General features: G+C 45.7%; 4 protein-coding genes across 5 annotated transcripts; all 4 read left to right on the plus strand.

Annotated features, from left to right (window-relative positions):
* The first annotated feature begins 13080 nt into the window (after positions 1 to 13080).
* LOC120944354 (E3 ubiquitin-protein ligase TRIM62-like) lies at positions 13081 to 14763 on the plus strand. Its single transcript, XM_040358406.1, has one exon. It carries the CDS (start codon positions 13081 to 13083, stop codon positions 14761 to 14763), a length of 1683 nt encoding a protein of 560 aa, XP_040214340.1.
* A 20629-nt stretch (positions 14764 to 35392) lies between these two features.
* LOC120944355 (putative tripartite motif-containing protein 75) lies at positions 35393 to 36922 on the plus strand. The gene has a single exon (XM_040358407.1). The coding sequence runs from the start codon at positions 35393 to 35395 to the stop codon at positions 36920 to 36922; it is 1530 nt and encodes a 509-aa protein (XP_040214341.1).
* A 4987-nt stretch (positions 36923 to 41909) lies between these two features.
* LOC120943149 (E3 ubiquitin/ISG15 ligase TRIM25-like) lies at positions 41910 to 46732 on the plus strand. Of its 2 annotated transcripts, none has more exons than XM_040356286.1 (2): positions 41910 to 42042; positions 44945 to 46732. In XM_040356286.1, exon 2 carries the CDS (start codon positions 44946 to 44948, stop codon positions 46635 to 46637), a length of 1692 nt encoding a protein of 563 aa, XP_040212220.1. In that variant the 5' UTR covers positions 41910 to 42042; position 44945; the 3' UTR covers positions 46638 to 46732. The 2 variants fall into 2 exon arrangements, with proteins under 2 accessions (XP_040212220.1, XP_040212219.1); XM_040356285.1 differs by lacking the exon at positions 41910 to 42042 and adding an exon at positions 42058 to 42166.
* Positions 46733 to 54837: 8105 nt separating this feature from the next.
* Positions 54838 to 56358, plus strand: LOC120944356 (putative tripartite motif-containing protein 75). The gene has a single exon (XM_040358408.1). It carries the CDS (start codon positions 54838 to 54840, stop codon positions 56356 to 56358), a length of 1521 nt encoding a protein of 506 aa, XP_040214342.1.
* Positions 56359 to 60948: the final 4590 nt, after the last annotated feature.

Genomic DNA, 60948 nt, shown 5'->3' on the forward strand with positions numbered 1-60948 from the left:
GGTTTCGAAGGTGCAGGCTGGCGTAGGTGGAAGTGGGCTTGCCCCATGAAAACCCATGCAAATGAGGCGTTACCCCATGCAAATGATGGTTTGAGAGCCAGACAAGCACATTTAATGAACTGCGCATGCGTCGTGACGTGGACGCATCCTCGTGCGCATGCTCACAACCACGTCGGAACAACTGCCTAAGATACGCCGGATCACTGCCTACGCCATGAACATAACCTATGCCCAGCCAGACACACATCCAACGTAAAATACGGCGGCTTGTGTTCCCTGATGCAGACCTTTACATGTCTGCTGCTGGGTTACACCTTTTATGGGGCTTAACTTTACGCCGGACGTACAACTTACGCGCACCTCTTGTAGCCTGCGTCGGGCGCGCGCAGGTTCGTGAATCGCCGTATTTCCCTCATTTGCATATTTGAATGGCTAATCAATGGCAGCGCCACCATGCGTCCAGCTTAAATGTGCGCCCACCCTACGCCGGCGTAGGCAAGTTACGTCGGTGGGATGAAGCCTGTTTTTAGGCGTGTCTTAGTTTGTGGGTCCGGTGCACATATACGACGGCACACATTTGCACTTATGTCGGCATAACTTGATATACGTCGCGTAAGTGCTTTGTGAATCTGGGCCATAGTGTTTATCATAATTGCTCTCATTACATTGTGATTTTTGTTGTTTTATGCGAGACCCGTGGAGAGGTGTCCCAGTGCTGACATTATTGCATTGAGAGATTCCTCCTCCATATTCTCGCTTAGATCACGTTATTTGAGTCTGATTGCAGGGATATTCTGAACCAGCTGTATGTAATTAATGTTCCTTGCATAACCATTGTTCTATTCTTTTGCCAAGCAAACACCTTATCACTGGTTAAGCTATACCCTGTGTGGGACTCTGTAGCAGCTGTGTGGCAGGTGAACAACACCAAGGTAACAATATTTGACTACATTCATTGTTGTGTGTTATCATTGTGGGCTCTTTTAACCATTCAGGGTCCACAATCATATTATTGTCCAATTGTGCCAACGGGGGATCGAGCCAAATTCTGGGTGGTTGACAGGCAGAGTGCAGACCCAAATGTAAACCAGCAGCTCCTTCGGGGGTAGTGCAACACTTGTTTATTAACTGCTAGTGTCAGAGGTAAGTGTGTGATGTGACAACACTTACAGAGTACCCCTGGAGTTCTGCAAGCCAGGTTCCAGGATGCTCTATCATACAACATCTTATAACATAGAGAGGAATGCCAGGAGGTCTCAAGTGGTTTCACGTCCCTCGGTATAAGCTATGAATTTCAATGACAATTCATGGGTCATTGGTTTCAATGGCATATCATGGGCTTTACAGTTTGTCAGAAAACTCATAGCTAGTCATAACGATGTACATGTAACCATTCTTTTGGATTCTCCTGTGCAAACTGTGGGGATCTATCTGCAGCACATCTGTCTTTCTACCTGTGTCCGGACCCGAACACAGTGCACTTAAAGGATCTTTCCTTCCTTTTTTGGGGGGGGGGGGCTGCCTGGGGGGGCGACGCCTGTACACCCCCTATGGATGGGCCCACCACTGGTGTGGAGGATACAGTAAAAAAAAAAAAGCACCAGAGAGCGTGGCTTGCACCAAAAAAAAAGTAAAATACAATCTTTCATAGCACAGACTTGAAATTTGGACCTCAGCTGGAAGAAAATTTAGTGACTGGACCTCCTATATACCCCTGCCCTAAGGCATTTACCCAATAATGTCATATATGAAGTGCCCTAAAGAAGCCACATAGATTTCCTACTTTAATATTGTTACATGTACCCAAGAATAGTTGTGAGATAATTCTGAATTCCTTATAATGACCTTAAAAAATGTACATAAGGACAGCCTGTTGACATACATGTTTAACCACTTGCCCTCTGAAAGATTTACCCCCCTTCGTGACCAGGCTATTTTATGCTATACAGCACTGCACTACCTTAACTGACAATTGCACAATCATGCAACACTGTACACAAATTAAATTTATATTTTTTCACACAAATAGAGCTTTCTTTTGGTGCTACTTGATCACCACCGTTTTTTTTTATTGTTTGTGATATAAATAAAAAAAAAAAACTTTGAAAAAAATGATATACACATATCCCATAAAAAATAAAATCAAAATTTCTTAATAAATTTAGGCCAAAGTGTATTCTGCTACATTTCTTTGGTAGGAAAAAAAATCCCAATAATTATTTGGTTTGCATTGAAATGATAGCATATAAAAATGACAGTATCTATGTAGCGCTCACCCCCGAAGGAGACGCTGATTAGTTTTGGACCGGCTTTCCAAGTTACCTTCTTGACTTGGTCTAGTGGTGACTTCTGTGAGTGTGAATAAAGAGCAAGTGTCCAGACACAAATTCAGTTTTCAATGCTTTATTCCAAGGCCCAACCTGGCCAACATCAACATGGCACACGATAGAGAAGGTTGATGAGCATAGAGGAACTTTAGTATCAGGCCTTGGATATTAGGAGAGAGCAAGCCTGCTCTCAGCAATAGTGTAGCTAAATTCTTCGCCACCCCCAATCAGGGTGGGTAAAGTGCCCCCGGACAGGCAGTTATCTCAGGCTTGGCAGCCGGAGCGTCACTTGCAGATCACTGGGAGGAAACCGACCTCTGCCACAGGCTGGACAATTTAGGATTTGTGAAAAATAGTTGGAGCAAATCCTCCCAGTTAGTTCAATCAATGTCACCCACTGCGTCGCTTTAACTGACAATTGCGCGGTCGTGCGAAGTGGCTCCCTAACAAATTTGGCGTCCTTTTTTCCCCACAAATGGAGCATTCTTTTGGTGGTATTTCATCATCTCTGCGGTTTTTCTTTTTTGTGCTATAAACAAAAATAGAGCGACAATTTTGAAAAAAATTCAATATTTTTTACTTTTTGCTATAATAAATATCCCCCAAAAATATATAAAAAAAATCGCAATAAACGTTTATCGGTTGGTTTGCGCAAAATTTATAGCGTTTACAAAATAGGGGATAGTTTTATTGCATTTTTATTATTTTTTTTTTTTACTACTAATGGCGGCGATCAGCGATTTTTATTTTTTCGTGACTGCGACATTATGGCAGACACTTCAGACAATTTTGACACATTTTTGGGACCATTGTCATTTTCACGGCAAAAAAATGCATTGTTTACTGTGGAAATGACAATTGCAGTTTGGGAGTTAACCACAGGGGGCGCTGATGGAGTTGTGTGACCTGAAGTGTGTTTACAACTGTAGGGGGGTGTGGCTGTAGGTGTGACGTCATTGATTGTGTCTCCCTATAAGAGGATCACACGATCGATGACACCGCCACAGTGAAGAACGGGGAAGCCATGTTTACATGTTTTACAGCTCTCCCCGTTCTTCAGCTCCGGAGGACCGATCGCGGGACTCCAGCGGCGATCGGGTCTCGTGATCACGGAGCTTCGGACCGGGTCGCGGGAGCGTGCCCGCGACCCCACGGCTGGGCTTAAAGAGCAACGTACATATACGTTGATGTGCCCAGCCGTGCCATTCTGCTGACGTATATCGTCCTTAAGTGGTTAAATATTCCATATATCACATCACGTAGGTTTGTGAAAAAATAATGATAATAGCTTCCAATCTTCCACCACACCGGTGTCAAAACTCACCAACTCAAATTTCCTTACACTCTCGTGTTCGGCGTGTAAACGTGTACAAAAAGACCTCACTGGTAGGTATAGCAGATAATCCCAGTTCCAACCAATTCACTGCCAGAAAGCTCCGCATGTAAATAAAAGAAGTGCTCAAAATAGTGTGATACCGTAAAATCAGTTTAATAACACACTTAGATCTTCATGAATCGCAAAAAATAGAGCAATACACTGCACAGCAAACATTCAGAAAAGAACCGAAAACAGAGTATATTGGTCGCGGCCAGGGCCGGACTTACCATTGGGCTTGACTGGGCTCATGCCCATGGGCCCCGCCCAATAGGTGGCCCCTGCCTGCAGAGGCGGCTCTCTAATTAGGCAAAGGCTGGCGGGGTGAGCCGCGAGCGGGCCGGCGTTCTGTCAGATTAGCGTGACAGAAACATCACCTCTGTCACACATTAAAAGTTCCCCCCGTTACACCCTCATCAGTGGCAGCAGCCAATAACAGGCTCCATCGCGGTCCTAGTTGGCACCACATTGCATGATGGGAGATGCAGTTCTCTACAGCACACACTAGACTCGGCCGGGCTGTGCCTGTACGCTGAAGAGACTACACCTCCCAGAATACACTGCAGGGCGGGCGCTCAAAGTGGACAGTCGCTTCTCCTGAGTCCTGCTTGTAGTTGTAGTAGGGGACAGAAGACTCGGAAGAGTGATCAACTGTCCTGCCCTGGCGTCTGCATCGGGATCGTCTGTGGCTGTGACTCCAGTGTTTGGCGGGGGCTGCTGCTGCAATGTTATGTTATTACCTTGATAGTCAGGTGAGACAGAGAGTTTGCTTGTCATTACCATAACCACCCCTGTATGTCCGCACAGTCCCTGACCACCCCCTGTATGTCCACACAGTCCCTGACCACCCCCTGTATGTCCACACAGTCCCTGACCACCCCCTGTATGTCCGCACAGTCCCTGACCAACCCTGTATGTCCGCACAGTCCCTGACCACCCCCTGTATGTCCGCACAGTCCCTGACCACCCTAGGGTGACCAAGTGTCCCGGATTGTCCAGGACAGTCCCGCATTTTGCAGGTCGGTCCCGGGCACATTCATTCCAGGACAATACAGTGTCCCGGAATGAAACTGACACAGCCACCCCCCTGGGCCAATCTGATGCCCCCAAAAAAGGCCGCCACATCACCGCTTTACTCACTGACAGTACTTGCCCTGGCCGGAAATGCCAGGAGGAGCACAGTCCCCGCCCCCTGCTTGTGATGGGAGAAATCATAAATCCTGCCTCTTGTGTCCAATCAATGTGCTGTGATTTGTTACATCACAAGCTGATTTTTGGGAAGGGAGGTGTCCCTGAATGGGTGTTTGGAAATGTGGTCACCTTAGACCACCCCCTGTATGTCCGCACAGTCCCTGACCACCCCTGTATGTCCGCAAAGTCCCTGACAACCCCCTGTATGTCCGCACAGTCCCTGACCAACCCTGTATGTCCGCACAGTCCCTGACCACCCCCTGTATGTCCGCACAATCCCTGACCACCCCCTGTATGTCCGCACAGTCCCTGACCACCCCTGTATGTCCGCACAATCCCTGACCACCCCCTGTATGTCCGCACAGTCCCTGACCACCCCTGTATGTCCGCACAGTCCCTAACCACCCCCTGTATGTCCACACAGTCCCTGACCACCCCCTGTATGTCCACACAGTCCCTGACCACCCCCTGTATATCCACACAGTCCCTGACCACCCCCTGTATGTCCGCACAGTCCCTGACCACCCCTTCATGTCCGCACAATCCCTGACCACCCCTGCATGTCCGCTAATTTTGTGTAGTTGTTTGTTCAGAATCGCAATCTTTATTTTTATTCTCAGTTTATCCAGAATTGTGTAGCTCTAATCCATAGCTTGTGTATGTATCATTTTGTTCTATTTAAAGTAATGTATAGAAGGTAGGGCCCGAAAGTGACTCAAGCCCAGGGGCCCCCACCACCCTAAGTCCTGCCCTGGTCGCGGCGGACCCAAGGTGTCAACTGATCGCTCACCAACTTCCCGCTGTTCCTTCCTGGACCTCTGCTTCCTTGACCGGCCTTGAAACGTCACTCGTTCACTTCAGATGGTTGCCGCACAGGTTGGAACTGGGATTATCTGCTATACCTACCAGTGAGGTCTTTTTGTACACGATTACACGCCGAACACAAGAGTGTAAGGCAATTTGAGTTGGTGAATTTTGCATCTGACGGGAGAGGATTCACTGACACCGGGTGTGGTGGAAGATTGGAAGCTTGGAACAGGTTCTCAAGCAGCGGCCCACCACCGATTGGAAGTTCAACACCTTCATCCTTACCATTTTGGAATTTATTTTGTATCACAACACCTTTCTCTTCCAGGGCTCCCACTACCTCCAGGTACAGGGTGTGGCTATGGGAACGTGCTGTGCACCTTCCTATGCCAACCTGTACCTGGGGGAGTGGGAGCGGGATTTCCTCCTGGGAGAGAATGCCTCTATGTGCGCTGCCCATATTTTGATTTGGCAGCGTTACATAGACGATATTCTTATCGTCTGGGACGGATCAGAAGGTGACCTTAAGGAACTCCTGAGACTTATGAACATCAACAAATTTAATCTGTTTTTCACTATGTCTCATGACCAATCGGAAATCAATTTTTTAGACCTCAGCATTAGGAAGGACTCTGATGGCAAAATCTACTCGACTCTCTTTAGGAAAGAGACTGCCGGGAATACTATTTTACATGCTGGCAGTTTTCATCCCGAGCCTCTCAAGAGGTCAATACCCTTCAGTCAGTTCCTTAGGATTAGAAGAAACTGTTCTTTGGAAGATGACTTTCACGAGCAGTGCAATGCACTCTCTCTTCCTTTATCTTCTAGGGGATATACAAGAACTTGTCTCCGGAAGGCATTTAATAGAGTGAAAGCCCTAGACAGATGCCAACTGATCTTCAAAACCAAATCTCAGAAAGTGGGGTCCGAAGAAAACAATTCAAAGATTATCCTGGGATTCTCAAATGAGCATGTGAGAATCCGAAGGATAATAACAAAATTTTGGCCAATATTGATGGAGGATCCTATCCTTCAAAATTTATTGTTGGACAGACCCCAACTCACCTTCAGACGAGCGGACTCCTTGGGGTCTATGTTGGTCCGAAGTGAATATAGGGGTAACTCTATGAAAGATCCATGCAAGACACATGGGACTTTCCCATGTGGACATTGCGCACAATGTGAGGTCATTGGTAGGAGGACCACACTGGCATTGCCCAATGGTGAGACTTTTTTGCTCAAACACTATGCTAATTGCACCACACGTGGGGTAGTCTACCTCATGCAGTGCCAGTGTGGTTCCTTCTACGTGGGCAAAACCAAACAGCCTCTTTTTAAAAGAGTGGAGAAACATATGCACTCTATGCGAATAGGCAACCTGTACCTTCCTCTTGGAAGACACGTGGCCAAAAACCATGGGTACCACATGCCAAAAGTTAATTTTACAGTCCTTGACCGAATACATATCCCCCTCCGCGGGGGGGATTGGAATAAGGTGCTACTCCAGCGCGAAATGCGCTGGATTAGACACCTGAGAGCGACAATTTTTCCAGGACTAAATGAGACGGAGAGTTTCAGGCCCTTCCTGGAGGGGTTCCGCTCGGGGAAGACAGACTAATGCTTTCTTTCCCACAGACCCGTTCCCTCACCCTTTCTTCCCCCTCCTCACTGTCCTTTGTTTCGCTCTTCTCCTCGTAGGGACCTGGGATCCTTTTGGGATATAACTCGAGATTTTAAAAAAAAGTAGGATTTCAATTTATTTAAATTTGATTTTGTCAAACCAATTGACACTGTAATTATCAAGATTGTAATGTATTTTTGATGTACATGTAATAATAATTTTGCTGTTTGTAAACTTGTGATCAGATTCAGACAACCTGCCTGCAGCATTCTATGGTCTCCATCTGAGACTCTGCGTGTGTTTAAACACCTTGCCCGGTTTGGGGCCTATCGGATGCCCTGTTCAGTGTCTGTAGTGCTTCCCCCTCTCAATCTAGTAGGGCTCCTCCATCCACTGCCGGGGGAGATGAGCACTCAAGTGCTTTTCCACCAGGGCATTTATACCCTGGAGGTACCCCCGTCTCCGGCAGTGGTGACTATATCCCCTTATTGCAACTGACAGATTTTTTGCCTGTCAGTCTATAAGATACTGGGGTCCCACATAACCATATAGAACTCCTTAGTATCACATCTAGGAGTTCGTTTGTGGTTTTATTTCCTTCCCTTTGGGGTGGAATTGTGCTGGGACACATTCGGCCCCTTTTCCTACTCCTGTATACATGTGAGCTGTTCCACCAGCCCTTTGGCTGCCTCGTTTCCTCCCAATGGGCATGTACCATGTCCTTTGTTTATTATTGCTTATCTTTAAGTGTGTCTTTTTGGGTGTGTCATGTGCGGCGGGGGCCGCCCCCTGTTGGTGGATACGGTTCCGTTCTGTGTCCGGCCATGATCCGTCGAATGGGCGCGTAAGGCGGCGTCACTAGAGACGCGCCGAACATTTGACTTCAGCCCGCACTCCCGGCGCGTCACAACCGAGCGACCTTCGACGCACCTGATTGGTTGCGCCGTGGACGCACGCCTCATTGGATGCAACTAGATATGCTCAGGTCCCAGCGGAATGACGCACTAGATGGGTGACGCCAAGCGTCGAGCTGGAATGCTGCGCTTCCTATTGGTTGCAGCACGGCCAGCTGACATAGGTGTCTGCATCGAATGCTCTACTCTCAGGCTCAGCTGATCTGGAGAAGGCAGGGACTATTGTGGTTAGGCTTTCCTCGCTAGTGATTTGATCACTAATGACAGCTGCTCTGTTACAAGGAGATCATTCATTTCACCTGGGGCTGTATCATCAATGGTAAGTTTATAAGGGAGTCCGAGGGGCTTGTCCAGCAATCATTTCCCTACCCTCCACTGTTGGAGAGGGAGGTCATTTTGGTCTCTGACCACCTTTTTCTTTTTTCTTTTTGATTTATTTTTCATCTCCACTTGGAATGCTGGTCTATCCATACTGAGCCTACTGATTAGGAGTGGTGAGTACTTTTTGGTGCTCTTTTGTTTCACTCTGTGTTTTGTTGCTGGGTATTGGTCTAATGACCTTTTGTGTTTATTTAAATTTTCCCTTAGTTGTGATACCTCATATCCATTCTTGGCTGCTGACATTCTTATGTGGATACGTTTGTTATTTCACACACCCCTCATGGTCTTGGAGCCCTCTGGGAGTGGGGGAGACCTATGGGCATTGAGCATACCATACCTGAAGAAGGATGTATTACTAAAAGCATTTGAAACGCGTTGGAAACGACCATCCATACCCCCAGTTTTGTGCTGGGGTACATGATGATCTCATAGCAGCAGTTTTTTCCAATTTTTTATTTTAGATGTTGACATACTACTGTGAAGTGTTTATTCTTTGACTATTTTTGTAATACTATTTTGTAATAAATTTCTATATTTTTATGACCCATTTGTCACCATACTTGTTGTTGCCCTAAAAGTCCCACCTCCTTTAGAGGTATCCATTTTTTGTATTGACATAGGGATGTTGGCAACATTATCCCTCTATACATGAGCTAAATCTTTTTGGAAGATTGGAAGCTATTAGGGTTGTCCCAATACCACTTTAAGACCGATTCTTTTTATTTTACAATTTTAATTTTTATTTTTTATTTTTTTTACAATACTTTCTTGGGGGGGGGGGGTGGATGTGTCAGTGTGTTTTTTATTTTAATATGTATTATTTTTTACAATTAATTATTTTTATTATTTATTGCTATTTTTTTTCCTTAGCCCTGTTGGGGGGCTTTGGTGAGATATCAGGGGTCTTAACAGGCCTCTGACATCTCCCCTTTGAGACAGAGAAAGGGACTAAGGACACAGATTCCCCATTCCCTTTCTCAGCTGCACTGAAAATGAATGGACAGGAGACAGAGGTTCCTCTCCATTCATAAACTGAAGTATTGTAAACACAGGTTATGATGCTCAGTTATATGAATGCACAGAGTCAGTGATCACTGACTCTGCTCATTCGGAAAAGGTAGAAGCCAGGTTTAGCGACAGAGGGGGCGGAGGAGGACATGAAGGGGGACACAGAGCACGGAGGGGGGACACGGAGCATGGAGGGGGAGAGCAGAACTGAGGACCGCAGCGGCACGGAGGGGGAGAGCGGAATGGCAGCGGCACGGAGGAGGGACACAGGAGCATGGAGGGAGAGAGCTAGTGCTGATCCTGACCTCCCTGGGGCCCTAAGCAAAATGACATGTCCCATTAAAGTTGAGAAGCGGTGGGGTGGGGGCTTTGGGGGGGATGTCGAAAATTACATGTCAGATTAAGGTTGAGAAGCAGGTGGGGGGTGTTCTGCTGTCAGAAATGACTTCTTACCTCTTCTCCCATGCAGCCAGAGAGTTGCGGAGCGGGGTGAGGGGCCGAAAATGACTTCTCACCAGATGAGGCCTCTAGTAATTTGGGGGCCCTCCGAAGCTTTGCGGGGCCCTAAGCGGCTTGCATAGTGAGCCTATAGGGCGGATCGGCCCTGGAGAGAGCAGAACTGAAGGGGGGAACTGGAGGAGGATACAGGGAAAGTCAGGTATCGAGTAAAGTATCAGAGCATTTTCCCAGAGTACAAGTACTCGGGGAAATGCTTGGTATCATTATCGGGACAACCCTAGAAGCTATTCTCATTATTTTTTCACAAACCTACTTGATGTGATATATGGATTTATATTTAATTAATATTTAAACACATTTATATATATTTTTTGGAATGTGTGCACATATTCACTTTTGTCACATGGTGTTGTTTAGCAGGGGATTAAGTTACGAGGTGCGCGGCGTAACACCGTAGGGAATCGAGACCACGTGACACCTGCGTAAGCCGGAGGCCAGCAGAGAGATGTAAGACGGCGCTGTGTACGCCACGTCCTACTACTTTATTTTGCATTCCTTTACTTTTATTGATGTAAGAGTCCATTTTACATATTAATAAAGCACCCCCCCTTTTTTACTTACTTTACCATTGGAGGCATCCGTTCTTTTTTCTCTCCCCTTGGCTCTTATGGAGTATTGAGCACCCTTATAGGTCCAATATACATTGTTGAAACTGGTACCAGCAACGGTTATAAGAAGCAGCCATAGAGAATACCATTGGGAAGGAGTGAGATCTACATCCCGGAGACGCATACACCCATGCTATATGTCCTTATATAGTATTTATAAGGTGAGAGTTCTTGGAGACTGTTTATGGATGTCTTTTTAGATCATTTTATTATCTTTTATTATCATCATTTTATCAGCCATTTATGAGAAGACTACCTCACCAACTCATTGAGACCATCATACTACTCAGCTTTAGGACACTTTCCATTTGCTTTAGATATTTTTTCATTTTTTATTTTTACTCCTTTGCTGGAGTCACTGTCACTTTGTAATATTAATGTGATACCTATGTAATCATTTGCATAAAAAACTTAAATTGTGTAGAATAAACAGAACAGTTATTTGCAAAGATGCTGAGTGTATCTTTTGTGTCTGTTCCTTCTGCAGTAGTTATTTATTTTGAACCACTAATCAATATAAGGATAGGAGTTACCTACCTATACAATTTCCAGAACAGGGTAAGGATGCAGTATGGGTAACAGTTATTGGCTTGAGTGATCCCTTGCGTCAACAAGAGGTGGTACACCTGGGCTCTCTGAACTTGTTGCCTTATGCAGAAGGAAGTTGGGGCCAGGGTTCCCAAAAGGACAGCGGGGTTAAGTGTGCCTGCTGGAAGACTGCAGACAACAACTGAGAGATAGTTGCAGTGATGTCAGCTATTGAGCAATCGTCCACCTGCGAGACAACCAGTGAGGTAATACCTGAGTCTGGTGCTGATGTGGACTCAAGGGAGCAGGTGAACATACAACAATCTAGAGACTCTTCAGGTCTGGAGTCAGGTGGGTCAGCAGAGGCTACGGCGGCCGCAGAGGAATCACCCGGTGCATTGTGTGGTGCCCCAGTGTGTGCAGGGGCTGAGGAGAAAGCTTGGTTCTGCAGAGTCCCCAATCCTTGCCAGATTGATATTGCTTTACCACTGTGGAGGAGAATGAAGAAGGAAAGAGGAGCCAGGTGATGTGAAGACCTTGGCGCAGCGGCCTGTTCCCTATTTGCCTGCAGATTGGGGCCGACAGAGGTGGTTGACCTGGCTGTCCCAGTTTCAATGATATTAGGTACAGTATGTACACAACTTTATGATCTAGAATTCCCCCTATGTCCGTGAGGCTTTGTTTAAACCTCTGGAAGCAGAATGCCAGAAGATTTACAAGACTGCCATTTGGGAACATTTAAAAGTACCTAAGTCACGTCGGTCTTTAGAGGGGAATTTGCTGACCACTAAGGAGGAGTTTCACCTTTGCTATTTAGAATGAAATTATGGATGTCATGTCCATATGGACATGGTGTCCCTTTTATATTCTGGTGTGGGTGGAGCTCTAGACAGAGGTGAATGGGAAATTCTGTAGCTACCCCTGACCTAGTCTGTAGCCTTAAGAGAAGTGGGCCTTTTTGGGGCCTGAGGCCAGAGAGCACTCTGGGTGAGGATCCACTACTGGAGGACTCATGTAAAAGCTACAGGGATAATAGCTGTATTTAAGTTTTTCGTGTTAATTTCATTGGAGTGCTGCGCACTGGAAATGGAGAAAGAATTGAGATATGAAATTATTGTGTTATACACTGTACAGAGGAAGAGATGTAATTCTGCCAGTTTGACATATGAGTTATTATTAGTAAAAAGTTCAAAATGCACCTTGAGTGTATATTCTGTAATCCTAGGGGGCTCCGGCCGGGAATATGTATTGTGAAGAGGTTGGGCCTCTGGCCTGGAGTACTGTATATGTGACACAATATGGCGGAGACTTTCTCAAAGGCAGGTATGTACATATACTTTCTTGAGAAGAAGCTGGGTGGGATCTGGACAGCTTGGCGGGAACTTCTGTCCAATCCAGGTCTCTTGCATGTTTACCTCCAAAATAACATTTGGGGACTATTGTTTTAGAGTACAGCAGCTATTTCATACAGGAAAAACTAGTAGAAGGAAAGAAATAAATCAAAATAAAAAGCTTTCAGAAGTGAATAGTTAAATATTATTAATTTTTTTATTTTATACATTAAGTCAGATTAGGAAGAAATGTGTTTCTTGCACATACAGCATGATTTCCACATAACAAATGCTTAGGGATCAAAGGTGATCTTGACATGCTGGGCGTTGCAGCTCAGTTTCTGACTGTTTGCGTAGAAGGGCGAGTCATTTTCTGCTTTGTTAACTAAGATACGAGAAAGGTTCATTTAGTTTCTTATTCCAGAAGCTAAGAGAAAGCAGGAGATTCTTTCCATATCTTCATATTCAGAATGGCGTCTGCTGCACTAGGAGGTGAACTGAGCTGTTCCATCTGCCTGAACCTTTATACAGAGCCGGTGTCACTGAAATGTGGACACAACTTCTGCCGGGATTGTATTAGTGCTACTCTGGATACACAGGAGGGGTCTGGAGTTTATTCCTGTCCGGAGTGCAGGGTGGAATTTGCAGTACGCCCTGTGCTGGAAATAAACAGGAAGCTTTATAACATCTTGGAGTATTTCAAATCGACTCTACCAAAAACTGAAAAGGCAGACATCTTCTGTACATACTGCCTGGACTCCCCTGTACTGGCTTACAAGACATGTCTACAATGTGAGAACTCATTGTGTGAGAAACATCTGATGGCTCATAATAAGTCTGCGAGTCATGTTGTAACTGAACCCACCACGTCCTTTGCAGACATTAAATGCCCCATACACAAGGAGATCCTGAAGTATTACTGTACACAGGATAATGTTTGTATCTGTATGTCCTGCTGGGTCGCTGGAGAACATGTGGGGCACAAGATGGTACTTCTCAATGAAGCCTACGAGAATAAGAAAAAAAACCTGAAAGAAGATAGGGTGAAACTGACCCATGACAAACAAGAGATTGAGATGAGAATCCAAAATTTGGAAAACCATTACATAAAGGAAGAAAAAAAATCAACTGAAGTCTCTGGGAGAGTCTCTGATCTGTTTAGAGACATGAGAAGACATCTGGATGACGAAGAGAAGAGAGTCTTGACCGAGGTCTCCAGACAAAAAGAACATACTTCACTGTCAGTCTCCAATTTGATCAAAAAGCTAAAGCTACAGAAGGAAAAGCTGCGCATGGCTGTTTATGACATAGAAGAGTGCCTTGATATTACAGATCAAATGACTTTTTTGAAGACAAAACTAAAAAATGGCGACATAAGTATTAGTGGTGATATCAACAGTGACGTGAGCGATGCTGGATGCCTGGATGAGGTGACGATCTCGCTGGTGTTACACAGAGGACTTTACCTATTTAAGGAAAATTCAAAACACCTGAAGAAAACGCTAAAGTTCTTAGAGACAGAAAATTTAGATGTTCTCCTGAATCAAAATACAGCCAATAGTGTAATTACTATATCACCGGATCTCAGATCGGTTGCCTATAAGGATAACTACCAGAAAAATCTAATTGGTCCAGAGATAATTAGGGGTGTTCAGGTGTTAAGTTCCTGCAGCTTCTCGGCAGGGAAACATTACTGGGAGGTGGATGTGAGCGGAGCAGAGGAATGGCTGGTAGGGGTAACTGCCTATAACATAGAGAAGAAGGTTGTGGGGCATTCAACGTCTTTTTATATGAAAAAAAAGTCACAGGGTATTGATAACAAGAGAAATTTAGGTCTGCATCGTTGGACTGAAACGCCACAGGCTATTGATTTCAATGTCAAGTCATGGGCTATTGGTTTCAATGACAAGTCATGGGCTTTACAGTTTTTCAGCGATCTTATAGCTAGTCATAATGATGTACATAAAACCATTGTTTCTGATTCTCTTGTGCAAACTGTGGGGATCTATCTGGATTATGATGAGGGACGTCTGTCCTTCTACCAGATGTGTGACCCCATCAGACTCCTTCACACCTTCACCACCACCTTCACCGAACACCTTCATGCTGCTTTTACTTTGCCCAAAAGTGGTTGTGTCAGAATTATAACCTAAAGTGTAGTACTAAGCAGGTCACATATGAGGTGTCCATATTTAATTTTCAACTTTAATATTGTTACATTCTCCTAAGAATAGGAAAAGGTGATTCTAATTGTGGGACATCTCTGAATTCCTCATAGTGACCTTGTGACCAAAAAGAAAAAAAAATTATATAAAGACAGCCTATTGAAATACACGTATAATACTTACCAGGAGCAACTCGATCTTTGCTCTCTGGGTGTGTCAGATTCCTGCATCTGAATGCTGAACTTAGTGTCACCCTCTCCTCAAACTTTATAACGGCACAAAGGTCAGCTGCACCGATGTTGGTACTGGTAAGAACAAAAACAAAAAGTGAAGATTTTTATGCTATACAGAACATTTAGAAATGTTAATAGTGCCTAACTAGTACCTTTAAAAAAAATATAATTTGTCTTAAACTTCTCCTAAAAAATAGCAGTGCACTCCTGTGACAACGGTCTTGTAGCTTTATATCTGCATTGAGAGATCTAAGGCACTTCTGCCCCTGACTGCTAGTCTGAAGATCTGGAGTGATATTTGGTGATGTCACTACTGTGCTACCCACTGTTCTCCTCACTGGAGGCTCTGACATGATTATGACAAGATGGCCGACTTCATACAGAGACACAGTGCAGAACAAGGCATGGGAAGTCAGTAATAGGAAGAGATCAACTGCAGGGACACCACAACCAGTCCTTTACCCTCTGTCTGCCTTTTTTATACACAGCTTCCAGAGTTCTGTAACAGGCTGTCTTTTTTTACATTTAAAAAATGTAAATAATAACTTGTTTTCAGGATATTTATTATTATTAACTGCTAAACTTAGAGGTAGGTGTATGTTTATACCACACCTACAGAGTACCCCTGGAGCCCTTTAAGGAAGGTTCCAGGATGCTCTATTATACAAATATCTTGGGACATGGAGATTTAATTATCTTAAAGGGGTGTTCCAGTCATTTTTTTTATGTTTATTAAAAGTCAGCAGCTACAAAAAGTGTAGCTGTTGGCTTTTAATAAACATACACTCACCTGCTCCACGTTCCAGCGACACACCGGCCGGAGAGGGGGGAGAGAAGCGGAGCCCCGGCCTGCGCGTCGCAGCTGACCTTTGTGCTGTTATAAAGTCTTCATTCCAAGTGTGGGCACCTGGCCGTGACAGCTTTCGGCTTCACGGCCAGGCACCCACTGCGCATGCGCGAGCGGCACTGCGCCATCCGATTGGACAGGCGATCGCCTGGGACCGGTCACGTGTCCCAGGCGATCGCCTACAAGGAGGGGCTGCCAAAAGGCGATCTGACTATTTGCCTTAGCAGCCCCTCGGCAGAAGGAGGAAGTGGGACAGGAAGTCCCACTCCTCCTAAAGCCCCCACCCCCCCCCCAAAAAAAAATTACATGCCAAATGTGGCATGTAAGGGGGCGAGGAGTGGATTAGGCGGAAGTTCCACTTTTGGGTGGAACTCCGCTTTAAGTCTAGAAAGATATAAAAATACAATGTATTACAGCTCTGTAATCATTAATACAAACTTAAATATATATTTTAAATACAAAGCAATGTAAGTAACTGAATGTGACCTTGTATTGGCCTCTTGCAGTCCCTGTACTAGTCCCTGGGCTAGAGAGTGACAGGTAGAAGAATCATCATCAGTTCATGTGCTAATTAACATGCTGCTTCTTCTTTCACTGTCCAGTCACAGCCAGGGGGGGGGCATGTACGAGATGATCTGGGCTCAGAGGAGGTATGTTGAATTATGCTGACCATCAGTCTGGTGACATTTGTCACCAGAAAAAAAAAACTTCTGGGAAAAACTCTCCCCCGCAAATCGCAGTAGCTATACGTTGACCCTTTAAACAGCTAAAGCAGGCACGGGGGAGGCGATGCGCGTGGCTGGCGGTTGCGATGGCTGCCGGTCACATGCGATTGCGGACACGAGACACAGAACGGGCATTTGTGGGTGTAAACCCACAAATCTCAGTTCTGTCAGGAGAGGAGAGACAAATCGTCTGGCTTCTCCTCTAGTCAGTTCCATCTCCCCACAAAAAAAAACAGTGAGGGAACACATTTAACACCTTGATCACACCATAGTGTTAACCCCTTTCCTGCCAGTGACATTACAGTAATCAGTGGCTATTTTTAGCTCTGATCGCTGTATAAATGTCAATGGTCCCAAAAATATTTCAAAAGTGTTTGATCTGTCCACCGCAATGTCGCAGTCCCGCTAAAAATCACAGATCGACGCCACTATTAAAAAAAAAAAAAATTAAAATGCCATAAATCTATCCCTTATTTTGTAGACTACAACTTTTGCACAAAACAATCAAAATATGCTTATTGCAATTTTTTTTTTACCAAAAATATATAGAAGAATACGTATTAGCCTAAACTGATAAAGAAATGTGTTTTTGAAAAAAGCAATATTTTTTGTACGATATTCTGATCATGTGTGCGGGGCTTAAGTAACAGTGGTGGTATGACCTTTGGCCTTTCCTAAGTTTGTCCTGGTGGTTCTCCTTGACACCTATGCAATGACATTTTTACTCTGAAATTTTAGGCAGTGTATCTTGGTGTAAGAAAGAAGAAGGAATAGACGGATCCTCTCCAATCAAATCCACAATGAGATTGATTACAACCTAATACCACATACCATAATATGGTACTGTTACCGTAACCAAGAAGTGGTTACTTTGGTAACAGAGGGTCTTAAACCATGAACTAGGGATGTCCCGATACCGATACTAGTATCGGTACCGATACCGAGCATTTCCCTAGTACTTGTACTTGGGGGAAATGCTCCGATGCTTCACCCGATACCTGGGCAGTCAGGTATCGGGTGGTGGGGGGAGTTACAAGTCTTCTCTGTGCTGTCTTCTCCCCCTGTGTTGTCTTCTCCCCCTGTGTTGTCTTCTCCCCCTTCGTGACGCTCTCCCCCAGTGTTGTCTTCTCCCCCTCCGGGCCTCTCTCCCCCGTGCAGTCTTCTCCCCCTCCATGCCCAGAGGCGATTCAGTTCGCATGTGCTGCGCTATATAAGTTTCTCACTCACTCACTCACTCATGCCGCTCTCCCCCATGCAGTCTTCTCCCCCTCTGTGCCGCTCTCCCCCCATGCAGTCTTCTCCCCCTTTATGCCGCTCTCCCCCTGTGCAGTCTTCTCCCCCTCCGTGCTGCTCTCCCCCATGCAGTCTTCTCCCCCTCCGTGCCGCTCTCCCCCCGTGCAGTCTTCTCCCCCCTCCGTGCCGCTCTCCCCCGTGCAGTCTTCTCCCCCCTCCGTGCCGCTCTCCCCCGTGCAGTCTTCTCCCCCCTCCGTGCTGCTCTCCCCCTGTGCAGTCTTCTCCCCCTCTGTGCCGCTCTCCCCCTGTGCAGTCTTCTCCCCCTCTGTGCCGCTCTCCCCCTGTGCAGTCTTCTCCCCCTCTGTGCCGCTCTCCCCCTGTGCAGTCTTCTCCCCCTCTGTGCCGCTCTCCCCCTGTGCAGTCTTCTCCCCCTCCGTGCCGCTCTCCCCCGTGCAGTCTTCTACCCCTCCGTGCCGCTCTCCCTCCGTGCAGTCTTCTCCCCCCTCCGTGCCGCTCTCCCCAGTGTCGTCTTCTCGCCCTTCATGTCGCTCTTTCTCTGGGCAGTCTACTCTCCCCTCCGTGCCGCTCTCCCCCGTGCCGTCTTCTCCCCCCTCCATGCCGCTCTCCCCCCTCAATTTGTCAGGATGGAGAGCGGCTCCTACCTTTTGATCACTGACTCTGTCCATTCACATAACTGAGCATCGTAACCTGTGTTTACAATCATTCAGTTTATGAATGGATAGGAGCTTCTCTCCATTCATTTCAGCTGAGGCTGCAGAGAAAGGGACTGGGGAATCTGTGTCCCTAGTCCCTTTCTCTGTCTTAAAGGGGAGATGTCAGAGGTCTGTTAAGACCCCTGTGCAGTCTTCTCCCCCCTCCATGCCCAGAGGCGATTCAGTTTGCATGTGCTGGGCTATATAAGTTTCTCACTCACTCACTCACTCATGCCGCTCTCCCCCATGCAGTTTTCTCCCCCTCTGTGCCGCTCTCCCCCCATGCAGTCTTCTCCCCCTACATGCCGCTCTCCCACTGTGCAGTCTTCTCCCCCTCCGTGCCGCTCTCCCCCTGTGCTGCTCTCCCCCTTTGCAGTCTTCTCCCCCCTCCATGCCACTCTCCCCCCATGCAGTCTTCTCCCCCCTCCGTGCCGCTCTCCCACCGTGCAGTCTTCTCCCCCTCCATGCCGCTCTCCCACCATGCAGTCTTCTCCCCCCTCCGTGCCGCTCTCCCCCATGCAGTCTTCTCCCCCTCAGTGCCGCTCTCCCCCTGTGCAGTCTTCCCCCTCTCCGTGTCGCTCTCCCCCTGTGCAGTCTTCTCCCCCCCTGTGCAGTCTTCTCCCCCTCTGTGCCGCTCTCCCCCCGTGCAGTCTTCTCCCCCTCCGTGCAGTCTTCTCCCCCTCCATGTCGCTCTCCCCCCCTGTGCAGTCTTCTCCCCCTCTGTGCCGCTCTCCCCCCGTGCAGTCTTCTCCCCCCTCCGTGCCGCCTTCTCCCCCTCTGTGTCGCTCTTCCTCTGGGCAGTCTACTCCCCCCTCCGTGCCGCTCTCCCCCCGTGCCGTCTTCTCCGCTCTCCCCCCTTAATTTGTCAGGATGGAGAGCCCCCCTTAAAAAAAATCACTGTAAAAAAAAAAATTGTAAAAAATAAAAATTGTGTTAAAAAAACTAAAAAATAAAAACAAATACCGCCACTGTCACATGACATAAAAAAAAAGTATCGGTATTCGATATCGGCGAGTACTTGAAAAAAAGTATCAGTACTTGTACTCGGTCTCAAATAAGTGGTATCGGGACAACCCTACCATGAACTGATATCAGAAAACACATTGCCCCAATTTAATTAGTGACAGGACTGGACCACAAGCCATCTCAGATATACCACAACTATTTCTAGTTTAGGCCATGCAGAAAATATTTATGAGATATTCAGTTTAGGGAAGATCCTGGAGTGAACTAGATCCCCCGGGGGTCATTCACAGTGAAAGGTCAAGTTTATTTTATTGAACAAAGCAACTTTATTGTTGATCAATATTTTTGAATTAATGCGATTATCTTCGCATGACCGTTCCCCTGTGAATGTATGCTGATGTCCGGACTTTTGTTTTTGATTGTGTTTCTGTATTGTTTTGTGTGTTGAGGGTTTTTTCCCTTCGGAAAACTCTTGCAGTACTGTGAATGAAGTTGTCTTAACATTTCAAGTCGCACTATAAATTATATTTTGCGCTAATTGTAAAATTAATACATTTTGTATTTTTTTAGAAAATGAATACCCTGTTTAAGACCCTCTGTTACCAAAGTAACCGCTTCTTGGTTACAGTAACAGTACCATATTATGGTATGTGGTATTAGGGTATAATCACTTGATCCGCGGCAATCGCCGCTCACAAAGTATGGCTGCAGTGGATGTAGGAGCAGATGCCTTCTAGCCCACGATTCAGTTTGGAGTTGCGTGACTGGCGTGTATCTTGGTGGACCATTTTTAAAGAGGGGTTGAGGGTATATGTTGCCTCCTCACCGTCTGTTTTAACCCTGAAAAGCCTGCACCACTGTGTTGCAATCGTAAGCATCACACGTGTTTGCAGGGAGGTTGCAGTTTGGCCCCATTCACTTGTATGAGTTGTGTTCAGGGATGGTACTACCTGCTGAAAGGAACATGTGGTATCATTTCTGTAGCAAAGACCCTGTCTGGCTGTTATTGCAGCTTAAGACCCCTTTCACACTGAGGGCGTATTGCAGGTGCTATAGCATTTAAAATAGCGCCTGCAATCCGCCCTTAAAAAGCTGCTCCATTGTCTCCAATGTCAAAGCCTGAGGGCCCGCTAGTGGCCGAAATGCGCCGCAAATCCGCCCATAGCGTCGGCGGTAAAATAGCGACGTTTTACCGCCGATGCTCTGGGCGGCTCAGTGTGAACGGGGTCTAAGGGAGAAGGCCAATGGGTGGTTAACTGCAGCTCATCCTAGTTTTGCTGCCCCTTGGCTGCTCATATGAATGACCCCATAAACCAATATATAACACTTTGTATGAAAGGGGTGTGATATGCTGGTAAAAAATACATTTTAAAGTAACCAATCTTTATAGGACTTTTCTAATTCAGTTAGTTTATTCATGACTTGCAATAAGAATTCCTAATGTTAAATGAAGGAGGAAGGATATACTGTATTTCAGTCCAGACATGGGATGGTGGGATGATGAATGCCAGTAGCTACTAGGGGGCCTTTCGCAATCAAGAAGGTAGCTATCTCTTTTTTTACCGTATTCAGTTCTCGATGGAACAAAATACATGTAGTACTTTATGCCATCCTTTCCTAGTAATGCCACCTTCCTTCCTTTTAATGTTAACTGCACGGCTTGACACACAACCACTCAATGCTGCTACTAGCAAAGAGATGGCTGCTTTTCTAGTAAGCACCTGTCTCCAGCTCCCAGGAATGGAGAGGGAGGTGAGGTGTGTTAGCTGTAGTGTTGGGCGACCATATGCCAATCTGCTCCATCTGACATCACAGGTAACACTACAGAGCACTTAGGAAAATGGCATAAAGTACTACATTTGGTTTGTTCCATTGAGAACTGAATTTTAAAAAGTGATAGTTCTTCTATAAGCTATTGATTATAATGGTATATGGAACACTCTATGTAATATAGAATAACATGCATAAGAATGTTCTTTATTGTATTATTATAAAATGTTCATATTTAGATTCTATGGATGTACCAAATAAATGTCTTTATTGTGTTTTAACTATCACTTGTGTGTGTCCGAATTCTACGTACAAGGTTTACATGCAGTATGTGTATATAAAAATAGTGAAAGTGATTCTGCGCAACGTATCTCACATCGCAGTGACACACAAAAATGAAAACACAAAAAAGTGAAACACAATAAAAATCAAAATATGAAATATAAATAAATAATAATAATGAATAGTCCGTGCAATATAGTGATATAAGAGAGCTAATCCCACTCAAATATAAAACCAAATGTATAAGTGTAAACAAAAGTCCAAGCTGAAAACCAAATGGATGGTCAATAGAGTGATGTGAAAAGAAAACAAGTCCTTGAGTGTAAATAAATTGACAAATAAAAGCTGCCAGATGATATGTTAAATGATGCTGAATCCAGTAAATATAATGGCAAGCAGATGATGGATTATATCCTTCACTAGGCTCACAAGCCTCTTACCTTCAGATAGATGTAAATGAGCATCGAATCTCTCACACAGTGGCAATCCTCTATGGATAATTACTGTCCATTCGCCCCTTGAGCTGGCACCGCGTCTCTTTCATAGATCCATATAGTACTCCGCCCAAATAAATAAAAGGAGAGAGAGAGAACAGAGAGGAGCCTCCGATGGTGAAGTACAGTAAACTAGGGTGTACTTTATTAAAGGAAAAGACCTGTGCTTACAATTTAAAAATAACAGACGTGCAGCAATTTTAAAATGAGCGGCGTTCACAGCGCCGGCTTACGTCACTCCAGGTGTACGCCAATCCCTACGCGTTACGACACAGGGTCACGTGTCTTCATCTGGGGCATCTGATTGGCGAACATTCTACTGTTTATGTATCTGAAATAGTACCGCCGCCATTTTATTGGAGTCCAAATGCTATATATATTATAACTCTCTAGTGGGACACACTGCATTGGAATGGCATATCTCAATCTGAAGATATATTTCGGCAATATACATCTCCATGGTAACTAGATGGTACAGAGTGGCTAAAATTCAAGATTGCATCGTAAATACCGCTACATGTCGGACATCCATATATCATTACAAATAAAAATTCTATATTAAAATGTGTATATATACCTCCGCAGCGTGAGGAGGAAAAAACAAGGGGAAATAGCCATCCCCATCACAGAAGTGTACACAGTGGGGATAAAACCCTCTCAAACACCTATACTGCGGGGAATAAATAAATTATATGTATACAGGTACATCAAAATGAATATATAGTGGTCATAATCATATACGGGACGGACCTATAAAGTGTTAAAAAACGACAAGTTAATATACTCGTCAAACACTAAGTGTACTGTAACGCAATAGTATGTGTATATATTGAGTCTTATTGAGCATTTATATCTAGACCAGGGGTATTCCAACTTTCTAAACAAAGGGCCAATTAACTATCCTTCGGGCTTTGGGGGGGACAGGCTGTAGCCACAGGGAGCAGAAAATGCCCTAGCATCAGCATAGTAAACCATGCCCCATCATTGGATTTCCTGTAAGGAATAGTGTACTATTGTTGGTGTCTGTGAGAGGAATAGTGCCCCATTATTGGTGTCAGTGTAAAGAATTGTGTCCCGTTATTGGTGTCAGTCGAAGGAATAGTGACCCATCATTGGTGTCAGTAAGAGGAATAGTGCCTCATCATTAGTGTTAGTGAAAGGAATAGTGCACCATCATTGGTGTCACTTGGAGGAATGGGCTAGATAAAGGCAAGCAAAAGGACCACATGCAGCCCCTGGACAGCAGTTTGGAGACCATTGATCTAGACTAAAATCACTAGAATTTTGTTCCCCGAGTTGTTTTAGGGGCTCTTTGGGAGCTCTTCAAGGTATTTGTCAACTTATGCAAGTGCAGCCCCCTGTTCCTAAAGAAATGTGCCTATAATGTAAATGTCGTTTTTGGCTGAGCTGTAAACAGCTCAGATTGATTGTATATAGTTTATTTGGTTTCTGTCTTGAACTTGGCTAGTTGTGCATTTCTCACTGTTGCCAGGAGGTGTCACTGGTACCACAGGCCAGTATGAGAATTGCAACAAGCTAAACTGTAATGAATATTCTTTTTCCAGAAACAGCCTAGTAGGAGGTTCCTGGCCGCTGTGCATTCTGGGAGAGGGTATTCATGGGACAGACGCCATGTGCCCTAGTCAGTCTTTACCTCGTGGCCTTCCAGGCCTGAGGCCACGTTACTGCAAGCTCTGCAAGTAGGCCCAAAAGCCTGTCTGGGGCCTACTAATCCTGAGGTGGTCCTAGGCTGTCTTGCCTGTGTGGAAGAAGCCGAGCCAAGCTGAGGAGATCCAGGGGAGGACCCTTTACTGGAAAGACCCAGGATGAAGGCTGGTCTCTGAGGAGGGCCTGGTGACTCGTTTGGAGGATGCACCTAAGCTAAACTACCCTCACAGTACTGCCGGATGGCTTAAAGGTTCTGGTACTGTGAATCTGTTCTACAAATCTAATCAAGGTAACTAGCTCCTGGCTGCTAAGTCTGTGGGAGAGACTTGTCCAGGTGTTATACTGGCTGCTAAGTCCTGTGAGAGAGGCTTGTCCAGAAACCATACCAGTTGCTAGGTCTGTGTGAGAGACCTATCCAGGTTTTCAAGATCTTCTAAAAGAAAGCTGTTATTGTCCTTTGGATTCAAGGAGTCCGTAAGTGATTTGCTAAAGGTATCCAAAACCTTCCCTAACCCTCTATCCTATTACTGCTTCCAAGTTCTTCATTAAAGCATTGAAAAATACTAAAGTGACTGGCGCCCATATTTGTTCTAACTTCCCATTATAGCCATGGACTCAGCCCTGGGGTGAATATAAGCTTGCGCCCTGTCTCTGGAGGTGGCACTTTGCTCCCAGTATACCCAGGGGGCACTACATTGAGATGTGTCTACAGTTCAGTAATGATTACATAAAGTAAGGGAAATATGTTTTCATGAGCGTGCCTGTCTATAGTTGCTCTGTTGAAAAGCAGCTAAATCTGTTCTTTTGAAAAAAATCTCATTGTATATAGACCAATTTCTTCAGCCTTTGGCTCTAAATTTAACATCCTAAAATCAGGGTGTGATCCATATACTTGAGCTCCTTGAACCTTCTACATGGGAGGCTATTTACTTGTGGGTACCATTAGACATCAATTCACTATACACTTCCATACTGCCTTGATATGGGTTGCATGGCCGTTCAACTTTTTTCCGCTGAAGAACCCATGTTAAAGCCATTTTTTTTTTTTTTTGAGGGTGACTATTATTCACAGAAGCATAGAACGGCCATGGGAGCCAACTTTGCTCCCTCCAATGCTAACCTTACCATGGGGTTCTTGAAGTTCCAATATCTTTTGGTAACAATCCTTTTGCAGCCCACACTGTGTTCTATGGTCGATATATCAACAATGTCATTTTCATTGGGGATGGCTCTGGGAACTTAGTAGATGATTTCATTATCCACTGTAATAATACATTTTTTTATTTTGGACTCTAATTTACGTCCATTATAGAGAAGGTGACTCATGATTTTTTCTAGACTTATAACTGTCATGAGGATAGGATAATTTTCACTAAAAATTATACCAAACCCACACCGGGCAGCTCATTTCTTCATTCTGTCATCTCGGGTACAAGTGTTTCAGGATTTCAGACTACATTGCACAAAGTATCCATCTTAAACAGAACTTTCTTGATAAGGGGTAACCCAGTTCACTTGTTGATCAAGCATACTGCCTTTATTTATCCAAGGAAAGGGTGCGAAAATTATTATAAAACGATGGTGGACAGCCAGGGAGGTTCAGCACTTAATTTTATAGCCAATATCGCAAGATGGAACATATTTTGAAAAAACATTGGTTGGTCTCAATGCAAGATCCTCACTTTCATCAAAGATAGGCCCATCGTGACATATAGAATGGCACCTAATGTGAAGAGTAAGATAGCGCTTAGCAAAATGAAATCTACAACCCCTAAACAATCTACCTTAACATATTTCCCTTTAAAAGGGATTACCAGTGTCGAAAAAACAATTAGCCAGAATCAGGTAGATGGGGCATCTTTGTGCCGGCGTAACGCAACGCATATGCGCTACGCCGGCATAAGTCAGAGAGCTAACTACACGATTCACAAAGCACTTGCTCTCAATGTTGCGCCGGCGTAAAGTAAATTTGAAGGCGTAAGCCGGCGTAAGTGTAAGTGGGTGTGACCTTATGCAAATGATGGCCTGAGCGTGGAGCAGTGGCTTACGCCCGGCGTATCATCAATGGAGCATGCGCAGTAATGTTGACGTATGAGGGCTTCCTTGTGCGCATTCTCACAACTACGCCGGCCCAACTTCCTGGTATACGCCGGCCCACCGGCTTAAGCGAACGCATAAATACGCCCAGACATGCGCCCGTCCGGCGCAAAAGTACATCCTGCTTTTCTCCCCCCCCCCCCCTGAGCAAGGTACTTTTGTTCGGATATGGCTGGTAGAGTCCAGAAGGAGAGGAGGAAGAGGAATTTTTCACCCCAGGAGAGGGCAGTCCTCATCACTGCCATGGAGAGATATGACACCTTCCTCCATGGTGCCCAGAGTCGGGATACTAGCCGGGCCAGGAAACGGGTCATCCTGGAGACCATTGAGACAGAGGTCAATGCCCTTGGCAATGAGACCCGGAGCGCCAAGGACATAAATAAAAAGATCAATGATCTGAGACTCCATGTGCGGGAGAAGCTGGGCGCCATTAGGAAGCACCAGAGTGGCACGGGTGGTGGACCACCATGTAATGTCAGTTTGACCCCGGAGGAGGAGGTGGTCGCCCGGTGTCTGCAGAGGGAGCAGTTGGAGGGCGTTGAGGGCTTTGATTCCCTTGATGAGGCCTCGAGGACAGGTAAGTGTTTTTTATTCCCTATCCGGTGTGTAGCATGTGAGGGGGTGGAAGGGAACATGTGACAAGTGTGTGGGTCCCCCAACATGTGACTGCTTTGTGTCATCCACAGATGTGCAGGAGGGAGCGGGCCCATCTGCTGCCGGTGGCCGTCCCACGACATCTTCCCCTGAACAGCCTCAGTCTGACCCCCTAGATCCAGCGGTGGAGAGGAGTGGCCACACCTCTCCTCTCGAGGAGGAGGTGGTGGAGGAGACAGTGGACCTTGGCCAGCTTTGCCTCATTATAGAGAAGCCCACTGTTGTGCCTGGGCCCTCTTACACCTCCCCCCCATCAGGGGAAGCCCCTCTGGCTCAGCCCCCAGCAGGGGAACCCCCTCAAGGGGCTCACCCTACAGCCGGTCCCAAACATCCTCTGCCCCCAGGAAGGCGACACGGAAGACTAGGGGTGTTCCTCAATGTGTGCAGGAACAAATTGCCATGGACCAGGGACGGCAGACCCGGCATATGGGGGAGATAGCCCGGCACCTGCACCGGGTGGCTGAAAACATGGCCCAGATTTTGGATGCAGTGCAGGATGGCAATGCTAATAGCGTAGCAGTGGTCACCTGCGTTGGGGGGCTGCAGGCCACCACAGCGAACCTAGTGGCAGAGGTTCAGACTCTTACTGGGGGCCGTCCAGGCCAACATGACTGCCATCCAGGAGGAGGGGAGGCAGAGGCAGCGCAACCAGCGGCATAACCTCACCCGCCAGCTGAGGATGCAGGCCCAGACCAACCATTTTCTGAGCCGCATTGCCGTGGCCTTGGAGGGCAGGCAGCCATCACCTGCCAGGAGTGGCACACCCGGGGATGAGCCACCTCCAGATGTCCCACCCCCCCACCCCAGGCTCCCCCCAGGCTCCCCCCAGGCAGCTGAGGAGCCAGAGAGGTGCCACCAGGCGCAGCCCCCATCAGGCCAAATGAGTACCGTTTTTTTTGTTTATGCTCAGGATTGGAGTATTTTTTTTATGTTATTTATGCTCAGGATATGAGTTTTTTTTTTTTAAGCTCAGGTCATGAGCCTTTTATTTTAGTTATGAATGCACACGGTGAGGAGTGCTGACTACAGTGTGACTGGTGTGTGAATGTGGGGGTGACATACCTGCCAGTAAGGTGTGTCACCCTGGGTCGTCAGGGAGAATTTATCCCCACGACCGTGTGAATGTGGTATGAATGGAAAGCAACATAATTGGGGCCTTGGCGCGGCGTTGCTGCTCCCAAGTCCTGCATGGTGGACTTGGGCTAATCCAATGTGAAGTGGATGTGGTGTGTGTGAGCTAGGGACCACAGTGGTGTGCATGCGTGCATTCTCCTTGTGCCATGATGAATGTGTGTGTTTAACGTGCAAAGATGCCTACTGTGAGGCATCTCCTGACTGCTCTTCCCTCAGCAGACGGGGTAGCCTCGGTTAGGGGGGGATTGTGTGGTTTGGGGGTCAGGTCATCACATATGTCAATCTGCAGGCCCTTTCTCACGGCAAAGTTGTGCAGCATGCAACATGCTCCGATGATCTTGCACACAAAGTTTGGGGAATACAACAGGGTACCCCCGGACTTATCCAGGCATCGGAAATGGGACTTCAGGAGGCCAAATGTGCGCTCCACCACTGCACGGGTACGTATGTGTGCAGCGGCAATCACCTGTACGTTGATGGAATGCCACGATTGCGTTATATGTGCTCTGTGGCACGGGGGGCCATAGTGCCACATGTGTGCAATCAATGGCCCCCACGGTACGTGGGAATCCTGCAATTTAGTAGAAATCACGCATTGCCTTCAGATGCTCCTGGGTGGGTCTGATGATGTGGTGGGACATGCGTGTGAGGATTGCGGGGACAACCTGGTGCACACATCTGCTCATGGTGGATTGTGACATCCCAGACACGACTCCACTTGTACGCTGAAAAGATCCACTTGCAAGGAAATGCAGTGTTGCCAGTACCTTGACCAGTGGCTGCACTGCATGTGCATGATGTGTCTTGCTGGTGATGTCATGCAGGGTTGTGGCTAATTCCAGGATGGCATCAGGGCTGAATCTGAAGATGCGATACACCTCAGAATCACCCATGCCAAAGACGTCCATGCGCGTGCGGTATATCCTCTCCCGTGCCCTCCTACGAGGCGGTGGACCCATTAGTAGTGCTAGGACCACTGCTGCCCCTGGCATGTTGGCAGACAGATGTGTTGTCCTGCAAGTGGGGTTGCTCAGCTCGTCCGTAAAGGTGCTGCTGTAGCTGCTCTCCAGCTGACCTGTGCCCGTCTGGTGCAAAGATAAACCAGCTTTTTGATGGAATAACTTTAGGCCGGACGTACGACTTACGCGCACCGCGTGTAGCCTGCATCGGGCGCACGTACATGCATGAATCCCCGTATCTCCCTCATTTGCATATTTTAATAGGAAATCAATGGGAGCGCCAGATGCGTCCAGCGTAAATATGCGCCCACGACACGCCGGCGTAGGAAAGTTACGCCGGTCGGAGGTAGCCTATTTTCAGGCGTATTTCGTTCTGTGGGTACGGCGCATAGTTACGCCGGCGCATATTTACACTTACGCGGCGCATCTGTAGATACGCCGGCGTAAGTCTTTCTGAATCTGGCTAAATGTGTTTAACTTGCCCATGTGCACCATGGGGCAAAACGATTTTACAAAAAAAAATGAAAATGTATATAAAATCGATATTTCTCTAACTACTCTTCAGACTTTGTGGTGTACTGTTTGGCCTGCCCGTGTGGGTTACACTATGTGGGTAGGACCCTCAGAAAAAGATTTGGCGAACATCGCCAGTGGAGTGGAATGGATAAGCATAGTGTGCCTAGGCACTTCCTGGAATATCACAATAAAACATCTGAAGGCCTACGGGTATGGGTCATAGAGGCCATGCCCAAAGGTCTTTCTCCAGCTGAATAATTCAAGAGGCTTTGTCAACGGGAGACTTTTTGGAACTACATTCCTTGGCACCTGGTGATTTAAATGAAGAAATAGAGGTCAGCACCATATTATAAATATCTCCTTGCCTCCTCAATAACGACTCTTTTGTCATAACGACATGTATATCATATGTTATGTTATGTTTATCATAATATGAGGTGATCCACAGTATAAAAAGTGAGAAATCCACCCCTCCCCCACATAACACATCCTGGTAATATACAATTAACTAACTGTGGATCACCTCATATTATGATTAACATAACATATGATAAACATGTCCAAGCTAGATATGTAAATAACCTGTCACTCAAAGCAAGGAGAGAGGAAAGGACTTTTTATTTAGACAGGTTTTTATCTGGAAGTCTGTTAATTTTCACTGAACAATAAAAGAGGATTGCTCAGAGCTGGATTAACTCTGTGTGGCAAGACTGGGCACAGATGATGGGAAATCTTATACTCTACATTGTGACATAAAAAAAACAATAAAAACCTTTTTTCTCTTTTTGTTTTTGTTTTAGAATATTATAATTATCACCATAAGACAATTGTTTTTTTTTCTTAAACTACACATAACAACATTTCCAGTGTCCGTTGAATCCTCCCTTTATTTAAATGTATGTATCAAGAGGCTATGGATGTATGCATATATGTGTGTAGCACCCTCTAGTTAGTTAAGTGCTAGAGTGAGGATTTTTTGGTAGAGTAGGTAAATTTAGGCAGGCCTAGCTGGTTGCTAGGCCTGTTTGTTTTCATTCTGGGCTGGGAATGGCTCGAAGTAGCAGCTGGTGACAGGCAGCATCACTTCACTGTCGCCTCTCTCTTCCTTCTGGAAGGTGCTAGAAGGAGAGGAGGGGAGGAGAGGTGGAGCTGCCTGGGGTATCTTAAGGAGCCTTTACCAATCCCTAACTTAGATTTGCAGGGGGCAGGACTTCTTAAAATACCTGGAGTCAGCCTAGCTGGAAAGGAGTTGTCGGGTGGAAAAGCTGGAGTGAGAGAGTGTGGAGGCTGTCGGCGCTAACGGGGAGCTCCCCAGTCTGGGGTGGAAAACAGGACAGTGGTCTTCTTTATTTATAAGCCTTTTTACTAGGGTTGTCCCGATACCGATACCAGTATCGGTATCGGGACCGATACTGAGCATTTGCGGGAGTACTTGTACTCCCGCAAATGCCCCCGATGCCTGATCCGATACTACCCCCCCCCCCGCCGCCGCCGCTGTTGCCGCAATGCCGCCGCATACCGCAACGCCGCCGCCTATTGAATCAGCGTGCGGGGAACATTACAGCTTTCATTTGAATAGCTGTGTGTTCCCCGCCGCGCCGCGTATAGACACTCCCCCTTGCTCGGGATTGGACGGGTGATCTGTCTATCAGAGTGCAGATCACCCGTCCAATCCCGAGCAAGGGGGAGTGTCTATACGCGGTGCGGCGGGGAACACACAGCTATTCAAATGAAAGCTGTATTGTTCCCCACACGCTGATTCAATAGGCGGCGACGGCATCTAGGTATGGGGAGACATGGCTGCATATGTGGGGGGACATGGCTGCATATATGGGAAACATGGCTGCATATATGGGGGACATGGCTGCATATGTGGGGGACATGGCTGCATATGTGGGGGACATGGCTGCATATGTGGGGGACATGGCTGCATATGTGGGGGACATGGCTGCATATGTGGGGGACATGGCTGCATATGTGGGGGACATGGCTGCATATGTGGGGGACATGGCTGCATATGTGGGGGACATGGCTGCATATGTGGGGGACAAGGCTGCATATGTGGGGGACATGGCTGCATATATGGGGGACATGGCTGCATATGTGGGGGACATGGCTGCATATGTGGGGGACATGGCTGCATATGTGGGGGACATGGCTGCATTTGGGGACACATTTAAAAAAAAGTATCGGTATTCGGTATCGGCGAGTACTTGAAAAAAGTATCGGTACTTGTACTCGGTCCTAAAAAAGTGGTATCGGGACAACCCTACTTTTTACCTTTTTAACAATGTGAGCTGTCAATTTTTTGTTTTAATAAGCAATCCTTAGGCTACACTTAGTAGGCACTTCCCTTTCTCCCCTGTTTGCTTCTGCTCTGTGGACAGCTGTCACAAGTGTTATAGACTATTGCCTGAAACTTTCATGGACTTAATTATAATATAATATATGTTTATGGCAGGGCTCGACAAATCCTGGTCGCCATGGCGACTAGAAATAGCGTCCTGGCAAGTGGGGTCTTGGCTTGGAAGGTGGACATGGGCAAAACAAATAAAAACATTTTGTTCCATAGGACCGGCGCCCCCCGAGGACTAGGCCGAAGCCGCGGCCTCGCCTAAAACATGCTGCCCGCAGCTCGCCGCGATCCTGGGAAAAGGCCGCGGCCTTTTTCCAGGATCGCTGCGGGCAGGATGTTTTAGGCGAGGCTGCGGCTTCGGCCTAGTCTGCAGAGCGCCTTTTTCCCAGGATCGCGGCGGACTAGGCCGAAGCCGCGGCCTCGCCTAAAAACTTAGGACCGGCGAGCCGCGGCCTCGCCTAAAACATCCTGCCCGCAGCTCGCCGCGATCCTGGGAAAAGGCCGCGAGCAGCATCAGGCCAGATGCCGCTTGCGGCCTTTTCCTAGGATGGCGGCGAGCTGCGGGCAGGATGTTTTAGGCAAGGCCGCGGCTTCGGCCTAGTCCACGGAGTGCCGGTCCTATGGGATGGAATGTACAATTAAGAATTTTTTTTTTTTTTTTGTTAAACAAAACGGTAGTGCCAAGTGTTAATGCAAAGGCATTCGGAACTCAGCAACCCTATTTAGCAGTGCATGCATAAAAATATCACCACCCCAGTACCAGAATTAGACATTTAATGTAAAATATATAATAAAAAGTCTGAACAGTATTAATTCCAAGGGTGCCTTCTACAATCCTCCTGTCAGAATTAAAATGCATTTATATATACTACAGTCTCAAAGCTCCTTTTTCTTAGTTGTACTGCAATGTCTTCTGCCCTGCCACAGCATGCATACTCTGTTAACCATCCTCTGACAATTAAGAGTTCTACCCGGCGACAAACTTTTACCCTTTAAAATCTTCATAGGCGACGTTTAAAAAATTCTACAGGTTGCATGTTTTGAGTTGGAGGAGGTCTAGGGCTAGAATTATTGCTCTCGCTCTACCAATCGCGGCGATACCTCACGTGTGTGGTTTGAATACCGTTTACATATGCGGGCGCTGCTCACGTATGCGTTCGCTTCTGCGCGCAAGCTCGGCACACGTTTTCTGGCTCCTAACTTTTTTAGCTGGCTCCTAGATTCCAAGCAAATTTGTCAAACCCTTGTTTATGGGGTCAGCCAGATTGGATTGTACCACTATTTCTTCTTTTTATCATAATTCAGCCAACCAGCCAGGGAATGGGTGACTGGCGTAGGGTAATATTTACTCTGGTAGTGAAAGGGTGTTGTGCTTGTCCCATTTATTAGCTGCCGGCTCGCTGAGTTTTGGGACCAGACCTGTGGCACAGAGTAGGGGCCCTAGCCAGGGAGAGGTGTAGAAGGGGGCCCCTGTGAGAGAGGAGAGGGAGAATGAACACATAGTTACAGAGTATAGTTATTTTCCTGAAGCCTCTGGTAACTGTGGACGTGTCACTGGGAGTTTGGTGACAGGGGTTGCTGGGTTGGTGGATGCTGGGTTGGTTTCTAAATGCTGCGTACCTGGTAGTTGGTGTTCTTTAACTGTAGTAGTGTTAGAGTGTTTACAGTACAGTCAGTTAGCCTTGGTTCTAAGACTGGAGTTATGCCTTAATCCTGATTTGTGAGCTCTGTACTCTACAATACAGTAAATACCCTCTTAATATTTCTCCCTTCTTCAAACTTGTCAGACACCCATTTGCACTAAACATTTTGCTGCTTAAAGGGGTTGTAAACAATTTTTTTTATTTTTAAAAAAATAACAAACATGTTATACGTTCCTCCACTGTGCAGCTCGTTTTGTACAAAGTGGCCCCGATCCTCGTCTTCTGGGGTCCCTCTGGGGCTGTCTCTGGTCCTCTCCGCAAGAACTCCACACATTCATGCGAGAAAGCTTGCATTGTGTGGAGTCCTTGCGGGCACTCTCCCGTGATACAGCGAGCGGCCATAGCTGCTCGCTGTATCACTCGGCCCCACCCCTCAGCGCACCGCGTCACTGGATGTGATTGACAGCAGCGCCAGCCAATGGCTGCGCTGCTTTCAATTCATCTGCTCTAGCCAATCAATGGCCAGGCTGAGCAGCGAAGAGGATGTCGGGACCGAGCGTGGGACTTTCGAGGGGTCAGGTAAGTATAACAGGGGGCCAGTATACTCTGAAGTTTTTTCACCTTAAAGGAGTTGTAAATAAAAATAAATGTTATGATGAAATGACTGTTTACAGGGTATAGAGACATAATAGTTAACTGATTCCTTTTAAAAACGATTAAAAATAGATAAATATCAATCATATAATGTACCTGTAGTTTCTAGTTTCGTTTTTGGATGTTGTTTCCTGCCTCTCTGCTGTACAGAGCCACAGAGCAGTGATGGTTTGGAAAATGAAACTGATCCAAAGGGGAGGTGCTGTGGGATTTTAGACACACAGGGCCAGATTCTCAAAAGAGTTACGCCGGTGTATCTACTGATACACCGGCGTAATTCGAAATTCCCGCCGGCGTATCATTGTTTTGTATTCGCAAAACAAGATACGCCGGAATTAGGCTAGGATCCGATTGGTGTAAGTCACTTACCCCGTCGGATCCATACGCCGGGCCATTTACACTACGCCGCCGCAAATTACGGAGCAAGTGCTTGGAGAATACGGCACTTGCTCCAGTAAGTTGCGGTGGCGTAGTGTAAATGGCTTACACTACGCCAACGCGGGATCTTGGAGAATCTGGCCCATTGTAATCACACCTCCTTGATTAGTGACCACAGAGAGAAAGCTCCCAGTACTGTGGTTATCAGGAAACAGACAACCAGGAAGTGTGGAGATCAGAGAGGAATTACAGCAACTTGAGAGCAAAAGCGAACAATGAGGACATGAAAACAGCACTGCATTAAGGTAAAGGAAGGTATTAAGATAAAAAAAAAAATTCCTTTACAAACCCTTTAATGCATAGAATGCATTAAGGTGAAAAAAACTTTTTCCTTTACAACTCCTTTAAAAATAAATAAAGAATAACCTTTGTTTTTGTTTGAAATTTGACATTTGAAAAAAATGCCCGAAAGGAAGGACTGTAAAATGTTTGGACCGGAAGAACCTGTTCACAAATATTTATTTTCTCTTTCTCGATTGGTGGATGACTTACTACTCGTTGTGTAATTAATTGGTTGACTTACCGAATGCCTTAATCTTGCTTGCAGCGTATGCGGTTGATTTTCCACCCCTGTACATTGGGTAATCAGAGCATTTCTGTCTATTCTGTATTTTCGGCATGGCGGTTGCTTTTGTGAAAGAAGATCTGAGCTGCTACATCTGAGCGCACGGCTGAAGGTCTGGCAGCGTCTGCCGGGCCTTGCCGGAAAGAAGTCTCCCACACCCATGCGCGAGAGTGACGACATCACGGCTACGGCCACTCACAGCGCCGGACCCGCTATCCCTGGAAGACACCCCGAGGGAAAATGTCAGCTCCCTTGGCGTGGACCAAGATCACCTGCCGATGCTTCGTATGCGGTACATACTAGCTCATTTTGTCTTGCAGGTTTAAAAAAAAATATGCGGGTGTACAACCGCTTTAATATTTCTCCCTTCTTCAAACTTGTCAGACACCCATTTGCACTAAACATTTTGCTGATTAAAAAAAACAACATTTGTTTGTGTTTGAAATCTGTAAAATGCCCGAAAGGAAGGACTGTAATGTGTTTGGACCGGATGAACCTGTTTACAAATATTTATTTTCTCTTCCTCGATTGGTGGATGACTTACTACTCATGTATTTAACAATTGGTTGACTTACGAAATGACTTAATCTTGCTTGCAGCGTATGCAGTTGATTTTCCACCCCTGTACATTGGATTATCAGAGCATTTCTGTCTATTCTGTATTTTCGGCATGGCGGCTGCTTTTGTGAAAGAAGATCTGAGCTGCTTCATCTGCCTGAACCCCTATAAGGACCCGGTGTTGTTGCGGTGTGGACACAGCTTCTGCAGAGACTGTATTGCACATGAGCTGGATACACAGGGAGGGTCCAGAGTTTATACCTGTCCAAACTGCGGGGCAGAATTTTTGGAGCGCCCTCCGATGCTGCATAAGAAGAGACGGCTGCATGCGGTGGAGACAGTCCCTTGTACATACTGCGATGGTCCTATTCCTGCAGAGAAGACATGCCTGCATTGTGATGCTTCACTTTGTGCCAAACACCTAACGAAGCACAGTACGGCACCTGAACATGTTCTGATAGAGCCTACTGCAACCCCGGAGGATAGAAAGTGCCCCTTGCACCGGCAGCTCCTGGATCATTACTGCACAGAGGATGACGTCTTTATCTGCTCCCCCTGCTACCTTGGCGGAGACCACCAAAATCACGAGGTGCTGTATCTGAATATTCAATCTGCTGAGAATGAGAACAAAAACATAAATCTGTTTATAGAAAATCTGAGCAAGGAAAGACAGAAAATACAGGATCAGATTGAGAGTCTGCAGGACTATGAGGAAGCACAAGGAAAACAAATAGATGCTGTCGGCGAACGAGTCACAACCCAAATCCAAAATGTCTGGCGAGAGCTGGAACTTCTTCATAATAAGGTCCTGACTGAGGTCCAAGTACAGAAAATAAAAAGTTCAGAATTAGTCCTTGATTGGAAAAAGAAGCTGGAGGAGCAGAGGCAAGAGCTGTCCGGAAAGATTAGCGATATGCAGGAGTTATGTGATATAAGCGATCCTTTGACTTTTCTCAAGAAAGTAATGGGAACTGATTTAATCGGGATCTTCAATGACAAAAATAGCAAAGTAATCGGTAATGAGTTCGACGAAACACCAATTTCAGAGATGCTGTACAAGGAACTCCTACAATTCGCCGATGGTCTGAATAAACGGATGCTGAAGGATGCCTTTCCAAAGATGAAGAAATCGGAGATCACCCTGGACATGAAGACTGCTCATTGTAAAATTAAAATAAGAAGTTCCAGAACCGCCTCTTATAGCGCAAATCGTCAAGTTAGACGCGGTTGTCCTGAGAGGTTCCGATCCCAACATGTATTGAGTAAGTGCAAATTCTCATCGGGAAATCACTACTGGGAGGTGCAGGTGATGGGAACACAATGTAGCATTGGAGTCGCCTATGATAATATAGAGAGAAAGACGGCAAGAAATGACTCACGTATTGGTTACAACAGGAGATCCTGGAGTCTCAGTATAGATAACAATCTTAGCGTGAGGCACAACAATGCTAAAATAAGAATGCCCACCGATTCTCCAGTGAGGTCATTTGGGATATTCCTGGAATATGAGGCCGGCCGTCTGTCCTTCTACCAACTGTGTGATCCCATCAGACACCTCCACACCTTCACCACCACCTTCACCCGACCCTTGCATGCTGCATTCTATCTTGGTGAGGGTTCCAGAATTACAATCCTAAATTAATACTGCAACAAATACACTCTATGGGCCAAACGTTTGTGGACATGTGACCATCACACCTTCTCATAACAATATTATTGACCCTCGTTTTTTAATACGGCCTCCCTCCTCACTCCCTCTACTGTTCTGGGAGACTTTCCATGAGATTTTTTTGTTTATGGGAATTTGTGCCTATTCAGCCAAAAGAACATTTGTGTGGTCAGATATTGATGTTGAATGAAGGTGACCAGATTTTTTTAATTAAATCCGGGGACATATTTTTTTCTTTACTAGCAATGGCGGCAATCGGCGACTCTCTGCCCGCCGCCGCCGCCCACCTCTCAGCCTGTCAAGTCTTACTCTCCGGGCCCTGGCTACTACTGGGTGGGGAGCGGAGGAAGATCACTCCACCAGGAAGGGCAAGGAGATAAGAAGGCAGGGGGCTGGCCGGACTTGAGCCAAGAAAGAAGAGCAGGTGAGCGGAGCGGAATGGGCATGCACCCGAAACTGAAGAAAGTATCTCTCTGCTCCGACCAGCACATGATCATCAGAAAGGGGCACAGATAATGGAAAAACATACACCCCCCCTAAGTTAGTAGGAGCGGCAGAGTGGGAGGGTTGTAATTTACAGAAATTTTTTTTTTCATTCTGCACTGACTGTCTTTGAAACCAAACCATATTGATGTTGAATGTAAGGTTAAGGTAAGGTGACCAGATTTTTAAAATTAAATCCGGGGACAAAACAATACAAAAATACAAATATTGTAGATCAAATACAAATTTAATGTTTTATCCTGAGTTGGCTGAACTTGGGATAAAATATGACATTTGTATTTGATCTATAATTTTTGTATTTTGTATTGTTTTGTAATTTAATGTATTTTTTTCTTTCTATTTCCAGTAGATAGTGCCGGATAAATTAAATTCTCCTGAGGAAGCTACTAATCATGGCGAAACATGTAGAGAGAATTTTCAGCCTAAACTATCGGCCTAAACTGAGGAAAAAAAATATTTTTTTTATATATTTTTGGGGGATATTTATTATAGCAAAAAGTAAAAAATGTTGCTTTTTTTTTTCAAAATTGTCGCTCTATTTTTGTTTATAGTGCAAAAAATAAAAACCACAGAGGTGATCAAATACCACCAAAAGAAAGCTCTATTTGTGGGAAAAAAAGGACGCCAATTTTGTTTGGGAGCCACATCCCACGACGCGCAATTGTCAGTTAAAGCGGCGCAGTGCCGAATCACAAAAAGGGGCCAGGTCCTTTACCTGCATAATGGTCTGGGTCTTAACCGGTTAAAATGTGCTCACCAGAATTCCTCAGCCAACCAGTGACCATAAAGCATGTAGTGTGAGAACCTCTTTGTTTCATAGGTCTATCTCCATGTCTATTTCACTCCTCTATATGTGGAAACAGCGTTAAACATGCAGTAACACACTGAAATATAATTCGTTAAATGTGCACTACATGCTTGATGGTCACTTGTTGGCCGAGGAATTCTGGTGAGCGCATTTAGGGTCAAGCACTATTGTATCTGAAGTCTTGGAGCACATATCATCTTAGGAGCACAGTGTTGGAGCATATATTGAAGAATTGTCTATATTGACATTTATGGACTTTTATATAAATTGTTGAATTGTGCACTTTTTTGATTACTTGGATTTATTTATATAAGGTTTTATTCATTCTTCACATTTATAGTTTTTTTATCCATTGTTACAAAATAATCAATGTTATTCACTTTACCCGACAGTGGTCATAATATTATGGCTGATCACACATAGCATATAAACAGTAAGACCCAGATTCACAAACGAGATACGACGGCATATCTCCAGATACGCCGTCGTATGTCTGAGTTGCGCCGTCGTATCTATGCGCCTGATTCTTAGAATCAGTTACGCATAGATTTCCCTTAGATCCGACAGGCGTAAGTCTCTTACGCCGTCGGATCGTAACTGCATATTTACGCTGGCCGCTAGGGGCGTGTACGCTGATTTACGCGTCGAAATATGTAAATCAGCTAGATACGCAAATTCACGAACGTACGCCCGGCCGACGCAGTACAGTTACGCCGTTTACGTTAGGCTTTTCCCGGCGTAAAGTTACTCCTTCTATATGAGGTGTAAGTGCGGCGCACCAATGTTATGTATGGCCGCCGTTCCCGCGACGAAATTTGAAAATTTTACGTCGTTTGCGTAACTCGTCCGTGAATGGGGCTGGACGTAATTTACGTTCACGTCAAAACCGATACGTCCTTGCGGCGTATTAGGAGCAATGCACACTGGGAGATTTTCACGGACGGCGCATGCGCCGTTCGTGAAAAACGTCAATCACATCGGGTCATGGTTATTTTACATAACACACGCCCCCCTGTTCCAAATTTGAATTAGGCGGGCTTACGCCGGCCGATTTACGCTACGCCGCCGCAACTTACGGAGCAAGTGCTTTGAGAATACAGCACTTGCCCATCTAAGTTGCGGAGGCGTAACGTAAATCGGATACGTTACGCCCGCACAAAGATTAGCGGATCTACGAGAATCTGGCCCTAAATCTATGCCATCCCGGAAACAATGTCATTAAATGTGTGATGTTATAAACTGTATACAGTGGAACCTCGGATTGCGAGTACCATGGTTAACGAGCGTTTCGCAATACGAGCACTGTAATTTTTAAAATCGGTTTGCGAGTGTTGCCTCGCAAAACTAACACGATTCAGGCCAAATCGGTGTGCAGTACCGCGTTTGGCCTGAGGTGGGGGCGCCGGAGACGAGCAGAGCCGAACGTTGCCGATCGCAGCCATTCGGAAATGCATGGAAAGGCCTGAGGCCAGCTTGGCTGACCTCTGCAAATCTCTGGGGTGAAGTCTTTCCGAGGTTTGCCGAGGTCAGCCGAAGTGTCCATAGGCCTTTTCGGACATTTCTGAGGCTCTCCGGCGCTCCCCCGCCTCTGGCCACATGCGGTATTTCATGCCATTGAAGTCAATGCGAAACAAATTATTTTTGTTTCCATTGACTTCAATGGGGAAACTCGCTTTGATATGCGAGTGCTTTGGATTACGAGCATTCTCCTGAAACGGATTACACTCGTAATCCGAGGTTCCACTGGATTTAATATGGGAAACAGGTACTATGTAATGATTATGCCAGAATTGAATCTTTGCTTTATTGAGTGTGGTTATGTTTTTTAGTCTTTTGTATCAATAAAATTTTGCATGTTTTCACCTAAAAAAACAACTTGTAGTCAATAATATTATTATTATTATTATTATTATATTATATTATTATACACGATTTATATAGTGCCAACAGTTTACGCACCGCTTATCAATGTATAGAGGGGACAGCACAATTACAGTACAGAAGGGACAGGAGGGCCCGGCTCGTAGAGCTTACATTCTAAAGGGATGGGGTGGTGGTACAAAAGGTAATAGCTGTGGGGAATGATTTGATGGGGGTGGCTCGGAACAATTGTTAGGTGGGTGTGGGATAGGCTTCTCTGAATAAATGAGTTTTCAGGGATCTACTAAAGGTGGAGAGGTTAGGGGCTGATCGGACATACTGGGGCAGGGAGTTCCAGAGGATGGGAGAGGCTCTGGAGAAGTCCAGAAGGCGAGCATGGGAGGGGTTAACAAGGGAGCTAGAGAGCAGGAGGTCCTGGGAGGAGCGGAGGGGACGAATATTTAACTGTATCCAGGGCTGCTGATAGGGGGGAACCACCAGTCCTCCTGTTGGGGGCCCCGGGCACACAGGGGGGCCCAAACAGAAGAGGGAATCAGTGTGGTGGGACAGAGGGGCAATTACAGGATGCCCTGTGCGGCTCTCTGCAACAGCTGAAAACTGGTTTCTTTCCCTCCCGCCGACTTTCAGCTGCTGCAGGGAGAGACACAGACATGGCTTCCCTGTTCCTTCCGATGTCGATGCGCGTGCCTGGCGGCCGCGATGTCCGCCAGGTACCCGCGATCGGTAGTGACAGAGCAGGGACCGAGAGCTCCACCTCCTGTCAGGGAGAGGAGACTGATGCTGTGTCCCTTGTACATAGGGACACAGCATCGGTCACCTCCCCCAGTCAGTCCCCTCCCCCAACAGTAAGAATCACTCCCAGGATCCACATTTAACCCCTTCCTTGCCCCCGAGTGTTAACCCCTTCCCTGCCAGTCACATTTATACAGTAATCAGTGCGTTTTTATAGCACTGTTCACTGTATAAATGTGAATGATCCCAAAAATGTGTCAAAAGTGTCCGATGTGTCCGCCATAATATCGCATTCCTGACAAAATTCGCAGATCGCCGTATTACTAGTAAAAAAAAAAATAATAAAAAAAAAAAATCAGAATTCTATCCCCTTTTTTGTAGCCACTATAACTTTTGCGCAAACCAATTACTATACGCTTATTGCGATTTTTTTTAAAAAAAATTTAAACCAAAAATATGTAGAATACATATCGGCCTAAACTGAGAAAAAAAATAGTTTTTTAAAAAAAAAAATGGATATTTATTATAGCAAAAAGTAAAAAATATATTTATTTTTTTTCAAAATTGTCGCTCTTTTTTTGTTTATAGCGCAAAAAATAAAAACCGCAGAGGTGATCAAATACCACCAAAAGAAAGCTCTATTTGTGTGAAAAAAAGGACGTCAATTTTGTTTGGGAGCCACGTCGCACGACCGCGCAATTGTCAGTTAAAGCGACGCAGTGCCGGAAGCTGAAATTTCGCCTGGGCACAAAGGGGGTTTATGTGCCCAGTAAGCAAGTGGTTAAAGGAACCTATTTAGAAAATAAAAAACAAACCTTTACAACCCCTTTAATCAAGTTTATGGTAAACATGGATCTTTATACTCGGACCAAAAGGTAAAAAAAAAAACGAAAAGAAAAAAAAATAATCAATACGGTGTCAGACTCGATGGAACACTTTCTTATTTTCTGCCGTCACACTTCTTCTATGTTTCTAAATAAAATGATCCGCTTCTAGAAAGGAGCCCTCCAGCAATTCTCTGAAAAAAACAAATCTCTTCTTTACAGCAAAGGTGGAGGAAACGAAACTAAATTCTCCGTCCTCGTAGTCACAGGGGGAGGAAACAAAACCGATCTCTCTCTTTTCATTTCCAGGAATAGGAAACGGAAGGAACATTCTGTGACTTCAGGTATGGGGGGGCAGCACTCATATCTAAATAACCCAGCTAATTAATGCTCTGCAGGTGGGGGGATCAACCAGAAGCAGGTTTGGGAATCCTTCAGCACTGCCTTGGAGATGAACACAGTGCAAAGGTGAGCAAGGGCGGGGGGTAGAGGTGTGTGTGTGTGTGTGGGGGGGGGGGGGGAGTTAGCTTCCATTAAGACTTAAAATGTAAGCAAAAAAGGGAAGGTGCAGAGATATACAGAGAGGGGGGGTTACCATTTGGGGTTCAAATGTAAGCAAGAAAAAGGGGGGTGCAGTGGTATACAGGAGGGCTTACCCTTTGGGGTTCAAATGTAAGAATGAAAAGGGGGGGGGGATATACAAAAGGGAGGATACCATTTAGGGTTAAAATGTGAGAAAAAGGGGGGAGGGGGTGCAGAGGTATACAGGAATAGGGGTTACCATCTGGGGTTCAAAGGTGAGTGTGTGTGGGGGGGATGTTGGGGTGCAAAGAGATCAAGGACAGGTGTGCAGAGGTATAATAAGTGCCGTATATGTGTACCTCTCTTTGTGCTGGGAACGCTCCCAGCACAGAGACTTGTCTCCCACCAAGACCCCCCCCCCCCCGACTCTCATACTGACAATTCTCCCCTAATAACGGGACTCCTGGTTCCTGGTCACCTGATCGCTGTGATAGCCTCTGATCAATCATTGTATAACCTGCCCAATTTGATACAGGGGGTCGTTGCCTGCCAAAGCCTTGTCCATGATATGCCCAGTTAGAAGTGGGAGGATGTGATCTATGGTAACTCTTATAGGAGTTTCTTTCCCACCATTGTCGGAAAGAGCCTGTTACACTCAGTGCCTCCTACGGGGGAAGCGCTACAGAACACTAAGCACAATATCCAAAGTAGATCAGTGAGGAGTATGGAGGATACAGCACAATGCAGAGAGTGGAGTAGTGTGGAGAAGAGCTCCATTCTATACACTGTGCTGTGTGCTCTATACTGCACCATACTCCATTCTATACACTGTGCTGTGTGCTCTATACTGCACCCTACTCCATTCTATACACTGTGCTGTGTGCTCTATACTGCACCCTACTCCATTCTATACACTGTGCTGTGTGCTCTATACTGCACCCTACTCCATTCTATATACTGTGCTGTGTGCTCTATACTGCACCCTACTCCATTATATATACTGTGCTGTGTGCTCTATACTGCACCCTACTTCATTCTATACACTGTGCTGTGTGCTCTATACTGCACTCTGCTCCATTCTATATACTGTGCGCTCTATACTGCACCCTACTCCATTCTATACACTGTCACTGTGCTGTGTGTTCTATCCTGCACCCTACTCCATTCTATACACTGTGCTGTGTGCTCTATACTGCACCCTACTCCATTCTATATACTGTGCTGTGTGCTCTATACTGCACCCTACTCCATTCTATATACTGTGCGCTCTATACTGCACACTACTCCATTCTATACACTGTGCTGTGTGCTCTATACTGCACCCTGCTCCATTCTATATACTGTGCTGTGTGCTCTATACTGCACCCTACTCCATTCTATATACTGTGCTGTGAGTTCTATCCTGCACTCTGCTCCATTCTATACACTGTGCTGTGTGCTCTATACTGCACTATACTCCATTCTATACACTGTGCTGTGTGCTCTATACTGCACACTACTCCATTCTATACACTGTGCTGTGTGCTCTATACTGCACCCTACTCCATTCTATATACTGTGTGCTCTATACTGCACCCTACTCCATTCTATATACTGTGCGCTCTATACTGCACCCTACTCCATTCTATACACTGTGCTGTGTGCTCTATACTGCACCCTACTCCATTCTATATACTGTGCTGTGTGCTCTATACTGCACTATACTCCATTCTATATACTGTGCTGTGTGCTCTATACTGCACCCTACTCCATTCTATACACTGTGCTGTGTGCTCTATACTGCACCCTACTCCATTCTATATACTGTGCTGTGTGCTCTATACTGCACTATACTCCATTCTATATACTGTGCTGTGTGCTCTATACTGCACCTTACTCCATTCTATATACTGTGCTGTGTGCTCTATACTGCACCCTGCTCCATTCTATATACTGGGCTTCAGGGGTCAACTGGGAACTCCCACCCAAGATCCACTCCCCCACCAAAAAAAATAAAATAATACGCTCATATGCATAATTACTAAACTGCATGTTTTTTTTCTTTTTGATCCACTGTACCTTAGTAATCCTTTATGTTACTGGCTGCTTCCTGTATATGGATTCATCGGGTAGCGGGATTTAGAAAGAACTTGCTTCTTTCTAAATCCTGCGATAACTCGCGGCAGACCTCCGCAATGTCTCCTGGGAACAATGACAAAAGCTCCCAGGAGACATTGCGGCATCGAGGAAGTGACGGAATACTCGCACACTACCCAATGAATCCATATACAGGAAGCGGACAGTAACATAAAGGATTACTAAGGTTCCCCTGCCCCTGATAGTGACTCGAGCTGGGCATCGCCGTTTAGTGAAGGATTGGCTCGGGCGTCTCGGCTGCTCTAGTCCTGCAAAGGGAACTGCGTTCCTGCTGTGAAAAAAGTGCAGGAACTCCGTTCCCACGCGTTCCCGCAGGACTTGAGCTCTGCTGTGCGCTCTATACTGCACCCTGCTCCATTCTATATACTGTGCTGTGTGCTCTATACTGCACCCTACTCCATTCTATATGCTGTGTGCTCTCTACTCCACACTGCACCACTAGCTGCTGGACTTGACCTATTTACAAGTATCTGTCTCTTTTTATTTTCCTCTATTGCTGAACATGTTGCTTCATGTTGTGTTTAACGTTTGGCTGACATGAATTAATACGTAATTGTGTACTCATTTCATTCTATTGTGTATTTACAGAATGGCAACTGCGGCAGAAGATCTGATCTGCTCCATCTGCGGGAATTCCTGTACAGACCGGGTGTCGCTGCCGTGTTTACACAGATTCTGCAAACTGTGTATTTTGCAAGAGTGGGACCCCCAAAAAAGTTCTGGAGTTTATGTCTGTCCACAATGTGGGATGCAACTCGAGGAACACCCTCCGTTGCTCCATAAGAAAAGGCGGCTGTATGTGGAAGAGACAGTCCCTTGTACATACTGTGATGACGATGCCCCAGCAGAGAAGACGTGTCTACATTGTGAAGATTCACTTTGTGCCAAACACCTAGCAAAGCACAGTACTGGATCCAACCATGTTCTGATAGAACCTACTGCATCCCTGAAGGACAGAAAATGTACCAAGCATGAGTGGCAGGCCCTGGATCATTACTGCATAGACCATAAAGTCTTCATCTGTTTGTTCTGCTACGTAGCTGGAAACCACAAGGGGCACGAGGTGATATCTCTGAAAATATATTCTGCTGGGAAGGGGAAGGAATATCTAATTCCACTTATAAGGAATCTGAGAAGGGAAAGTGAGGACATTAAGACTCAGATCCATAGCTTGGAGGCTCAAGAGGAAGCACAGGCAAGAAAACCAGATGATTTTAGAAAAAGAGTCACTGACCAAATCCAAAACATCAAAAAAGACCTTGAGGGTCTTCAGGAGAAGGTTCTGAATGAGGTCGACACACAGAAAAGAAAAGTTGCAGAATCAGTCCTTGATTGCAAAAAAAAGCTGGAGGAGCAGAGGCAAGAGCTGTGCAGAAAGATTAGTGAAATCCAGAAGCTACATGATATACGCGATCCCTTGACTTTTCTCAATCAAGCAATGGAAACTGATCTAATCGGGATTTTCAATGTAGAACCAATCAAAGTAAGTGGTGATCAGCTCTGCGAAACGCCAATTTCTGAGATGCTTCACAAGGAACTCTTACAATTCACGGATGGTCTTAATAAAAAGTTTCGGGTGGACGCCTTTCCAAAGACGCAGGAGCTCCGTAATATTAGCGATCCGTTGACTTTTCTCAAGATGGGAACTGATCGGTTTGATGAAAAAACACCAATTTCAAAGAAGAAGCACAAGGAACTCTTACAATTTGCTGACCGTCTGATTAACCTTTTGCTGAAGGATGCCTTTCCGAAAATGAAGAAATCAAAGATCACCTTGGACATGAAGACAGCTCATTGTAAAATTATTATAAGAAAACAACCCATTAGTACTGCCTATTATACTGCAAATCGTCAGGTTAGACGTAGTGGTCCATTGAGGTTCCGATCCCAACATGTTCTCAGTAAGCGCAAATTCTCATCAGGGAATCACTATTGGGAGGTGGAGGTGAAACAAATAAATTGTAGCATTGGGGTCGCCTATAATAATATAGAGAGAAAGACAACAAGAAATGATTCACGCATTGGTCACAACAAGAAATCCTGGGGTCTCAGCGTAGATGACAAGCTTATCGCTTGGCACAACTCTACTAAAATAAAAATCCCCTCAGACTCCCCTGTGAGGTCATTTGGGATATTCCTGGAATATGAGGCTGGGCGTCTGTCCTTCTACCAGCTGTGTGACCCCATCAGACACCTCCACACCTTCACCACCACCTTCACCAGACCCCTGAATGCTGCCTTCTATCTTGGTGAGGGTTCCAAAATTACAATCCTAAAATAATACTGCAACAAATACACTCTGACCAGGGCTCAAGTCCTGCGGGAACGCGCGGGAACGGAGTTCCTGCACTTTTTTCACAGCAGGAACTCAGTTCCCTTTGCAGGACTAGAGCGGCTGAGAGCAGCCGAGCCGCCCAAGCCAATTCTTCACTAAGCGGCGATGCCCGGCTCGAGTCACTGTCAGGGGCAGGCAAACCTTAGTAATCCTTTGTTAATGGCCGCTTCCTGTATATGGATTCATCAGGTAGTGTGCGGGTATTCTGTCATTTCCTCGATGCCGCAATGTCTCCTGGGAGCTTTTGTCATTGTTCCCAGGAGACATTGCGGCATCGAGGAAGTGACGGAATACCCGCACACTACCTGATGAATCCATATACAGGAAGCAGCCAGTAACAAAGGATAAATAAGGTACAGTGGATCGAAAAAAAAACATGCGGTTTAGTAATTATGCATATGAGCGTATCATTTTATTTTTTTTGGCGGGGGAGTGGATCTTGGGTGGGAGTTCCCACACTTTTTTCCCCAGGACTTGACCCCTGACTCTGACCATCACACCTTCTAATGCCGCGTACACACGATCGGAAATTCCGAAAAGAAAACCGTGTTTTTTTTTCTGACGGAATGCTGGCTCAAACTTGTGTTGTGCACACACATGGTCACACAAATCTTGCCGAAAATTCCGATCGCCAAGAACGCGGGGACATACAAGACGTAGGACGAGCCGAGATCAATGAAGTTCAATAGGCAGTTCGGCTCTTCTGCTTGATTCTGAGCATGCTATGGGCGCCCGGTTAAGTGTGTCCTAGGGATGTGTTCTATCTGTGTGGGGGCTAGGCTACCAGTGACGCAAAACTGATTGTAGGGAGCAGACGATCAGTGTCCTGTCACTAAGAAGAACAGGGAAATGCCTTGTTTACACAGGCATCCCCCTGTTCTGCCTCTCTGTGACCATATTGCGGGACAACGGCGGACATCGAGTCCGCAGGTCCCGTGGGCACGGTCACCGGGAGTGCCCCGGGTGCGCGCCTTCGGTGACGCCCGCGCTCCTGCCGCATGCATTTTTAAAGGGAACGTACAGGTACGCCCATTTGCCTACCGTTGCCATTCATATATCGGCGTGCAGCGGTCAGCAAGTGGTTAACGATACTGAGGAAAGTTAACAATGAGTTATATTTTTGAAGGGGAACAATTGCATATGAATATAATAATCATTTAGGTGTAATAATGTGATGGCGGGTTCTGAATGATGATTGAAATATAGTCTGGTTATTTGTGTAAGCAACCAGGATGGTAGCGGTTAAAGTTTATATCGTTATTAGATTTATAAAATAAGAACTGTGACCCTAAAGATTTTGTATATTTATCTATAATAGAACCGATTTGTGATATGCTATATTTGTGATGCACACGTAATTGAATTGTTTGTTCAAAATTGCTTTAATAAAATAAAATATAGAATAAAAAAAACTGGTGATCACAGATATGGAAGGTGTTTTTTTTTTTTTTTGTATGTGTTGTTATTGGGTGGGGATATGTGATGGTTATGTTTTGTGTTTTTACATTTTGTTTGCATATGAAAAAAAATAAAATAATATATATATATAGCTTATCGACACTCCTCAATCCGGCGAACACGACCCATACGGATTCCCCCAGAAACGAGACACAGCTCTGTTTGAGGTTCAAAATTAATAGACTCTTTAACTACTAGCCGACCAGCCACCGTCATTATACGGCGGCAGGTCGGCTCTCTTAGGCGAGAGCCCGTAGCTATACGTCCTCTCTTTTAGCCGCCACTAGGGGGCGCGTGCGCGCCGCCCGCTCGCCCCCGACTCCCGTGCGTGTGCCCGGCGGGCGCGATCGCCGCCGGGCACATGCGATCGCTCGGTACAGAGCAGGGAACGGGAGCTGTGTGTGTAAACACACAGCTCCCGGTCCTGTCAGCGGGGGAAATGCTGATCTTCCGTTCATACAATGTATGAACCGAGGATCAGTGTTTCCCCTAGTGAGGCCACCCCCCCCCCCACAGTAAGAACACACCCAGGGAAGATACTTAACCCCTTCCCCGCCCCCTAGTGTTAACCCCTTCCCTGCCAGTGGCATTTTTATAGTAATCCAATGCATTTTTATAGCACTGATCGCTATAAAAATGCCAATGGCCCCAAAAATGTGTCAAAAGTGTCCGAAGTGTCCGCCATAATGTCGCAAGTACCGAAAAAAAAATCGCTGATCGCCGCCATTACTAGTAAAAAAAATATATTAAGAAAAATTACATAAAAATACCCCCTATTTTGTAAACGCTATAACTTTTGCGCAAACCAATCAATAAACGCTTATTGCGATTTTTTTTTACGAAAAATAGGTAGAAGAATACGCATCGGCCTAAACTGAGGAAAAAAAATGTTTTTTTTATATATTTTTGGGGGATATTTATTACAGCAAAAAGTAAAAAATAATTTTTTTTTTTCAAAATTGTCGCTCTATTTTTGTTTATAGCGCAAAAAATAAAAACCGCAGAGGTGATCAAATACCACCAAAAGAAAGCTCTATTTGTGGGAAAAAAGGACGCCAATTTTGTTTGGGAGCCACGTCGCACGACCGTGCAATTGTCAGTTAAAGCGACGCAGTCCAGAATCACAAAAAGTACTCTGGTCTTTGGGCAGCAATATGGTCCGGGGGTTAAGTGGTTAATGAGAAAACCAGGTTCTTATATACAGTCAGTAACCACAATGAACAATGACTCAACTCCACCCACAACATTATACAATGGTTCCTAACGAGCCCCCTCAATACACATCTTTTAGTCAGACATTCTGACACCAACCCTGACATAATTTACATGAGCTAATTAACTAATCATTTACCCAGACAAGGTGACTCCGAGATATGACCCCTCAAGCTAGACATCCCGACTCCTCTCACCTGCTATACAATACACATTCATTTAGTAGACATAATTTACATGAGCTAATTAACTACAGCTGATAAGTCAGACATCCTGACCTTTAGACAGTGTTAACTTACAATACACATTTATCATCAATAGAACTTCACACAATACAGTTTCAATTAGCACAACACAATGACAGGTTCTTAGAAGCCATACTAAGATTCATTTACATCACAGTAGCAGACGACAATAACACCTGTCACCAAACTAGTTCAGCCAGCCACAATGTTTCTGATTGCCAGCACCCTACTACAGTGCCACCAGACCAGTCCAGTCAGCAACAGTGTCCCTGATCACCACCATAACAGACCAGTACAGTCAGCAACAGTGTCCCTGATCGTCGCCACACCAGTACAGTGTCACCAAACCAGTTCAGCCAGCCACAATGTTTCTGATTGCCAGCACCCTACTACAGTGCCACCAGACCAGTGCAGTCAGCAATAGTGTCCCTGATCACCACCACACCAGACCAGTGCAGCCAGCAATAGTATTCCTGATGACTGCCACACCGGGGGGTTGGGTCACTAAGTCGGTATAAGTCAGAAACCGTGTTCCTGCCACAGCCACATCAGTCCCAGTGTCACCAGACCAGTGCAGCCAGAAACAGTGTTCCCGATTGCCACCACATCAGTGCCGATCCATTGCCTATTTTTTTTTTTTTTTACCACATTACTGCCTGTCATCTATAATGACCCTGGTCTTTTTATTGATCATATATCTGCCTGACCCCTGAACTTATGCATCTGCATGTCCCACCCATTCCCTGTAGGTAACTACACTCCTCTAACATCAGTGCCTGACCTCACAAATGTGCTTCTGGAAGAACGGTCAAACACTCCCATAGACACACTCCTAAACCTTGTGGACGACCTTCCCAGAAGAGTCAAAGCTGTTATGGCTGCAATGGGTGGGCCAACTCAATATTGAACCCTACGGACGAAGACTGGGATGTCATTAAAGTTCGTGTGTGTAAAGGCAGGCATCCCAATACTTTTGGTATATAGTGTTATATATATATATATATATATATATATATATATTAGGGTTGTCCCGATACCACTTTTTTAGGACCGAGTACAAGTACCGATACTTTTTTTCAAGTACTCGCCGATACCGAATACCGATACTTTTTTCAAATGTCATGTGACCGTTTTCAAACCACAATACAGACTAAGGATATTTTCTTTAGAATTATGAAGAACTGGTACATCATGGTGTGGGGCTGTTTTTTAGCATACGGTACTGGAAAACTACAATTAATGCCAGTGCCACCTATCAGTGCCATCCATTTATGAGTGCCATTCAATCAATGCCAGTGCCATCCAATGGCACTGATAGGTGGCACTGGCATTGATTGGATGGCACTCATAAATGGATGGTACTGATAGGTAGCACTGGCATTGATTGGATGGCACTCATAAATGTGGCACTGATGAGATGCACTAATAAGCTGCCTCCCTGCACTGATATAGCACCCCCCACCAAAAAAAAAAAAGTTAACCACTTCAGGTTCGTTGCAGCCAGTACTGTACCCACACTTCTTCTGCACAATTAAACATGATCTCATCTGTATGACAGTGACTTCCCCAGCGCTCATGGCTTACTTGCTTTTTACTGTACTTTTCCTGTCGATCGTGCGGTGCTTTCGCAAGGCAATGGAGACTCCTAGGACGCCGGGGACGGCCTCTGGATGACGTCACGCACGCCGCCGGGGGACGTCAAGCTCCGCCTACAGTCAGTGTCTGTGTTCAGTACAGTACTGAAGGGGAGGAGCACGCTCAGCCTCGGCACACTGGCACCGCCCGCGCTACAAGAGGCTGTGTTGTTGTGGATAGCCGCGGCTCTGCTGTGAATCATAGCAGCGGCTCGCGGCCGCTACTCGCGGCCCACGGCCCGTGATTAAATGTTGTTCACTGCGTCAATTGGGCCTATATCATAATGCAGGCTGCAGCTGCCTGGACGTTTGGATTTATTATATAGCAGTTGTCGGCCGGCCCCTGGTGAGAGAATTAAGTTTGGGCCTATATTATGATGGGGGCCTGGAGCTGCAGCTCAATCAGCCCCACGGTTAATCCGGCCCTGCCTCTATGCACCGCTCAAAGTCACACAAAAAAAAAAAAGTATTCTATTTTGGTATCGGGAGTATTTGCACGAGTACGAGTACTAGCGCAAATACTCGGTATCGGTCCCGATACCGATACTGGTATCGGTATCGGGACAACCCTAATATATATATATATATATATATATATATTATATATTTATTCTAGAGCAACCACCTTGAATAAATCCCTAAAATCGACCAAAAGTTCAATGAAAAGTGTAGACTCCCAGCTCATCTGAATTATTTGATGTCTTTAAATATGACAATATGATGATTGGCGCTCTAAAAATCCTGTAGAATCATATATATATACCTTGTCATTCTTGGGAGGTTGGTACAGTGACGTCTTTGGCTCCATGCACACTGAAGCTCATAAACTGCAGTTCATTGGCGTTTTTTTTAAAAGCCCATAAACTGCACTCTACGTTAGCCTATGTGTCCACACATGGAAGTTCAAAGTGCCGTTTTTCGGCGGGGAAAAGCGCAAAAAAAATGCGAAACGCCGAAAGACGCTAATAAACGCTCAAAAACGCAGCTCGCCATCGTTTTTAGCGTTTTTTATCCATTGAAAGAAAAAAGCGGAAAAAAAACGCTACACTGAAAAACGCTAATAAACGTTGAAAGGCTCCCTGCAAAGCTACTGGCGTTTTTTATAGCTTTTTTTTTTAGCTTCCAGTGTGCATGGAGCCTTTATGTAACAATAGGTTTCTATGCTTGCCATTTAAATCTTTTACAAAGAAAAAACATTTACTTCTCGAAAGGACGCCTCAAGCAATGACGTTTTACATAAACAAGTTTCACTTCTTCACATAAAGGAGTAAGAAACAAAACTAAATTCTCTGTCCTCGTAGCTATTTCCAGGAAGGACTGAACACTGTCACGATGACTCCATCCAATCAGGGCTCGTTTCTCGTACTCCCACCCCACGCTATAAAAATATTCTCCCCATAGCGGCCATTTGTAGTGTTATGTGGAGTATAGAGCACACAGCACAGTGTACAGAGTGGAGTATAGAGCACACAGCACAGTGTACAGAGTGGAGCAGGAAGCAGTACAGAATGCATAGCACAGTACACAAACTGGAGCAGTATGGAGTATAGAGCACACAGCACAGTGTGCAGAGTGGAGTATAGAGAACACAACATAGTGTACAGTACAGAGTGGAGTAGTGTGGAGTATAGCACACACAGCACAATGTAAAGAGTGGAGCAGTGTGGAGTATAGAGCACACAACACAGTGTACAGTACAGAGTGGAGCAGTGTGGAGTATAGAGCACACAGCACAATGTAAAGAGTGGAGCAGTGTGGAGTATAGAGCACACAGCACAATGTAAAGAGTGGAGCAGTGTGGAGTATAGAGCACACAGCACAGTGTAAAGAGTGGAGCAGTGTGGAGTATAGAGTACACAACACAGTGTACAGTACAGAGTGGAGCAGTGTGGAGTATAGAGCACACAGCACAATGTACAGAGTGGAGCAGCGAGCAGTATAAAGTGCACAGCACAATATACAGAGTGGAGACGTGTGAAGTATAGAGCAGCAGCACTGTGCACAGAGCAGTGTGTAGTATGTAAGGAGGGACTCCGCTGCTGGGGGACACCTGATGTAAGGAGGGACTCCGCTGCTGGGGACACCTGATGTAAGGAGGGACTCCGCTGCTGGGGACACCTGATGTAAAGAAGGGGCTCCACTGATGGGGACACTGATGTAAGGAAGGACTCCGCTGCTGGGGGACACCTGATGTAAGGAGGGACTCCGCTGCTGGGGACACCTGATGTAAGGAGGGACTCCGCTGCTGGGGACACCTGATGTAAGGAGGGACTCCGCTGCTGGGGACACCTGATGTAAAGAAGGGGCTCCACTGATGGGGACACTGATGTAAGGAAGGACTCCGCTGCTGGAGACACCTGATGTAAGAAGGCTGGCTCAGCTACTGAGGACACAGATGTCAGGAGGGACTGGTTGGCTGGCTGTAGGAAAGGTGTGACTGGCTGGGTGGGGCCACAGGCCACCCCCCTAAGAAAATTATGCCCCAGCCGCTGGTGTGGAGTAGAGAGCACACAGCACAGTATACAGATTGTGGAGTATAGAAAACCACAGCACACGCTGTGCTATGTGCTCTATACTGCACCTTGCTCCACTCTGTATACTGTGTTGTGTGCTCTATACTGTACCCCACTTCATTCTATATACTGTGCGCTCTATACTGCACCCCGCTCTATTCTATACACTATGCTCTATACTGTACCCTACTTCATTCTATATACTGTGTGCTCTATACTGCACCCTACTCCATTCTAGATACTGTGCGCTCTATACTGCACCCTACTCCATTCTAGATACTGTGCGCTCTATACTGCACCCTACTCCATTCTATATACTGTGCGCTCTATACTGCACCCTACTCCATTCTATATACTGTGCTGTGTGCTCTATACTGCACCCTACTCCATTCTATATACTGTGCGCTCTATACTGCACCCTGCTCCATTCTATACACTGTGCTGTGTGCTCTATACTGCACCCTACTCCATTCTTTATACTGTGCTGTATGCTCTATACTGCACCCTACTCCATTCTATACACTGTGCTGTGTGCTCTATACTGTTTTTTTGTGATATTTCTAAAAGGAAGGATTATAACAAGACTGGATAAGCCTAGTACAGTAAAACCTTGGTTTGTGAGCATAATCCGTTCCAGAAACATGCTTGTAATCCAAAGCACTTGTATATCAAAGCATTTTTTTTACAGGGTATAAAAAAAAAGAAGAGAGGCACCTCTAAGTGTAGCAATAAGTTGCTAAATGTTGTACCTTCATTAAATGTAACCATATTGCTACACTTAGAGGCTCCTCTCTTCTTTTTTATACTCAGTTGTGACATGACGCTACTCTTATATCAAGACATCGCTTGTATATCAAGGCAAAATGTATTAAAACATTTTGCTTGTCTTGCAAAACGCTCTCAAACCAAGTTACTCTCAAACCAAGGTTTTACTATATCTATATATTTTTTTCTCTTTCTCTTCCTCTCGACCGATTTCATAACTCCTAAAAGTCGTTACCGTCCCTCCCCTTGTGCACCGTGTCATTTCCCAGCCCTGTACACTGTGTACTCAGTGCATTTCCATCTATTGTGTATTTTCAGAATGGCAGCTGTGAAGGAAGATCTGAGCTGCTCCATCTGCCTGGACCCCTGTGAAGACCCGGTGTCACTGCCGTGTGGACACAGATTCTGCAGAGTGTGTATTTCGTATGAGCTGGACACCCAGAAAAGTTCTGAAGTTTATTTCTGTCCACAATGTAAGACACAATTTATGGAGCGCCCTCCGATGCTGCATAAGAAGAGGCGGCTGCATGCGGTGGAGACAGTCCCTTGTACATACTGTGATGATCCTGCCCCTGCAGAGAAGACGTGTCTACATTGTGATGCTTCACTTTGTGCCAAACACCTAACGAAGCACAGTACGGCACCTGAACATGTTCTGATAGAGCCTACTGCAACCCCGGAGGATAGAAAATGTACCGAGCACCGGCAGCTCCTGAATCATTACTGCACAGAGGATGGCGCCTTCATCTGTTTGCTCTGCTACGTAGCTGGAGACCACAAGGGGCACGAGGTGGTGTCTCTGAATATAAACTCTGCTGAGGAGGGCAAGGGATACCTAATTCCAATTATAAAGAATCTGAGAAAGGAAAGATATAAAACAGAGGATCAGATCCGTAGCCTGCAGGCCCAGGAGGCAGCACAGGGAAGGAAAACAGACGATTGCAAAAGAAGAGTCGTTTTCCGAATCCAAACCATCAAAAAGGACCTTGAGGTGCTTCAGAAGAAGGTCCTGAATGAGGTCAACACACAGAAAAAAGAGGTTTCAGACTCAATATTTGAATGGAAAAAGAAGCTGGAGATGCAGAGGCAAGAGTTGTCCATAAAGATTGATCATGTCGAGAAGCTATTTAGCATAAGTGATTCGTTAACTTTTATCAAGAAGGTACTGGCAACTGATTTGGTCGGGATCTTCAATGTTGAACAAATGAGCGGTGATACGTTCGATGAAACACCAATCTCCGAGATGCTGTACAAGGAACTCTTACAATTCTCCGATGGTCTAAATAAACAGATCCTAAAGGATGCCTTTCCAAAGATGAAGAAATCAGAGATCACCCTGGACGTAAAGACTGCTCATTGTAAGATTAATATAACCGATGATCTCAGATCTGCCATTTATACAGAAAAACGTCAGACTAGAGACACTGGATCAGAGAGGTTCCGATCCCACCATGTATTAAGTGAGTGCAGCTTATCATCGGGGAATCACTACTGGGAGGTGGAGATGATGGGAACACAATGTAGCATTGGCATTGCCTATAATAACATGGACAGGAAGTCAACAAAACACGACTCACACATTGGTTACAATGAGAGATCCTGGGGTTTAGATGTAGATACCAACCTTAGCGTGTGGCACAACAATGTTAAAACCCAAATCTCCACGGATTCCCCAGTGCGGTCATTTGGGATTTTCCTGGAATATGAGGTTGGTCGTCTGTCCTTCTACCAATTGTGTGACCCCATCAGACACCTTCACACCTTCACCACCACCTTCACCGATCCCCTCAATGCTGCCTTCTATGTATATAAGGATTCCGGAATCACAATCCTAAAATAAAATAATACTTCAGCAAATACACTCTATGGACCATACGCATGTGGACACTTAATCATCACACCTTCCTTATGCCATATAAAGGAAAGGAAAGGAAAGGCACTGAAAGGGTTTGCCCATAATATAGTCTTGTTAGAGGACCCATAACAAAACCCATGGGCATTAGCCCATGGGTTTTGTTATGGGGCCTCTAACAAGACTATATTATGGGCAAACCCTTTCAGTGCCAGGTCAGGAAATTTTACTGGCCTCCAAAAGTGACCTCAGGTGCAGGGCCGTCTTTAAAGGGGTTGTAAAGGTACAATTGTTTTTTTCCTAAATATCTTCCTTTCCCTTAGTGCAGTCCTCCTTCACTTACCTCATCCTTCCATTTTGCTTTTAAATGTCCTTTTTTCTTCTGAGAAATCCTCACTTCCTGCTCTTCTGTCTGTAACTCCACACAGTAATGCAAGGCTTTCTCCCTAGTGTGGAGAAAGCCTCTTGAGGGGGCGAGCAGGCAAGTCAGGACACTCTCTACTTTGCAGATAGAGAAAGGAACTGTGTGTTAGTGGGCGTCCTGACTCTCCTGTAGTCCAAGGGAGGGGGCGAGCACGACACTCCACACCGGGGAGAAAGCCTCCCATTACTGTGTGGAGTTACAGACAGAAGAACAGGAAGTGAGGATTTCTCAGAAGAAATAAGGACATTTAAAAGCAAAATGGAAGGATGAGGTAAGTGAAGGAGGACTGCACTAAGGGAAAGGAAGATATTTAGGAAGGAAAAAAAAAATTGTACCTTTACAACCCCTTTAATGTTGATTGGACAGTGGGCAAAAAAAATTTGAATGCCTCGTACACACGACCAGTTTTCCCGTAGGGAAACACTGCGGTGGAGCATACACACGGCCGGGATTCCCGGCCAAAGCTCTCACCGCAGTTTTCCAGACGGGAAAACCTCTGGTGTCTACATGGGGAAAGTTACAGAGCAGGTTCTCGGTTTTCCCCCTGGGATTGCCGGTGGACTTTTTACCGCCAGGAATCCCAGTCATGTGTACGGGGCATTAGTTTACTGTATCAGATCAGGCAGTGATTGTGATTGGTTGCCAGAGGTTACAGCATATCATTACCAATTACTGACTGGTTGCTAGAGGTTACAGCACACATTACCGCTCACTGATTAGTTGCTAGAGGTTACAGCACATGATTTCTTCTTGATGATTGGTTGCTAGAGATTACTGTACAGTAATACTGCTCACTGATTGGTTGCTAGAGGTTACAGCACATCATCTCTTCACTGAACTCTTCTTTGCATATTAATGCTGCTGGCCCCAGCTATTTACATATGAATGATGGTTATTTACATGTAAACGCAGAGTCTGCAGGTGAGTCATCTGTACATAACAATACTGCCGATCTGGGCAACATTAGTAGCAGCACTTCACACTGAGATAGCAGGACACCACACAGGACTAAAACTTTAAGGGGCAAGGAAATTTAAACTAGTTGGCAAGTATGTGGCAGCTGCTTTGGGCCATACAACAATGACAGGGCCCAGGGCAGCTTCCCCTTTTGCCCTGCCTTAAAGACGGCCCTGCTCAGGTCAGTTAAATGTAATTGTTTTATGTTGTTGTTTTTTTTTTTTAAGATTTTATAGTGTATTAAGTGACTATATATTATACTTTCCCATAAAGGGGACATTAATGTTTATTGAAGACATAAAACAAAAAGGGCCGGAGGGCTCTTTGCGTCTTTCGTCTGGGGCCCAGAAAGGTATGTTTTACAACTGAAGTTTAGGTATGATTTAGATTTTATTTATTTTTTGGCATATTTACGTTGGTTCAGAGTAGTAGTAGTAGTAGTGACTGTCCAGTGCAGAGAGGCTGCAATTTCTCATAGTAACCACAGGGGGTTGCTAGCTCAGCACTGCTGCCAAACAGTGAGAGTCTTGTATCTTTTTAAATAAATATAAGGCTTTCTCTGATTGGAGGGGGGGGGGGAAAGGTGGGGCAGTGATGTGACAAACCGGTGGTGTAAACAACCCTATGGCCCCATACACACGAGAGGATCCATCCGCTGGAATTGATCCGCGGATCGGCTCCAGCGGATAGATCCCCTGGTGTGTACAATCCAGCGGATCTGTTTTCGCGGATTTTTATCCCCTGGGATGGATTTCCAGCGGATAAAAATTTGAAGACATGCTTTAAAATCTATCCGCTTGAATCCATCCCAACGGATTGATCCGCTGGTCTGTACAGACTCACTGGATCAATCCGTCCGAATGAATCCCCCGAATGCGTCGTAATGATTCGACGCATGCGTGGAATTCCTTATATGACAGCGTCGCGCACATCGCCGCGATGACGGCGCGACACGTCATCGCGATGGGATTTCGGCGCGGATTTCGATCCGATGGTGAGTACACTCCATCGGATCAAAATCCTCGGAAATCCTCGAGAGGATTTATCCGCGGAAACGGTCCGGTGGACCGTATCCGCGGATAAATCCTCTCGTGTGTACTAGGCCTTAGGCCCCATACACACCATAGAATCTATCCGCAGATAAATCCCATCAAATGGGTTTCAGCGGATAGATTCTATGGTGTGTACACTCCAGCGGATCTTTATCCGCGGATAAATCTCCCCTGGGATGGATTTCCAGCAGATGGATATTCGCTGACATGCAGAACAAATCCATCTGCTGGAATCCATCCCAACGGATGGATCCGCTCGTCTGTACAGACTCACCGGATCCATCCGTCCGAAGGGATTCCCCGCACGCGTCGTAATGATTTGACGCATGCGTGGAATTCCTTATATGACAGCGTCGCGCCCGTCGCCGCGTCATAATCGCGGCGACGGCGCGACACGTCATCGCCAGAGGATTTCCGCGCGGATTTCAATGCGATGGTGAGTACACTCCATCGCATAGAAATCTGCGGAAATCTTTGAGAGGATTTATCCGTGGAACCGGTCCGCTGGACCGTATCCGCGGATAAATTCTCTCGTGTGTATGGGGCCTGAGGGTAGTTGCATTCTTTTATACTCTATGAAACTAAAAACTTATAGCAAAAGTGATGGCTGAGAGTGTTTCAATTGACCTAAATCTGCCGAAAATGTAGGTGCCCGCCCTTTGCCCCATGGTGATATTTTGCTCTTAGTATATACAGCACCTGGTATAGTTCATATCATAGAACTTGCATTGCTGACATGTATTCTTGCAGCCAGCTTAACCACACAGACACATTTCCTATGATCCTTGGTACTTGCCAATGTATACTGCAAAGACACATCCTGCCACTTAACAACTTGTACTATAGAAAGTTACAAACACGTCTTTTTTTTTTTCCTAGCTAGTAATGTGGTACTTTCACCGGGCGAGTTTCTATGAATTTTAAAAAAAAAATGTAACCACTTCAGCCCCGGAAGGATTTGCCCCCTTCCTAACCAGGCCATTTTTTAGCAATACGGCACTGCGTCACTTTAACTAACAATTGCGCGGTGTTGCGACGCTGTATCCAAACAAAATATATGTCCCCTTTTTCCCACAAATAGAGCTTTCTTTTGGTGGTATTTGATCACCTCTGCGGTTTTTATTTTTTTGCACTATAAACAAAAAAAAAGAGCGACAATTTTGCAAAAAACACACTATTTAGTAGTTTTTGCTATAATAAATATCCCATTAAAAAAAAAAAACATTTCCACAGTTTAGGACGATACGTATTCTTCTACATATTTTTAGTTTAAAAAAAAAATGCAATAAGCGTATATTGATTAGTTTGCGCAAAAGCTTTAGCGTCTACAAAATAGGGGATAGATTTATGGCATTTTTATTATTATCATTTTTTTACTAGTATTGGCAGCGATCTGCGATTTTTATCAGGACTGCGACATTGCAGTGGACAGATTGGACACTTTTGACACTATTTTGGGACCATTGACATTTATACAACGATCAGCACTATAAAATAGCCACTGATTACTGTATAAATGACACTGGCAGTGAATGGGTTAACCAATAGGTGGCGCTACAGGGGTTAAGTCAGTACTAGTGAGTGATTCTTACTGTTAGGGGGCGTGGCTACACGTGACACGTCACTGATGACCGTTCCCAATCACGGGGAACAGCCATCAGTGACAGTGTGACTAGGCAGAAGAGGGGAATGCCTTGTTTACAAAGGCATCCCCCTGTTCTGCCTTTGCCGACCGCAATCGCGGGCCGCCCGGGAACATCGAGTTCCCGGGACCCGTGAGCATGCTCACGAGGCGCGCGGCGGGCGCATGCTGGGCGGCGAATTTAAAGGGACGTACCTGTAAGTCAATGTGTCTGCCCGAGCCGTTCTGCCGATGTATATCTGCGTGCGGCAGTCGGCAAGTGGTTAAAGGAGCAATGTACAGCTACGGCGATTTGCCCTGCCGAGCCAACCTGCCGCAGTGTAACTGCGTCAGCTGGTCAGCTAGTGGCTAAATACACACCTGTATGTCTCAAAAACTACTGTGTTTCCCCGAAAATAAAACCTACCCCGAAAATAAGCCCTACTTTGATTTTCAGGGAAGGGCTGCAATATAAGCCCTACTCCAAATGTAAGCCCTAGTTTGGAAGGGTTGTGAAGTCCTAA

Source organism: Rana temporaria, chromosome 6, assembly GCF_905171775.1.
Source record: "Rana temporaria chromosome 6, aRanTem1.1, whole genome shotgun sequence".
In the NCBI taxonomy this organism is placed as follows: Eukaryota; Metazoa; Chordata; class Amphibia; order Anura; family Ranidae; genus Rana; species Rana temporaria.

What these genes read in the sequence shown, in the direction of transcription:
- LOC120944356 (XM_040358408.1), top strand. Translation starts at nt 54,838, where the DNA reads ATGGCAGCTGTGAAGGAAGATCTGAGCTGCTCCATCTGCCTGGACCCC.
- LOC120944354 (XM_040358406.1), top strand. Translation starts at nt 13,081, where the DNA reads ATGGCGTCTGCTGCACTAGGAGGTGAACTGAGCTGTTCCATCTGCCTG.
- LOC120944355 (XM_040358407.1), top strand. Translation starts at nt 35,393, where the DNA reads ATGGCGGCTGCTTTTGTGAAAGAAGATCTGAGCTGCTTCATCTGCCTG.